Below are 72,089 nucleotides of genomic sequence, written 5' to 3'. Positions count from 1 at the left end.
TATTATCTGTCCACACAAAAAAAAAATATCGATAGAGGCTTTGCCCGCGCTTTTTATAAGACCTTCGGACTTTTTTTCTTTTTTTTTTTTTTTTTTTTTTTTTTGCATCGACAAAGACAAAAACTCTTGTGATTGAAGTGAACATTTCAAATTGGTGGGTCAAACATTGAGTTGATAATTTTTGCCCACTCAAGTTGGTGAGCTAGACACCTACTTACCATCCATTTGGATCGCATATATTATTTCATGGATATAAACATTAAATATCTAGGATTTACATGTATGAGTTTTTAATGTCAAAGATAATTATTATATATGAAGTATATACGAAAAAATTATAAAATAAATGTGTAAGGTATATTTGCAGAATAGTACCCTTAAATGTAAGGTATATTTTTGCAAAATAGTACCCTTTGCGAAATAACTTGTTAACACTATGATTGGAAATATATATATATATGTGGGGTATTATATATGATGAATACTATGATATTAAAAATATAGTAATATTCTTCCCTCAAGAGCGAGACTGTATACATAAAGAGGGAAACTTCAGCTACCTGATTCTATGAATAAGATGATTTTTTTAGTACAATAATTATAAGATAGAATATTGAATCTCCAACCTCTTAGATCGAAGTATATATCGATATCACTGAATTAAGTTTACGTGATTTTGAAGATATTAATTTAAATTTTATAATGTTATAGAGTTGGTTTATGTAAAATTTCTAACTTAATTTTTAAGAAATGTTAAACTGCAATACTTCAATTTTATAACAAAAATTGACATGTTTAGCATAAGAACATAAAATTACCGAGGATTTCATGTTTAGAGCAATAATTTCATATATTATTTTGATTTAAGAACAATGATTAGGTGCAACTTACATTGTATCCGTTTGTTATCTTGCTTAATTATATTAGTAAAAAAAATGTTTGCCACATGGAAAAATCTTAATTGACCATTAAGGGTCCGTTTGATAACGTTCTTGTTTCCTATTTTTTATTTTTCATTTTTAAGAAACTAACATGTTTGATAACCATTTTTGTTTTTTATTCTTAAAATTTGAGAAACGTTTCTAAAAATGTGGTCAAAATTTTTGTTTCTTATTTTATTTAAAGTTGTTTCTAAAATATATTAAAATGAAAATTTGGTTAAGGTGGTGAGAAAGCTTGCTTGAAACACTCTTTAACTTTGTAGTCTTGGGATCATATCTCATTCTTTCTTTTTATTTCATTTTTCTCTATATATATATTTTGTATTTTTTTATAATTATTTCTTTCTTTTATTTGTATTTATTTTCTTTATTATTTCTTTTATATTTATATGTTAATTTAATTTCAAATTTTAAAATATTTATATTTATATATTATTTTGACTTTCAAATTTCAAATTTCAAATTTTCAATAAAGTTATTTTCAAATATAGGAAAATGAACCAAAATATTTATAAATATAGCAAATTTAATTTTAAATTTTAAAATATTTAGATTTATATATTATTTTGATTTTCAAATTTCAAATTTTCAACAAGGTTGTTTTCAGATATAAGAAAATAAACCAAAATATTTATAAATATAGCAAAATTTCACTGTCTATCTGCGATGACTCCGATAGACTAGTATTTGTGTCTATCTGCGTCATGTAAACACAAAATGTAGTCTATTGTAAATAACTGTGATATTTATTATTATTTATAAATATTTTCAGTAGTTTTGTCATTTAAAATAATTTCCCTTTTTAATGTGTATATATAAATATTTTTTAATTTTAAATTTTAACTTTTGCAATATAAATTTTTATATATTTTTTAAAATTTTTTGTTTTATTTTTGTTTTATTTTTGTTTTATTTTTCTTACCTATGAAACCGATTATAATTTTACAATATATAAATTTTGTTTACTAAGATATTCATTTAGGTTCATTTTAATATTTTTACAACCACGACATTTACATAATAATATAATAGTTAGATTTGAGTTTACATCATTTAAATTTTAAAAAAAATGATTTAAGTGAAAAATAATATTGTAAATCAAATTTTAGCAACATATAAACGATAGAAATAATTGTATTATTGTTATTAATTTTACATTGGGACTTATATATATTTGATAAATATTTTTTATACTTTAATGGCTATATATTTTTTATTTTATATAATGAAATTATATTTAAACTATAAAATATGAAAAAATGTAAGGAAAAAATATAAGAAACAAGAAACAAGAATAATTATCAAACAAGTTTCTATTCTTTTTTTTTTTTTTAAAAGAAATAGGAAATAGGAATAGTTATCAAACATATTTTTGTTTCTTATTCTCAAAAAAGAGGAAATAAGAAACAAGAAACAGAGTACGAGAAACAGGAAATGAAAAACAAGAACGTTATCGATGGGTCCTAAAAGAATTGAGCTTAAAAGGACTGGAAGCTAACAAATAAGCCCAAGCTAGTTAGGACTTAGGAGTAGCCAAAATTAAACATAACTAATTAAGAAATTAAAATCGTAACAAAAGGATATGTTCAATACAATTCTCACATCTACATTTGTTTTTTATTACCAAATGATTGAACCTCTGATCTTAAAGAATGAAATACATGCAAATATAGTTACTCACTTTGATCTCATCTCCCCATTTAATTAAAGTAAAAAATAAATAAATAAATAAAACATTTTTATTATTATATTTAATATGCTTTTCCTTTTTTTTTTCTTTTTCCTTTCTTCTTTTTTCCCTACTTTTTGAAAGATAATTGACAAATCAAGAACTTTTATTTAAAACCAAGCACAAGACTTGAAAAAGAATGGTCTTTAATGTGTTAACAATTTTCAATTTAGTGTTGGGATACTCTGTTTCTTAATTTTTGTTCAAAAAGTTTTAATTTAGTCTCTATTGGATTAACACTTTTCAATTTAACAGTAGGTGAATTTTAAGGTGTGTTTGAAATACATTTTCGAATATTTAATTTAAAAAATAAGTCATTTTAGAAAAAAAAAAATAAAATATTTGACAATCATTAAAAATAGATTTTAAAGTATATTTTTAAAAACTTTTATCAAAAAAATTTAAATAAAAATGAATTTTTTAAAAAATACTTTTTTATTAAGTCAATCCGAATCCTTAAAATCGATTAATGATAAAGTTGCATAGTATAAGACCAAGTAAATTGACTAAAAAAAAATTGGATATCTCTGCTTTTAAACAAAATGGATGAATCAAATTTTTCCTCTTCCATTTTCTGTAAATTCAGCAATTATTAACTATTAACTGTATCATAAGCCAAATTCAATATTCACTAATAGTGAAAAACTAAATTAAAAATTGTTAATACATATACAATTAAACCGAAATCTTTTGAACAATGAGGACTAAATCAGAGAAAGCATCCAAGCATAAGTAAACGTATAAGAAAAATATCTATTTATATCCTAAACTTAAAATTATGTAAATTAAAATTCTTTTCAATTTATAACTTCATCCAAATTTCATCTAAAAAAATACCATAATTGTATTAATTAATACAATTCCTAAATTGTCATAAATTTAGATACTTTTATTAAGATTACCTTAGAAAAGTATAGCCGATGCCTCAAATTCTTCAACGTGGACAAATTTCTTTAAATGTCATATTAACAAAATGAATTATTAGAATTGATATACGAGCTATTTTTAAAAGAAATCCTAACTAAAAATTGAAATTGATTTATTTATGAATGTTGAAGAGTTTAATTGATAAAATTATCTCACAATGTTCATCCATACGAAATGCACTTAAATTGATACTTATAAAAGTTCAAAGACTAAATCGACGCAAATAGAAAGTTATTTAGTAAATTTAAAGGTATAAATTAATATTATTTTTAAAAGAACATTTAGTCTTAAAATTAATAAATAAATATTTTGCAATAATGGGAAAAAAATACAAAGAAGGAAAAGAAGAAAGCCTTTATTTCACATGATGAATTTTAGAAATTGTGTTCCCTTTGCAAGGTAGATCAAGTGCAACTCATCAATTAGTTTGGTTTAGATTTTTAAGTTTAACATGCGAGATTATAAAGGATTCGAACCTCTAACCTCACATTAAGTTAGTTTAGGCTTTTGAATCCAATGGTTTATTCACTTCTTGAAGAAGTTAAATTGACCGGTTCAAAATCTAGACCGAAATCCCTGCTTTCTTCCACGAGATGGAAACTAGAATCTAGAATTGCCACATCTCGAAAAAAAAAATGATTAAAGAAAAAACCTATTATGTAAGATTATTGAGTGAATTGAGTAATTACAAAATAAATTAGTTCCAACAAAAGATATTTTCTTTAACCTAATTTTCTGATCCACAATCCATACAAGTGAAGTGAACACAAGAGCAAGAGTTGTAAGATGACAAAAAGGCTCACATAAAAATACTTTCACCTCTCACTGTGGCAGAAAAGCCTAAAGTAAAATATACTTACAGTGAGTGCTTTTGTATGATGAAATTGGTAAAAGGTCCGATTTCAAGGAGCCAAACAAATTCAAACAGCACCACAAATTCTTCAAATTTTTCATTGTGCTGCTTGCAGTTGCTGCTCGTCATCCACAAATTCTTCTCCAATATCTCTTTGTACAAGTCTGTAGTACAAAATACCCATTGTTGCCAGACATGCCCTGCACACATGGTTATGAAAATCCTAATGTTAGGAAAACCATAAAGTATATGAAACAGAATGAGAGAACAGATCTACGGGAATTACATGATGGCTATGATAAGAAGAATTTTTCTCGGATCCATTCTCGAGGGTCTTTGGTGCCGAACGCGACCTTCACTGACATCATTGCCATTCGATGAATCTTTACGAGGAGGTGCAGTCACGGGTAGAGTTGGTAATGCAGTTGACCAGAAAGGAAGTAGTGCTCTAAGAAACTTGTGCTTAAAAGGACCTGCAGGTGACAGAAAAATGGAGTGATGACAATAATTCCACAATAAAATGCAGCAAAAAAATGTGTGGAGAAGAAAAAAGACTAAAGAACAAAAGCAATTATCCATATTATTATTGACAAGGCAGGAAATTAAGAAGTCAAACCATGACTGAAGTAAAGAGTTCAGTGCTTTATTTTGTGAAAAAACAAAACAAAAGGTGCTGAAATTGAAAACTCTATAGAGAAAGTGCTGTGTTAGGAACTGGTGAGCTTACTATCCCATCGGGTAAGATGATCGGATTGATGGATTTGTAATTTATCAAGAACTCCTAAGATGAACTATAAATGCATCACAACTTGAAGGGGAATAAACTATATGTGATTCAGATGAAAAATAATAGTACTTTTGGCAGTCCAAAACATTGAAAGCTTCACTCATACATGAAATATCAGGGAATGCTAGAAGATTGGATCTGTTTATGGTTTAAGGATTCGGACATGCTGTTGTGAAAAAGGATCAACACGTAACTACCATTCCCAACACACACACACCCCCCCCCCGACCGGCAATAATTTGATGACTCTTTGAACAAACGAACATGTTATGAAATCCAGAGGGAAACAAATGGTCACTTAACACGTTATATCAAAAAACATGTAACTTACCTCTTCGAACATACTTCTTACGGTTACCGTCTTCATCATCAGCATAATATGAAATTTCAGAATTTTGCCTGTCATAATTGAGTGCACCTTTTCTTGTGGTGGCAACAGGCTGGATTGCAATTGAAAATAGAAAACAAAATGGTATGTGAACAAACTGAAAGAAATGAATCATATGTCGACTTCAATGGAACATTAAAAGACAAGATGTTCTTACGCCTGAAGGACTTGAGCCTTTCACAAAATTTCCTTCTGAACCAGGCACTTCAATCTCTACAATATCTGCAATGTTATTTTTGGAAGACCCAGTTCCATTTGTGGCGGAGAACCCTTCACCCAGATTTGACTCAATGTTTGCTATTGAATTTAATGAACCCTTATTGTTACGTGTGTCTCCTGAAGAGGAAACCAAGGGATCTGAGGCAAAGGCAGGGGGAGGACCACGGGATTCTGTTGGTGATAATCCAACTGGATGATTTCCAAACAAATTCTTTTCCAGACCAGTCTGAAGAACAAAAAGAAACAAAATCAATAAGATCATAACATGCTACAATCAGCAACATAGCTCTAGAACCAAGAATTTGATGACACTCAAAGAGTCTCACACTATTCTCACAATAAAGTTATTCAACTGAATATTCCGTATGATAATCAAAACAACGTCCCAGCATAGATTTTGTAAATAGATAAATAAATAACGTTCAAATTGCTAAATAGCTCAACCTTTTTTGTTTAGTTTACATTTAATACCATTGAAGCTTTCCTCTCCCATTGCAACATTTATAACGCACATGTTTGACATCATTATTTAAAGTAATATTTGAGCCTAAAGACAAGAAAGCATGCTAAAAATTATTTGAGCCCAAGAAAATAAGTTTTTAAGCAAACACTAAAAGTTCTAGCATCCGGTATAGGTTCGACATAAAGGTAGCTACGAAGGGGTAATTGGCATTCTTGCTGTTATTCTTAGAAGCCGCACCAAATTGATGAGAGACGTGTAGCGCTTTTTGATGTTTTGACAGAGAATGCCACAGCTTGATGATGAGGGGTTCTGCAAATATTCCTGAATTTCTTTACACTCATCCCCTAAAGCATGTGGTCTTCAGTAGAAAACGCTACAGTTTTTAGGACGTGTTTAGCCTTTCAAATAGGACAAAGATGATCGTTAAGATTTCTTTTATAATAAGAAACTGAGAAATACCCTTTTGGCTTTGTTAGATGATTATTAAGATCCTAGTGATGTTTGGTCCTCTTTAGATTTTATGTTTCCCTCTAGGCATTGAAAACCTTTTGTAATTTGGAATGCCTTGAATCTATTATCTGGAGCTTTGAATGACCAAGCACTAGGTCTCGCTTAAGTTGTATATGCATTTATGTTATTTACTAGTTTGACTCTCGGGTTTAGAGGGGTTCGCTATATATAACCCTTCCAACCCTAAGGTGCCTCTGCATTTTGTATTATCAGATATTTCTTTCTAATAAAAATTGATCTCTCTCTACCTATGGACATAGCTAACACACTAATGGTGAGTCACATAAATCTTTGTGTCAATCTTTACTGTTTACATTTTCTCGCTTTCTTTACTTGTCAATTTCATAACATATCCTATGGCACAATTTTGTATAGATGGAGTGTCTTCCTCTAGTTGGGCTAATGAACTACCTTCTTTTGTGGGCTTGGTTTTTTTGTATGCCCTGGTATTGTTTTTATTTTGTTCTCAATGAAAGTTGAAAGTCCTTTTGTGGGTTGAAAATACCGTTTAATTAATGCTACCTTGGTTGAAAATACCGTTTAATTAATGCTACCTCTCCCAAGGTTGGTGAGTTAATAGGCATTCATGTCTCCTAGTTGGAAGTGGTTTAGAGGAACATGTGTAAAGCCCATTGCCTTCCCAAGTATTAATGAGTCCTTTTTGGAAGGGTGCCATTTGTATCCTCCTTGTGAACCGACGACCTCTTTTATTGAGCCATTTAATGATGCTTTGCATGCTCCTTCAATTTCTAATGATCCCATGCATGTCTAAGAAGTGCCTTTCGAGGATACAAAGTACAACCGAGATTCCTTTCAGTGAATCCATTCAGATTCTTGAATCACCAAAGCCATTAGAGTATGTTTGGTCCAAGGAGTTGAGAAGTAGGAGTATGGAAGTAGGAGTTTGTGAACTCCACTCCTTGTTTAGTCCAAGGATTTGGTAGGTCCCACTACTAAAAAAACATCAATATTATATTTTATCAACTCTTTACACCGTGGGCCCCATGAGTTCACAACTCCCCAGATTTTATAACTCCTTACTTCTCACTATTCCACTCCTTACCCCAAACACCCCCTTAGGTATAAATGAAGTGAAGAAATGTTTTATTGCAGCCTATCCTCTGTTCTACAAAAGAAGAAAAGTGCCACCTCCTCCTTTTTTTCCTCTCCTCGAGTCTGATTCCTTGAAGTTGCTGATTTAAAAATGAGAGATCAACATGTTGCTCGAATTCCCTCCAATTAAGCTGTCTTCTAAACTACAAATTCCAACATCATTCTTTCAAAGTCTCTGGTTAACTTTAGGTTGATTGTCAAGAGATAGGATAGTAGATAGCAGTCTCTAGCAACTCCTTTTTACCTTCTCTTCGAGGTGGTTCAATGGGGTTCTTACGCGTAAGCTTTATAATCCCAATTAAGAGTCCAAAATTCCAAGAGAGAAAAAGGAGAGGAAAAATAAAGGGAAAAAAGAAAAAAGAAGAGCAGTTTCTAATTTCATCTGCTCTAGTTTCAAAAGAAGAAGAATGAGGTCGGTAAAAAAAATTCTAACAACGCCGGAGTCATACATCTTAGGCCCCACGCTTTTGCAGTGTGAGGAAGTGGAGGAAAAGTTTGACAATGATTCTGATCATTGTTTTGAGATGGCTGATCCTTCAAGGAGATTATGAGAGGTTTTTAACTTCTTGAGTGTTTCTTGCTACCCTAAATCTAAAATCGTACTCAGGTCAAGCTCAAGAAGAAAGCATATTATAGATTATGCAATCTTACAGATGATTTGGAATTCAAGAAAATAATTTTTCACTTTTCAGGAGAATGATTAGAGTTAGAGGCATATGATATAGTTCATCATATTATCATTTTGTGATATCTATTAATAAGTATCAAGCAATCTTCCCATTCACTTGTTCTCTAGTTTCTTAACTAGAGCATTGTACATCCCCAGGAATTGTATAGGCACTATAGAAGCAAGAAAAAAGGAAGAGAACATAGAAATATAGTCACATGAGAATTGAGATGATCATCACCTCAAAAACTGTACCATCAAGCATATGAACCTAACCTGCAAGATAGCTTCCTTTAGCTTTGTATGTAGACGCGATCCTGAATCTTTAAAGTTCTTCGGAGGCCATATCTGCACACCAAGAATGTACAAGTACCTTAAAGGAATCAGACATCTGAGACAATAGCATAGTTTCCATTATTGAGACTATATTTGCATCAATCACAGGGAACTCTATAAAATTGATCATGCAGAAGAAACAACATAACAATAGCATAGGGTCTTCGAAGGCATATGTGCCAGGGTTATTTATGAATTTGACTTTGAATATTAAATAGCATGCATATATATACCATACCGAAACAGAACAGGCAGGACAGTCATATCCAGCAGGGGCAGTGGATGGAGGAAAGCTCTTGATATGTGAGACCAAGCAATCCGTATGTATGACATCTAACATGAGGACAATGAATTACTTCAACATTTCAATTAAAATCCAATCTATTCTTGAAGTTTGCATGGAAAGAAGGTAACTAAATACGCAAAGTCACATACGCAAACACCCCAATCGAGTAGTTTGAGGACCAACTCCTTCCTCGAGTGTAGCATGACACAGGCAGCAATTTGGAGGCCAATCATAATCTCCATTCAACACCCACTCTGAATAGGTACGAACCTTAAAAGAAAGAAGAATTGCAACATTAGCATAGCAAAAATCTAAAAGGAAAGCATAACAAGGATAATTGCTAATGTTCTAAGTCGTTCTATTGCAGTAGCTGAACGAAGAATTTCTATGCTTGAGACATTAATATGATGTCACCAAGTCCATCACTCTCTATACACACACATATCAGGTGAACCCTCTTGTGCACTGTATACCAAAGGTGGAAAGTATAATGGTTCTACCATGGTAGCTAACTATCCAAACAGTTATCAGCTCTCCACATTGTAAACCACAAGAAATTACCACTATAACATATGAGAGACTAGCGAGAGAGAATAAACTGGGGAATGGTAATACAGCTTGAAATAAACTACAGAAAAACCATGCGATAAGAGACTGGAATACAAACAGAATTCCTCCCACATACAGGAAAACAAATACATAAGCTTACCACGCATATTTGGTGTTCTGGGAAACAAATGCATTCTCCGCATACGGGAACCTTATGAACAAAACAATACAACTTCGTGGCCTGAAGCACCAAAAACACAAAACAAAAGTATTAGATAATGAATTACAAGAAGAAGAAGAAGAAAGCGCAATTGAATTAAACGGCAAATCAATCAGCAGCATAGCGAAGTAAACTCAGACATTTCCTCGATCCGAATAACGGAACTTCCAAAATTCGTGAAAATCCAAAGAAAAAAAAATCCCGTAGCAATGAGCTTATAATTCCGCAATTCTTCATACAACCAATGAATCAAGCATTCAGTTCGCTTCTAATTCCAAACTCTCAAACGCGGATCCGATCCCAAATATCAACCAAACCTCCACATCACAATCCGAATCAGAAATTACCGAAATCCCTATCCAATAGGAAAAAGAAGAGGTAAGAGGAGGGAGAGTTGAAAGTACCTTGCGGCATTTGCAGACCACCATTGCAGTAACCGGCGAGGAGACGCTCCGATGAAATGAAGTTGGAGTGGTATGGATAGAATGAGGAAACTAACAATTAAACGACATGGATGTAGATCTTCAAAGCTTTCAAATCTCTGGTAGAAATTACAATGATGATTCAATCGCTTGGAAGTATCTCTCTGTGCGGAGGAGACAACAAACCCCCCCACCGTACTCGGTAAAATGGCAAGTGTTTGCTTCGCCGATCCGATCCCTTCCTTACAGTTTTCTTTTTTCCTTTTTCTTTTTTCTTTTTTTTCTCTCTCTCTCCCCTCTTTCTTTTCATTTTCATTTTTATTTCGGTTAATTACAATTTTTTTATCAAATTTTATTTTAAGCTTCTTTTCAAATATAACAAAATGAACCAAAATATTTATCAAAATTTATAAATCACAATAAACTACTCTATTCATGATAGATACGCATAGTAGTCTCTTGATATTTTTACTATATGGATAAATATTTCAACAGTTTTGTCACTCAAAATTATTCCAATTATTTTTAGTCTATGCATTTGGTTACAAAATATATTTATTTTTTTCCCGAGTTTCTTCAAATAAATTAAAAATATTTCTAAGTTGTTTTTTTATATTATTTTAAATATTTATAGGTATGGTATTAAGTTTCTTGTCGATATTTCTATTTTACATTTCTATGAGTTTGATATTGATATGAATGGTGAATCAACCTTTTAATTATATCGTAAAAATCTATCCAAATATAAAAATAAACAACAAAATGTCACTAACATAAATATAATATAAATAATCATTTTAACTTGTTCAAAATATAAAAATAAATATAAAATAATAAAGAACAAAATATCACTAATATAAATAAAAATCATTTTAACTTATTCAAAAATCGTTTTTTATTTAGCTACAATGCTAGACTTATTAAAAGCTAAAAAAAAAATCAACTATAACCCCTTAATTCCAGCAAGATATTTGTTTTTTTTTTTTTTTCCTTTTTTGAGGTACAACTACAATAAGGATAGGAGATCAGACCTTCAACCTCTCGAGAAAAAAAAAAGTCATATCAATTATGATTGAGATAAACTCATTTTAGCAACAAAAAGTTTGAATTGAAAATGCATGATTTGGAAAAACGATTAGCACAAATATAATAAAGAGTGGCCTAATATATTCTAGAGGAAGAGGAGGAGATAGGATTGGCAATGGGTTAGGGCAAGATGGGGGACTCCCCATCTCCGCCCCCTTCCGAAGGCATGGATGGGGACGAAGATTCTCCATTGGGGAAACGGATCCTTGTAGGGACCTATCCCCTTTTTTATATATATAATTATATATCAATATATAAATATTCGTAGTTAATATATATTTGTAATTTATATATATATATATTAAAAAAATAAAAAATTTAATCAGGGAGGGGGGTAGCGGGGACCCGGTTAGAATCTTCGATTTGACCCCATCCCCGGTCAAATTGAGGATTCCCCGTCGAGTCCTTCGAGAGATTTTTGCCAACCCTAAGAGGAAATGGGAGAGAAAATGAGCATATATAGAGTAGATAGTTTTTTTAATTTAAAATGTCTTATTATTATTTAAAATAATAAAAAAAAATGCTTCAATAAAACCTTTAAACCTATTTTAAAAAACAACTAAAAAGATACCTTTTGAAAATTCAATGATCAAATGCATCTGTTCATCAAAATTGGGAGAGTAAAAATGTTTGTTTTTTTCTAGTGTCTAAATTTTGACGAATTAAAACTAACATTTTACAATGTTAAGTTTGAATTTAATTCGTATTTGGTTCTTAAAATCAAAATGGTGTGTTTATTATTTGAATTTCATATCTACTTTACTCTCAAGTTTGTAATGGATCCATAATTGTTAGAAATTTTTTGGAAAAAATTATGAAAAATGTTTGACTACATTTAAAAATGAATATGAATGATGTTTAATATCATATGTTAATTCCAATCTCAAAGACCAAACATGTTAATTCTAAATACTTTAAGATTTGAAATTCAATTCTTAAATATTAAAGTCTAGATATTTCAAATATTAAATTTTAGAAAAAAAAAATACTTTTTTTGGTCCTTGACTTTTGAGTATAGTTTTTATTTAGTCCATATATTTCAAAAAGTTACACATTTAATCCTCGAGTTTTGAGTTTGGTTTCAATTTAGTCTCTTGGTTTCAAAATGCTATAATTTTATCCTTGACATGTGAGTTTTGTTTCAATTTGATCCCTATGTTTCAAGATTTACACTTACAACTTTGATTTTTCATTAAATGCTCGTTTCCATCTTTGGAGTTAATTTATGTTAATAAATTAAAAAGCATTGAAATAACTATAATTAATTAAGTTTCACTATTTTTATCAGTTTTAAAATTAAATTTAAAAATTCACTTCATAAGTATTTTTTAATTAATTAATAGAAATTAACGCCAATGATTGAAATTGGGTATTTAACAAAAAAATTGAGGTTAAAAATGTAAAATCTTAAAATTCGAGGACCAAATTGAAACAAAACTCAAATTTCAAGTGTAAAATTGCAACATTTTAAAATTTAGGAACTAAATTGAAATAAAACTCAAAACTAAGGCTAAATGTGTAACATTTTAAAATCTAGAGACGAAATAGGAACTAGAACAAAAATTTAGAGACAAAAGGTATTATTCCCTAAATTTTAAATGTTTTTCAATTATTTATTTAGTAACATTTTTAAAAATATAGCTATTTTAAATCCAGACCATCCCTTTTAATTCAACTGCATTAAATTTAAATCTTAAATAAATAGTGAAATAAATTTATTTGTTGGTTCATGATTCAGTTATTTAAGAAGGAATTACATTTTTTGAGACTGAATTTCATAACTTGGGAGATGTTTCTAATACTAAATTTTAGATGTATCATGCATTCCAAATTTTCATATAGTAACATTTTTAAAAACATAATTATTCTAAATCTCATGCCACCGTTTTTAACTTTAAACTATAAAGTTCATTAAATCTAGGTTTAAATACGATTTTGGTCAGTTCTAATTCATTTTGATTTCTATACTTAGAAAATGTTCATTTTAGTCTATATGCTTTTAAATTTAGTTCATTCTTATCCATGCACTTTAAAAATGCTCATTTGGTCATTGTATTTTAAACTTTGGTTCATTTTGATCCTTATACTTTTAAAAAGTGATCATTTTGGTCCTATCTTTTTTATTTTCAGAAGATCGGGGTGGACACTCTTTAAAAGTTTAAGAATCAAAATGAACCAAAATTAAAAGTATAAGGACAACAATGAACATTCTGAAAGTAGAAGGACCAAAATGAACAAAAATTGAAAGTATAGAGACCAAAATAAATCTTTTAAACGTATAGAGACCAAAACAACCCAAAGCAATAATTACAAGGACCAAAGTAGTATTTAAACCTTAAATCCATTTTTTTAAGTATGGGGTGCGAAGGAACGACTCTTTCTTTAAAAGTGAATACAGGTGTAGCGAAATTTGATCCATGGAACTCATGATTTCTAACACACTCATGTCAATTGATAGCTCAATTTGCATAAATTTCATTAAATCTTAATATTAAATAAATAGTGCAATAAATTTATCTGTTAGTTCACGATTTACTTTTATGAAGATAGTAATTGCAAACGTTTATTGAGTTTAGAATTTAATTTGACTTAACTTCAAATTTTGGCTATGTGTTTTTACAAAAATTTGACTCAACCAAGTAAATCAATTTACATCTTCCAAATTCCATTCGGCCGATACTGTACAAAGCTTATGATTTAGATTAATTAAACTCCTAAATCTTTATAAGTCATTCAATTTAGATATGTCATTACGATTACCCTTGAAATTCATCCATGCATTGATTCTTAAACGAGTTTAGTTTCTTCACATATCAATTTTGCAAAATGGACGATTAATGTAAATGCATGATCGGTTCTAAAAATAAGATTAGGTTAAGAGTCTAAACTGACTCATTTATGAAAGTTTAAGAGTATAACTGATACAAATACAAGTTTCACATAATAGTTTTCCAAATCGAACATAATAAACAGTGTTAATAAATACATTTACAAATGTTCAAAATTTAAATTGATACACCGCCTAAATTGATTGTTTTGTCAATTTATTGTGTGTTAAATAAGAATAACTGTAGATTTTATTTCAGTTGCATTTAATATTTAAAACTTTGTTGGATCTATGATTAATTATATGTAGTTGTTTTTAGTTCAACAATAACCTCTCATCTGCTGGGTCATCTAATCAGCTGTGCTCATATTAACTAATTATATGTAAACTTAAATGTATAAAAAAAAAAAGTCAAAATGAGTCACACTTATGTCTTATTTCAACAAATAAAAACATAAAAAGTATAATTGAAAAATTGTTCAAAATGTAAGCAAATCGAAACTTCTCAAACGACAACTCAAGTAAAAGAAAGAAAACTCAAACCTTAGTGACTAAAAGATAAGCAGGTAGGTTGTAAAAAAATTGTACAAAATGACCGAAAAAGAAAAAACTTTTCTTTGACGAACTCTTTTTTAAAACTTGTTTCTTATCGACCCTTTCGACATATGAAATACCACTTTTACCCTCAATATTAAATGTTTTCTTCCCTTATATTAACTACGTCTCTTTTGCTCTTCCCTTCCAACAACAACAAAACGAAAATTCAAAGTCATTTAAAACTAAAGATGCTTTAATATTTTGCTTATTTCATAAGCATGGTTGAAAAGAACACAAAACATCGTATGAAAACGAGTGATCATTTAATTAAAACATAGTTTTATCGACAAAGATATGATGAAAACAAAATTATTGTTTGCATAGAAAAATGTATGATCACTTACATCAACATATGCGATCGCTGACATCAACGTAAGTGATCGCTAACATCAACGTAAGCAATTGCCTACATCAATGTGGGTGATCGCTTACATCAACATGGGTGATCGCTGACATCAGCATCCGCAATCGCTCTGTTTTCGTTTTCAATTTTGTTTTGGTTTATCTTTGTCGATACAACTCCGTTTTTTACTAAATGACCACTCTATATATTGTTTCATGTTCTTTACAATCATGCATGTAAACTAAATAAAAACTTAAATAATCTTTGACTTTATTATTCCAAAAGTAAATTTTATCCAAATTTAATTGTTATAATACCATTTATATTCATTCTTTTTTAGCATTTTGCTCAATATACAAACATAATCGAACAAAACACGAAAAATTGTATAAAAACAAGTTGTTAAACTAAAATGAAGTTATATCAACGAAAATATGACAAAAACAAAATTATTATGCTTATAAAAAATGTGGACAATCGATGATGTCATGGTGGGCGATCGTTGATGGTTGATGTCATGGCGGACAACCACTTACATCATGGTGGATGATTGGTGACATCATGTAACGCGATTGCTTTGCAATTTTTTTTGTTATATCTTCGTCAATACAACTCCGTCTTAGCTAAATAACCACTTATTTTCATAGATTTTTTCGAGTTTTTTCCGATTATGCTTCTAAATTGAGCAAATGCTAAAAAATAATGAATATAATTGACATTATGACATTTAAACTTGGATAAAATTTACTTTTGGACTAATAAAGTAAAAGATTATTTAAGTTTTTATTTAGTTTACATGCACGGTTAGAAAGAAAACGAAAAAACGTATGAAAATGAGTCATCATTTAACAAAAACAAAGTTATATTGACAAAGATATGACCAAAATAAAATTACAAAACGAGAACTGAGCGATCACCTATGCTGATGTCAGCCTATGCTGATGTCAGCGATCACACACTTTTTCTACGAAAACGATAATTTTGTTTTTGTTATATCTTTGTCAATATAACTCCGCTTTAACTAAACAAACACTCGTTTTCATACGATTTTTCGCATTCTTTCCAACCATGCTTATAAAGCAAGCAAAATGTTAAAGCATCTCTAGTAATAAATGACTTTGAATTTTCGTTTTGTTGTTGGAAGAGAAGAGCAAAAGATACATAAGTAATACAAGGAAGGAGAGCATTTAATATTGAGGGTAAAACTGGTATTTCACATGCCAAAAGGATCAATAACAAACAAATTTTTAGAAAGATGTCGGTCATAGAAAATTTTTTGCTTTTTGGATCATTTTAGATAATTTTCCTAGGTTTTAGGAATGAACTTCCTCTGTGATATGCTATATAGCAAGGATTGGTTCACATAAGATTGCAAAAGCAGAATCGAGAGCAAGAGCAGTGCTTAAAAAACATCACAGAAATTCATAATGCGTTGAGATAGTCTTTTATACAATGGCCTATAGAGATGTCACATATTGGTGGTGCTCAGTTATCAAGTGCTTTTAGAAGTAAACCAGAACCCCCATACCCCAAAAAACAAAAGACAAAAATAATTATAAAGCTTATCTGAGGTTGTAGCTAACTAAGAGTGGGGATGGGACCTTCTATTTGTACACTTCTACCCGATCTATCTCTGTTTACCTGAACCCAGACGGTGCCGCTTGTGGATTGCCTCCTGGTCCTCTCCTCGCAGCTCTCGACTGTGCAAGCATCTCATCGTAATTCTGATGGTAGAAGCAAATTGTTAGAACTATGTTATGGAATTCAAAAAACCTTAAAAGAAAATGAGAGAGAGAGATGTATGCGTTAATGACCCTTTTTTCAAAGGCGGAATCTCGAGAGTCGATTATCTTGTCTGCAATGCCGTAGTCAATAGCTTCTTGTGCTTGGAAGTATTTGGGTCGTTGGACATCTTTAGTAATCTCTTCCTTGGGTTTACCAATTCCTTTAGCTAGTAGCTCGAGATAGTACTCGGTGTTGGCATCGAGTTCTTTGGCCTAAGACAAGGTTGTTTTTCAGAAAAAATGAAAGGGAGAATGGCTAAAGCTCAACAGAAAGTGGGAAGTGTGTACCTTAATCCACATATCTATTACCGCACCACTTGATCTATTAACTTTAGGCAGATATAGTTTAGCTGCAGTTAAGAAAGATAATGGTCAAAACGGAAGGGATTGATCCTTGTGAGCCAGGAAGCAAGAGAGTATAAATTATAATGCTGTAAACCGTGCATGTTGGTCTAACTCAACTAGCATCCCAATGGGCTTCCAACATCAATCCCACGCAAAATATAAAATAATTCAACTAAAGAGCACGGTTTCCTGGAGAACTGATGAACATGTAGAATTATGCAAAATGACTAAAGAATAATCTTTCAGTTTTAATACATCAGGAACATACTGGAAGAGTTAGGTTGGACAGCACGGTAGCCCTTGGTTCCAAGTGACAATAGCATTGCCGCTTGACCGAATGCCATTCCGCAGTTAACAGTATAGACATCCGATTTGCAGTACTACACAGATACAAAAGGAATTAAACTGAAAACATGTTGATGGCCAAATTGAGAACAACAATGTAACTAAATTGAACCATTGGTAATATTTTATTTTCTGAAATGTTTACTTTTATCATAAAATAATTTAGCAGCCAACTGTTACAGATTAATAAGCTATCATTGGGTAGGAGAAAATATCGTTGGGGTCATCAACTTTTAACTTGAATTTATGAGAGCTTATGGCTCATTGAGGTTGCTGGGCTTCAGCTAGGCATTTCCCTTCGCTTGTTAAGACAACCTATAGTATAGATCCAATTCATTTTCCTTTGCTTCATTATTACCTGCAAACAGAGGTCTCTTATAATTTTGTTCTGTTTGGGTCGCCCCTATGATGGTCATTGCCTTTTGTTTATATTTTTATTTTTTACAGCTTCCCATTTTTCTTGATGATCAGTTTCTTCTTTTTTATTTAAAAAATAAACAGATTTTACCAAATACCAAAGATCAGCTACGTAGTTGTTCGATGTAAATTCTTAGACAAAAGGTACCAACAGAGTTCGGGAAGGAACTACTTACAGCCATCATATCTGCTATAGCATATGCTTCAGTTTCAGATCCAACAGTCTCCATCTTCTCATTCTAAATTATCAACAAGCAACAAATTAACAAAATCTAGGTCTTGAATATTAAAGTAACAAGATGGTCAAAACAACCACAATACAACAACCATTGTTAACACGAGGAAACTTGATACATCAAGGATTAAGAAAATGTCAACTAATATAACCTGAGTTCCAGGAGAGTTTATGTAGAGATATATAGGCTTCGACGGGTTGTCATAATCTAGCCACATAAACTGAGCAACAAGAAGCTCAGTCACTGCTGGTACAATCTGCATTTATTTTAAAGGAAATAAAGAGATGTCAGATATATAAATGAAAAAATTTCCTGACATAAAATATCTTGCATTGCAGAAATAAGTTAAACAAAAATGAAAATAATGGCTCACGGGCATGCCCAAATAGCATATACGAGCATCTAAGAGCAAAGAGGGCAAATCAGGAGGAGCTGTTCGAGGTCGTCCAGCTCCTCTTCCTCCCCCACGATACATGCTAACACTCATACTATATTTTGATGGACCCTTCCCATCCATGCCAGATAGACTCCACATTCCTCCATGATTCAAGTAGTTGTGGGAAGATGATATGTTTTGCTGTCAGAGAAACAAGCAATTGTTATGGTTACAAAAACACAACAGTAAAGTTTGGTTTGAACAAAAATGATCTGCAAGGAAAGAGTAAACGGCAGTTCTCTTTTTCTCTTCAATCTATTATGGATTTGGAAATGTACAGAAATAACTGAACATCCTGGATTAAGAGCTATGTGTATGAAAGCTCAAGTAAGCAAAGACAACCTCATTAACTAATTCTGATTGTCGCCGCACGGGATTATCTTCTGTCATGAACATGTCCATTTGCGAAGGTGTAAGGCCATAAAGATACTTAGGAGCATTCTTGTAGTTCTCCATCACTATAAAAAAGAAGATATGGAGATTTAGCCAACAACATTTTTTATTTTCGTTAGGATTGAACTCATTAAAAGCTACGAGTATTATTAGTGAACAACCAATTAAGTCATAGAAGCATAAAGCCCATGCTTATCTTGTTTAAAAAAAATGTGACTGTGAAATGTTCGAGAAGCACTTTCAATTCCAATACATGTCAACTGAACCATAGATGAACCAGAATTATAAACCTAAAAATAACAAAAGAAAACGAAACAAAAAGGTGGTGGTTTCGAAGACAACAGATCCCTATGAGGAACCAGTACAGTGCAAACTTGGAAGCAGCACAATCAGAGAGCAACTTATCATGTTTAAAAACTTTAATGCCTAGCCTGCAGCAGGTCAAAGTACCCAGCATAGTGTTACAATGAAAAATACAAACTCAAATAACTTGGCTTATGGAACAAACATGCAGGTTAGTTGCAGTTTCATTTTAAAGTCGGTAAAATGAGCTTAGCTCAACAGTAATTGGCATGGAGGAAGGGAGGTTGATCCTTCACCCCCACAGTAGTTGTACTCAAAGTTTCATTTTACAGTCAATCCACTGCTCTGAGCAATCAGTTTCTTGTATTCGTGAGAAGATAGCCACAGCTTAACATTTCATATCACAAGATTCACGACCACTCAGAATTCACCCCTCAATGTGTGACTTGCACATTTGATGCATAAACCTCAACATAAGAATGTTAGTCTTATACTTTTATATCGTTCTTTATTATGAGTAATATTGGTTCAACAATTTCTCCCAATCCCCCAAATCATGAGCTAAATGAGAGAACAAAAAACTAACCCAGCAACCGTCATTACACGCATACAAGTTAAACTTCATCCTCTCTAACATCTCAAACAGCCAAAATTCGCAATTAAAAAGCCATCTTCATATCCGGCAATTCCTTCTCTCAGAAACCCACCAAAAATCATCAATAACCCATGGAACGAAAAGGCCAAACGCAAAGAAATTTTCCAAGTTACCAATCAATCAATTAACTACCAAAAAAAAACGAAGGGAATCAAATAAACCCCTTCAGCTATTATTGAAAACTTACATCCATCTTTGAGATTTTCTCCTCTAAACTGCTTAGGAACGTGGTCCATCGATTGTTTGGCGGAGGGAGATAAGACGTATCTGCGACATGAAGTTCTTGAGCGAGAGGAATGGAAAGGCAGCTGGGTCCCGCAGAGAAAGGAAGACTTTGAGCTGTCGATGGCTAACGACGGCGGAGCAGCTAGATTGGAGAGTGAAGAAGTCGCCATGGGGAAAGCTAAGGAGTAAAGCTTGGCCGGATTTTCCTGGTAGATTTTAGAGGTCGAGTTCTTCTCCGGTCGAAATCACTCGCCGTTCTGCTAAAGACAAAATAAAGAGAGAGAGGAAATAAAATCAAAATTAGACGCAACTATGCAATTGGGCCCAAGCCCAAGGGCCAAAGCCCACACTATATTTAGGGCTCTTATCCAAGAGGAAATTGTACCAACTGCCCATCGCAAGGCCCAAAGAATCCTAACACACCTTAATATCATAATAACCATCTCTTGCTACGGTAAATACTATTTCAAAACCTCAATTAGCTACGGTTAATATTATTTCAAAACTCTCATTTACTACAATTTTTACTATTATTACATTCATCATTTTTTATTCTTTATTGTAGTGTTTACTATTTCCTTTTCAAACTAAAATAGTTTACACCTCAAACACATACTATTATAACTCAAACTAAAATAATCTATATCACAAACACAAACTATTATAGTTTTATAATGACCTAGGACTATAATAACTAACTTCTTGTCCCAAACGCCCCCAAACTTTTTAACTTTTTTCTTGGATTATCGTGACACTAAATTACGAAATTGATCTATTATGTACATGTGATGATACTCGACTCTCGCTCTCATTATTCATTGAATTTTATTTTTCTCTTCTTTTTTTTTTATCTATTTTTAGTTGTCATTCCTTTAAACGTATGGAGTAGCAAGAACAAGTAACAAGAAACTTTAAAAAAAATGAAAAAGAAATTACATTAATGAATCACGAAATGAGGAAAAAAATATTTGAAAAAGCAAGCAAGTAATGAGAGTTGAAAGCAATAGTAGAGTATCAACTCTTGTATACAACAGAGTAAATTTTGTAATTTCACTTTGTGATGAGCAAGTAAAAAGTTATAGAACATTTTTTTTTTAAACATAAGTTAAATATTGAATCTTAGTCAAAATTTCGATTTGCCAATTTTTTGATTAACATTTGTTACAATATCGGGGTTTATTTTGGGGCTTTCTAAATAAAAAAAAAAAAAAAAAAAAAAAAAAAAAAAGTTTTAAATGATTTTTTCTATTTATAAAGTTTTTCTTTTATTTTTATTTTATATAATAAAATATTCTTATTATCTCAATTTCTTTGTTGCTATTGGAAATGAGGTTCGCTACTTCAATTAGATTATCGCATATTGGAAATTTTTTTAATTTATGGTCAAATTTTGAAAAACTTGAAAAGTTGAGAATTCACGAGATTACTCTAATGAAAAAGATAAGGAAAATAGGAAGAAGAAGAATTCGAAAATTTTAAAAACAAGAAATATGAACAATTATCAAACAAGTTAATTTCCTAATAAAAAAGAAAGAAACAAAAAACGAAAACGTTATTAAACAAGTCCTAAATAACTCTCTAAGCTAAACAACTCTTTGGATAAAACAAATTTTGTAGATAAAATAACTCCATATTAAATAACTTTAGACTAAACTCTACCCCAAACAATCTCCTAGGCATTGTAGCCTATGCACTATGTGTACTTGACAAGGTTGTAGAGATTTCACGAATGTTCAGCTCAACAAATCGAACTTAGGTAGTCATGTGGTGTTCAGCAAGGATGTCAATTGACAATATAGAAAATTTCTTAATACTACGAAAGGGTATACCATAAACTCCTTCGAAAGAGATCATTCTATTAAATATTTAACACGTCATTTAATGATTTATTATTTTATTTACAAGTCTCTCATAATGCTAGAATCAATACAAAATATTGTCCATATTATTTTATTACTAGAATTTTTGTTGAGTCCACGTAGATGCGTTACTCTTCATATAATAAAAGTCATATTCCAGCTATTAATTACTACAAACCTTTTGGCAAGAATGCCAAAGTAGCGGCTAGTGTAGAGAATTTGATAATATTCTTCACTTTTATTAGATAGGGAAAAATAATAATAATAATAATAATAAAAAAACATGTTGAATAAAGAAAGAGGAGTGAGGGAGTGGAAAATTTGACTTGGGGTGATTACGTGGCATTAGTGGATGACAAAGAGGGCTACGTGGAGGAATTAAGTTGGAACGGCCAATGAAAGAAGAACACGTGGTGAATATGACGGTTTTTGTTGTCGGTTATGGGAAGCATCATGTGTGAAAGCCAAAAAATAGAGGAACACGCGTCAGCGTGGCAGAAGAGAAGCGCGTAGTGATGACGTAGGCTTGACGGTTGATGCCACGTATACGTATTTTTGGCTAAAACCACCCCTAAAATATCATTATAGATACAGTTGTATATTTAAACTTTCAATTATAAAAAGTGGATGCCAAAAGTTTTAGAAGTATTAAAATTGGATTAACAAAAATGGTAAGATTGAGCTCTCAAACTTATACAATTAGATAAGTTTGAGGGTCTAATTTAACATTTGTATAAATTTGAGGATTCAATTTTCAAAATTGAGAGTTTAAGGGTATAGTTATAATTACCATCATATTTTATGATGATTTTTATAATTTACTCAACATTTTTTTTATAAATGTGTAAAAACTACTTAAGGATTGGAATTTACTAAAGATTTTGGATAAAAATTAAGATTTGGAATTGATTTGTAATGTTTTTTGGATCCTAATATTCATTGCATGGGACACCGTCAAATTGTTCTAAAGTCCTAACATTTTAATTGAATAAACATAATGAAAATTTGGAATACAACTTTATATGCTGAAACACAAATCCAAATTAATATTCAGAACTCTCTCAAATCTAACCCTTCTTCTTTTTAGTTTCATGTTATTAAAAAAAATAAAATTTATAAATCGATGGGTAAGAATTAAAAATAGCCTACGTGAAATTATTTACATCTATATAAAAGATTAGGATAATGGTTTACTGTTATTCCATCTCAAAAGATATAATAAAATTATTTCAACTTTAAATTTTTAAAATTATATCAATTTAAACCCCAAACTAATAATTGTACCAATTAAAATTTTTAATTTTTATAAATATATCAATTTAAATCCTAAACTTTTATAAATATATCAATTAAATTATTAACTTTAATAAATGTATCAAGTTAAACCCTCAAATATGTTTTATTTGGATATGTTTATAAAAGTTTAGGATTTAAATTGATATACTTATAAAAATTAAATATTTTAATTGATATAATTATTAATTTGAGGTTTAAATTGATACAACTAAAAATTCAAAATTTAGAATTTAAATCGATATAATTATTAATTTAGGATTTAAATTTATATAACTCAAGGTTTATATTGATAGGATAGGATTTTTATTGTTTTTATTATTTTGGTAAAATTGAATGTAAAAGGAAAGTATAAGTACATGGGAGTTAGAAGTTGGGGGATGGAAAAATGTGGACATTAAGGGGGAGGGTGGGATGATGGGTGCTAGCCAATAGAAAGTGGACAGCTGTCGTTAAGGTAGGTCATGTGTTGTGAGGTGGAATTATGTAAAACGGGATAAGAACACAGGTGGGCGACAACGGAAGTTTCTCCGTAAGTTTTGCTCTCTTTCCACGGCGCCACCTAGATTATCATTTTTGGTTTAATTTAACTACAACATCTTAATCAATATATATATAACCTAAAATCGAGATAAGGAAAATATATGACAAAACTAATAATTGGAATAAACTCTAATTAATTTTAATAACCTCCCTCAAATTCGAGGTGGTAGAATAACAACCAATTTGAGTTTGTGAAGCAACATGACAAAAACTAAATAAAACTTATGAATCAAATTACGACAAATCTAGGTTGGAAATAAAGACCCACGAATAATTAAACATACAAATAACTTTTGGACTGGAAACAAAACTCGCAAAGGATTAAAACACTGAGATCTTTTGGATTGGAAACAGATATCTAAAACAAAACTCACGAACTGCTGAATTGAAAACGGAATAGAGACACTAAAAAATCTGAATATAGAAATAGAGACCCACAAATGCAGATATGAAAACGAAACAGAATCAGTGACAGAGACAAAGGTAGTTTAAAATCTAAATACATTAGACGACTCTTTTGGTAATGGGCAACGATCTGCCTCCATCAACAATTGATCGACGGAGATAGAGATTGGATAAGATTGTGGTGGCTAGAGTTCAATAAGACAAAACCCTAAAGATTTGATATCATGTTAACTTTATATATATTATTGTTGAATAATTAGCATGATCAGAATACAGAGAAATAAAAAGTAAATAGACACCAACATACCCAACAAATGAAAGAAACATAAATGGAAAAACTAGATAAGGGAAAATATACGAGAAAAATAATAATATGAATAAACGCATATGTTGGAGTTAATAAGTTTGTGTTTGGAATATAGAGTTGTAAGATTGAGTTTACCAAGTACTGTGAAAAATAAAATAAAAAAAATTAAAGCTACTTGATAAATGTGAAAAGTAGATATAGAAGAAAAGATTGAGTTCCTTGGTAAATGTGAAAAATATAAAAAAATGACAGATAGAGTTACTCGATATTTGTGCGAGTTCAATAGTGTTCACTATTGAACCTATTTGGTCCGTTATTTACTCCAACGTAATAAGTTGGTGGACTAAACAACCCCTTAGTTCTTAAATTTTGATTGAAATTTCAATTGAGTTCTTATATTTCAAATTATACAAATTTATCCTTAGGTTCGAGTTTTGTTTCAATTTGGTCTATAGGTTTCAAGATTTATACTTTTAACCTTCATTAAATATTCACTTCCAGTAATTGACGTTAATGTTTATTAATTAATTTAAAATAATTATGAATTAAAATTTTTAATTAATTCTAACAGTGAAGAAAAATATTAAAACTTAATTATTTATAATTTTTTAATCATTTTAAATTTATTAATACACATTAACACATAAGATGAAAAAATAGTATTTAGTGAAAAATTGATGTTAAATGTATACCTCTTGAAACTTATGAACCAAATTAAAACAAAATCAATTCTAAGAGTAAAATTGTAACATTATGAAACCCACATACTAAATTGAATCCAAATTCAAAATTTAAAAACCAAATGTATATCATTTTGAATATTAAAGACTAAATAGAAAACTAAACCTAGGACCGAGGACCAAAATGTCCTTTTCTCCTTATTTTTCAATATTTTATCAAATTCAAATTTTTTTCAATATGTCTATTTTTTTTTCTCTATTAAAATAATTGTACTCGTCTTCTAAGCATTAATACTATCGATTTGAATATAGTTGTAGATATGACACCAATTGTCATTTTAAAAATCAATAGCTCCAATCTCTCTTCGTGTGGTTGAACTAAAAAATGTTATCATTACTTTTATTTAATTAAAATAATGAAAAAATAATTCATTTGAAAGTCCAATTAAATTATAAAATTGACCTTCTAATTCCCTCATATTAATATGAGCAATGAAGCCAAAAATACAATCTACCACTTTTTTTTTTTTTTTTTTTTTTTTTTTTTTTTTTTAATTCTCAAAGATTTAGGAATAGCTATGGACAGCCACAAGGCTATTTATACAAGATATTAGCTCTTCTAAATTATGCTAACCAATTTTTATAATATAGGTTCTGACATTTTGTTGTCAAGGTTAAATACATTTTAAAGTCAACCTAAATATATACCTCAATAAAAATGGTAAAAGAGAGAGGGAAAAAAAATTCTGGTTCCATTTATTCGATTTTTTTAAAATTATATTTAGCTTACAAAACTAAAATTCATGAATGAAAAATTTGTAATCCAAATGTTCTAATTTATGTGTTGGACAAACAATGCTAAAATTAGTATAACTCAATGGATATAAAATTTATACTTTTAACCAAATTTATATAATTTTTTTTAATTGTTAAACTTAATTATATATTTAATCTACAATAAAAACATCTTGCACTCATATTAAAAAAAAAAAATACCATGATATTAAATAATATTGACAATTAGTTCTTTTGAGATTTGCAATTTGAAAATGATACAATGTGGGATTTAAAAACGACCCCTGGCCCTTATTTCTCATGAGGTTGTCTTCTGTCCCTCTAAATTAGGTTCACCCCATTGTCGCGCTCGTCTATGACGAATACGTCTTCGATCGGTGTCAGCAACATTGAGTCGTCTTGTTTGTTGAATAATACTTTTTACGTTCATCAATGTTTACTGACACATTGAACCCAATTCTGGAAGGTTGTTCTGCACTGAATATTGTTGAACTTTGCCGATAAAATTATTCGGTAGAATAAAATAAAATATTAAACAATATTCATATTATATATATGAAAAATTTCTAATTCGAAATATCTTACCATCAGTAATAGTAAGCGTCGTCTGGTGAGATAAATCGCCTCGTGATCGAATTGTACCAGGGAAAGTAGTCGTCTGATATAGCTGGCTCATCTGTTAATTCTCCCTGTGCACAACGATCACGTCGTCCATGCTAGTAGGATAAATACTCCGCATGGATTCGACGCCAATCTTGGTCGTGTTTACCCCTTAAATCGATTTGGTGTAGTTCTGGGAGTGTATAGGACAATGAAGGTATCGTTTGTCGCATCCCTCTTATATGCTTCCATATAGTAGAGTGACATCATCCAGATCGTGTGCTGAGACAGTTCGGGATGCGACAAATGATACATTCGTTGTCCTATTTTGAGACTTGTTTATTGAAAGTAGAGTGGCGTAAAGTAGAGTGGCATATCCTCAAACTTCCATATAGTAGAGTGACATCATCCAGATCGTGTCCATATCAAACATTATTTTTTTTAAAAAAATTCCATTCATTCATATGATTTTATATAGGTAGATATTGTTTAAAATAATATATATAAATTTAAGAATAAAGCATTGATGATTAAGGATAATTATACATGTTTTCTCCAAACGTGTAAATTTGTATCTATTCGATCTTTAAAATTTTAATTTTATGTTAAAATATTATTTTAGTCCCTCTATTTTGAGACTTGTTCAATTTTAGTCATTGTAAAATTCTTGATTTTAGCCCTCCGAAGTCACTGTTTATCAAAATTGGTTAAATAATTATAATAATTTTAATACAAGAATAATACAATATATGAATACGTTTTTCAAAATTTATAGTGAAAAAACTATCATCATAGAAATGTCTTGTAAGTGTTAACAATAAACTAGTACAAATTTAAGATTTATTGAAAGTACAAGATTAAAATTGAATAAGTCCCAAAATACAAAGACCAAAAATGTTATTTTAACAATAATTTTATACTTATTAATGTTTTAACAACTAAGAGAACTACCACTTGTACTAAATCTATAACCAAATTTTTATACTTAACGAGGCTCTAAACTTTCAATTTTTATGTCTAATAGGTTATATTCTATTGATCTAACTAAAGTGACTTTTATTGTGGAATCAGTCAAAGTCCTTATCATTCAATCGTGTGGAGTTCTCCTTTATTCACTCCCATCAGGATCGAAATGTCCTAGTTCATTCTTTTGTTCATAAAGCTATGAAGGAGAATTTGTATGATATTCTCCTTATCCCTCGCTTCGGAGGTGTTTGGGCCCCCAACTTCAAGTAGATGGATGTTTGAGGATCCAATTATAATAGTTGATGTTTCCAACTATTATAACCTACAATAAACTACCATATCATTATTATCTCTCTTCATTACAATATTTACTATTTCTCACACATCCCATCTTTTGTTTTTTGTTATAGTATTTACTAGGAGTGTTCATGGGTTGAGTTAGGTTAAAAGACTTCTTAGACCCAACTCAATTATTCAGGTGGTAAATTTTTTCAACTCAAATAACTCTTATTAAAAAATAAACCAAATCCAACCCAACTATGAAATATTTGGGCTGGGTTGGTTCAAATTAATTAGGTCATTTATTTAAAATTTTGTTCTAAAAAGAAGCAAAACGTAAATATGTAAAAATATAATTTAATTATTTTCATATATTGAATTAATATTAACTACTCAACTTCAATTTGTATAGTGAAAATGCAAAAAACTACTTTTAAAAGTTGCTGAAGAATAAATTATTAAAAAAATATTAAAATTAAATAAAATTAAAACCAATATATGTATAAATAATTGTGTTATAAATAACAAATATATATTTTAAAATTAATAATAAATTTGGATTGATTCAGATTTTTTTGGGTTATATTAGATGAATCCATGAACTAATCCATAAAATTTTCATTTATTTGGATCAACCCAAATCGCATGGATTGGGTTGGACTGGATTTATCGAATTTTTTTAATATTTCTAATATTTACTATTTATTATCGAGACTAAAATAATTTACACTCTAAACCTAGAGAAAAAAAAAAAGGTAATTTAATAGATGATTAATGAGAGTATTAATGAGGTGGAAGTTGGGTCACCAAATTGAAGCGTGAGGAACACTCCACATTCCACAAGACCCCATATGCCGAAACTTCTCCTCTTCACTAGTACACTCTAGTTCTTCCCTTTTTCCTTTTCTTATTTTTAATTAATTAATTATTAAAATAAAATTTAAAAAATAAAACAAAAAAGAGATGAGTGCATTTGGTTTTTACTTGGAAAGAGTCCCATAAAACTCCCCTTTTGGCCACACCGTCGATAAACTCCCTCAGTTGACCGACTTCACTTCCTCACCCCACCAAACAAACACCAAACTGAAACAATTTCCCTCTTTATAAACCCATTTCCCTTCTCCTTTTCCTCTTCACTCCTAATAAAAAAAAATCTGATTAAGCTATGGCCTTAGAAGCCCTCAATTCCCCCTCTTCTACCTTCCACCTCAATGACAAATCTCTTGATCATGACCCTTGGATCAAACGATCCAAGCGTTCCAAACGATCCGGAGTCGACTCCGACGACGAATACCTCGCCTTTTGCCTCCTTATGCTTGCCCGCGGTAGAATCCCAGATTCAGATTCTACCGCAGACGTTAAGTCATATTCTCCGTCTCCGTCTCCGTCTCCACCACTACCGCCAGTATTGAAATTGGCTTATACTTGTACTGTTTGTAGTAAAGCCTTTTCTTCCTACCAAGCCCTTGGTGGTCATAAGGCCAGTCATCGGAAATCCGACGGCAGCAGCGGTGGCGGCGGAGGAGAGAACGTCTCGGCGGTGATTTCTACCACCGTGTCTAGTTCTTCTGTTGGCGGCGGTAGGACCCACCAATGTTCTATTTGTCTGAAGTGTTTTCCTACGGGTCAGGCTCTTGGTGGTCACAAGCGACGGCACTACGATGGCGGTAGTGGTAATAACAGCAATAGCGCCACCGCTGCCGGTTCCGACGGTAACGGTTCCAGTCTTACGCAGACCCATCTCCGAAACTTTGACCTGAACGTCCCTGCCTCGCCGGAGTTGTGGCTTTCTGCCGGCGACCGACAGCAAAAAAGTCAAAGTCAAAACCAAAGCCAATACTCCGCTGAGCAAGAAGTGGAGAGCCCTCATCCGTTGAAGAAACCGAGGCTTTTGCTTCCGATGGAATGATTCCGATTCCGGCGACCCCAAATTCCTTTTTCTTCTCGATTATTTTTGGTTTGATTTATAATTGAAGATTAATTTGATACTGTGGCTGTACAGAGATCAGAATAGTCTTTTTTTTTTTTTTTTTGTTAAATGTATTTTGAAATTTTTAATTACTGAAGAGATAAGATTATTTTATTTATTTTCAACTTAGAGTAAATTCAATTATCTTCTGAAAAGGATGGAAAATGAGTTTAACTCTTAATTGACATGATGTTCTTCGAAGTTCAATCTTTTATCTTTGTAATTACTGTATTTGTATTAAAAAATATGATTTAACTAAACATAATATAATTGATATATATCGTTTTCTGAGATAGGAGGTTCAAATTCTTAACTCTATTGTTTTTTTGGTGGTTGATGGAGTAGAGGTGTTAGAAGTTGACTTTTCTCTAGCTAATTGTTGCAATAATAATAGACCTATTCTTTAATGTGAAAAAGGTTTTGGCCATTTTAAATTTGTTATATGTAATTATTGGTTTATTTACATTAATCTTTTGTAAATTTAATGTTTTTGTTTGTTTGTTATTTTTATTTGTTTTTATAGAAGATGTCTTAGCAGTAGGAGAGGCTTAACTAAAAGTATGAACATTAAATTAGTTACGTTATATAAACAAAAACGTAACTAAAACAATTAAGAATGAGGTCGAAGATTCGATTATTCATTTATGTAATTGTTATACTTCAGACAAAAAATATCATATTGATGAAAAAATGGTCGAAAGATTAGAAATTACTGGTATCCTATCTAAAAATATAGTTTTCGTCTGATACTGTCTAATTCACATATTTCTTATGGTTTTTCTTGACCTTAATTTTGTTTCTACACATTTTATTTTATTTTTTAAAAGTAAGGTAGTGGGATGGAAGAATGGTGAACTAATTTTTTTTATTTTTTTTATTTTTTAATTTAAGTTCTTGACTTGTTACTTAACTTAAAAATTTGTAATAATTTAATCATTATCATTTAAAAAAATTATTAATATAAGTGTTGGTTTTTATTGGTCAACATATATGAGAATTATATTATATGTTAAAATTATTTGTCATAATAAAGATTATATTATTACAAATTGAAAGGGTAGGAACTAAATTGGTATAAATTAAAGGCTAAATTGTTAATTAGTTTTAAACTTAAAAATGTTTTCTAACCAAAATTAATATACTTTTATTTTTATCTCTGGAATTTTTAAAAATATTACATTAGAAATAAGAAAATAGAGAATCAAGCAACTATGGGAGTACAAGTAGTATACATGTCTAGTTGACATTTCTTATCCAACATATGACACAAAATTTCAATTTGATATCCATTAGGGGTCCAAACTAATGAATATCTATCTTTAATTATTTAATATATAATTAATTAATTAATTAATTAGTTCATAAATTCAACTTATTCCCATTCCAATGAGCATCTATAGTTAATTATGATGAAGTTAATTTGTTCATAAATGTTGTAAGAGAGTTTTTCATTTAATCAATATTTTATTCGACAGAAAATTACACTTTTTACCTGGAATATTAGGAAATTATTTCAAATGGTAGAATTATTGAAAAATATTTACAATATATAACAAAAATTTAAAACTATCAATGATAGATGTTGATAAACAGTAAACACTAATAGACTTCTATCAGTGTCCATCAATATCACTAATAGACACTAATAGATCAACATCTATCATTGATAGTTATAAAATTTTGTTATATTTTATAAATATCTTGATTCATTTTTCTATATTTAAAAATAGCCATACGATATATTTATTTTTTTGTGATTATACTTAAAAGCTTAGTACTTATATTCTTATGTTTGTTTTAAATAAATTTATGAACTTCAAACTTTTTAATAACTCGTGAAATTAATTTTTTTAAAAAAGAAATTTTTAAATTTTTAAATTTATATTTAATAGATCTTTGAAATTTAAAAAATGTCCAATAAATCTCTAAATTTTGGATTGAGTATCTAATAAGATTTTTTTAACTTAAATTTTATTCAATAAGTCATTACTTTTTTTTTTTTGACTAAATAATAGGTGATTACATTTCAACATTTTAAAAAATTATAAACTTCTAAAATAAATATATAAAAAAACACAAATAATAAAGATTCTGAAATTAAAATTATATATAAATATATATATGAAGTGGAATGTTTAATTATGAGGTCTAGAAAAAACGCGGTGAAGTTACTTACAATGGGTGTGATTCTTTAACAACTCATAGACAGCAAAAAAGCAACGTGCATATAGTTTAATTATGTTCAGTTTCATTCTATTCATTTAAATATATATATTTTTCTTAGGGGAAAATTTTCAATTTTTTTTATTCATTTATATAGGATATGTTTTGTGTTTGACGACCACTCAAAATAACTTTTGAAATACTTTAGTATATTTTAAATATTTTTAATAAAAAATATTTTTTAAAAAAATACTTTTTTATTTAGACGATCTAAACAAACATCAAATCTACATCACCACATTTGTGGTACTAAAAAAAATGAATTACTACCTCACCAAAACTTAAGAAAATGATGGATAAAGTTTACATTGTATTGATTGGGTCAGATTAATAGTAGGGGTTCAAAAAGTAAACATATTTCAAAAGGTAAAGGTAAAGATGCGTTAAACCTTTTAAATAGTTAATGTATAAAATGTGTAATTTAATATTTGATATGAGCGCTCAGCTGTATGAAGTATATACTTTCAACTTCAATATTAGAATTTCAATTCTTTCTCCGAATATTGTCAATAATATGATATGATTTTGTCAAAATAATCAACAACTTACATAAAACATATATTACCAACTTTGAAACTAAGGTTTAGTTCCCTTCTTAAAAATGTTGGGTTTTATGCCATAAAACTTGTAGATAGTAAATGTAAATAATTGACCGTCATCAATAAAAAGTTATCGATGTTATTTCAATAAATGTTATTGATTGTGTTTTATTCTATTTTGTTCAAGATGAGATGGATGTTGAGGTCGTTATCCTGATTGTCACACTTTGTATTTGATACAAACGCAATGATCCACGCATTCGTGTAGGTGACATGCAAGTGAAGGTATCCTATGCAATGAGTTTACATAAGACTGGACCACGAAATAGTAACCACTAGATGTAACACCGTTGGCTAGTTAGGTTTCTATTTCAATAGGATGGATGACCTAGCAATTTAGTCTTAATCCTAAGTGTATTATGATTGTTCACGAAGGATTGTCCTTTGATTATATGAGTGAGAGTGACTAGTTTGCCGACTTAATAAGCATACCATTTTGAGGATAAGATTGAATGGAGAGCCGGAAACATAATAATACAAGATGGAATTCTCTCATTCCTGACTTTAGGGTACGTAGATGAGTGTTCCCTTAAGTGGTGTCTCCGGGGCTTGAACAAAGGGCCCTACCCTCTTACAAGTTTGAAAGAGGTTTCTGTTTAATGGTTGGACCATAAACATGTTGTTTATTAAAGGAGTATTGGTACTTAAGGATACAGAGGTAACCCAAGGGTAAGATGGTAGTTTGACCCAATTGGTGTTATGGACACTCGTGGAGGACTAACTTGTTATTGGTCTATATCCTAGACACAAAAATATATCTACAGTGAGAAGAGTGCAGTTGTGCGTCTTTAGTGGAATGTACCCACAGTTAACAAATATAGATTAATTTGGTTAATGAGTTTAACCAATTAATCTCATATCATAAAAGCTTCTGATTTGTAAGTCCACCAGGTCCCCTATTAGCTCACTGAAGGATATTAATGAGGAATGATTTGAATTGATCAAATCAATTGAGGAAATTGTATATTAATGTGATTAATATATTAATTATAGATGTGATCTATAATTTAAATTATTTAAATGAGATATATTTGAATGAGATTCAATTGTTAAATTTATATGAACAAGATTCCTAAAGAAATGTACACATATAAATATATGGTATTTATATATTTATTAACTCTATATTAAATATGATTTAATATAGTTTACTTAGTTGATTAATTAATTGTTAATTAATTGATTAAGAAATGATAGAGTGGTGGAAAGATATAAACATGTAATGTTTATATATATATTAATTAGTTAAATATATATTAAATTAGATTTAATATATGATTATTTAATTAATGTGACAATTAATTATAAGAGATTATTTAATTAATTGACATCAAGGGTAAAAAAGGAATTACTTACCCTTCTCCATGTAAATTTAGCTTATCAGCCCATTTAGGGCAAGAATTGTTTTTGTGAAAAAAATACCCTGGCCATCAAATTATATCCTCTCTACACTTTTTCTACAATCTCTCTACCTTTTCCTCTTCTAAGGGTTGGAGACCACTTATCCAATTCTTGGAATCCTAGAGAATAACAAGGTTATTCTTGTGGTAGTGTTGGTGATCGTTGAAAAGAAGTTCATGTGAAGAACAAGAGGAATTTCGAGAAGTTTGAGAGTCTACAAAGGTAAAAACTGTTCATCCCTTTGTTTCTTCCTTTATAAAGCGTGCTAAGTATGTTGTTTATTCTTTTATTCTTTGTTTTAACTTGTTTTTTTTTGTTTCATTTAAAATAGAAAACCGAATGCAAGCTGTCCTCATGCTTCTGCTCAGGATTCGATCCCTACAAAAAAAAAAAAAACATTTGAAATGATTTTATTAGTAATTTTTTTTATAGGTGTTAGCACCCAAAAGGTTACTTTGCTCAGCTTAATTTGCGATCATTGTGTTATTTAATGTATTTAATTTACTATTTTATGAGTCTCGGGCATCCAAGAGGTAGAACTGAGTATTAGGGAGAGCAACCGGTCAAATGAAAGAGGAAAATACAAAAACTACCCCAATGATTCTGGCACAACGATGCAATTTCCAAAAGGCATGCTTAGGCGATGAAGCGAGGAAGCGTCACAATGCTCCAGACAATGACAAAGGGCATGAGGTATGTCTGCATCACATCGCCACCCCGGACTGCGACACAATGCTATAAGCAGTGGGCTATCAGGGCGACAATGCCACGACGCTAGCCATTGAAATTTTATAAATACTCTCTTCCGATTTAAGTCAAATGATAGATTCTAATCGGGGATGGAAAATTTTCTTTCTCATTTCCCCATTTTCTCTACTTTTCTTTGTTCTTGGGCATTATTGATGATTATAAAGCTCATCTTGGACTGATTTTGTGGCTAAGGTGAATTTTTAGGTTAGGTTTAGGGGAAACCCATGGATTGATTGTAAGGATTTTATCCTTAATCTATATTTCTCTTTGATTTTTTTGTGATTCATAATGGATAATAATTTCTATGCTTAGAATGTATGTTTGATGTGGCCAATCTTCATATGTCTTTTTGTTAGGCTAGATACAACTACATCTATGTGTATGAATCTCAATAGGATAAAGGTTAAAGCATGCTTGGGTGTGGATTTTAGGTTGTCTAGACAATCCTTTCACAACATTGCATAATTAATCCATTCAAGAACATAATCAATTAGTAACTTAGGGCTACTTGAGTTAATAATTGTCTTAATTGAACCCAATAAACTTAATGCGGTTGTTCATCTGTTATGGATGCTATCGAACCTAAACAATTGAGAAGTTAGCCTAATTTTACTTAGGGTAAGATTTCTCTGGAAGTTATCGAACCTAGTTAATTGAGCATCTGGTTTAATTAAGTATTAATTAGTAATTTGGGCGCTTGACTCGGCTCTCCGAGCAAGTAAACTAAGCGCATTAATTCAAGAGAAACAATCCTTAGTAGTCCTATAATTAATTGAGCATGAGGTGGATCCTAAGTCATAAGCTAGACGTTTTTACTTTTCTTATATTTAATTTTCTTGAATTTATATTCCTGCGTTTATTTTTCTCACTTTAATTCTCAACCACTCCAAAATCCCTTGTTACCGCTTTAGTTAGAGAATCTAACTAGTTCAAAACTACATTTGCACTTCCCTGCTGATCGTCTCGATCTTGCTACTTGTACTAGGCATCCTCCAACCTGTCAATAGGGATTAGAGATTGGGAGTGCATTTTAAAAACTTGATGTTGTTGTCATTTTCTTAATAAAAATATAACAATTTTGTTAAATTATTATAAGAAATAACCAAACCTTTATTCAGTACAGACGCCATTAGTTCATGATTATGGTTTTATAATTTATTATATTAAAATTAATACATAATTTAGTGCATACTTGATATATGGTGAGATCTTGAATTGAAATAATATTATAAACTTGACTTTGTTTGGAGGAAAATATACTAAAGTTTTGAACATGAACACAACATTATCTATTTATATGCTGAAGATTCATAATACAAATAAAGAAATCATTTTGGGGTTTAGGGTTTTTAGAGTATTTGATGGGTGTGTGTTGGAGACAAATCCAAGTGGTTCATGTTCATCCATTCACATGTTTGGAAAAATAATTGCTTTCCATTTGCTCTTATTGGAAAATTATAATTTCTTTTAGGGCCAAATTATAATTTTAATATTGGTAAAAAATTGAGAAGTTCAATTTTTCTAATCTAAAATTTTGAGAGTGTAATTACAATTACAACTATAGTTGAAAGATAGTTTTATAATTTTCTATTAACATTTTTTTCTATAAAAAAAAAATCGTGTTTGTGTACGAATTTCTAAATATTAGTTTTTTCTTTCCATATCTATATATATAAAAAAAAACCTAAGTTAAATTCTAAAATAAGTTATAGAAAATTACAAGCTTCAAAAAAGCACAACTTGATCGCTAGATCATATGTTTAATTAGTTTCTTTATAAATAAGTTGTAAGATGTAAATTGTTTAATTAAGATGTGACTCCAACATGTCGAGTTGAATAAGCCTGCACACATCGATCGAGAGTAAGGTCAGCCAAACAGACAACTTGCATGTGTGTGTAAACACCACCACCCTGTGATTTGTTAACTACTATGCATTAGTTTAAACTTTAAAATATATGGATCAAATACTCCCATTGATACGAGATTCTATTTATAGGTTGTCACTGTAGTTGAAAATAAGTCACCTCTATTTATGCATCAACTGTCTCATACTCTCACCTTGTTCATATTTACCTATTAATATTTATTTAATAACTATTTAAAGCACGATTAAAACCTTAGTTTTTTAATATAAATTAATTTGATATTTTCAAAGAGTGAAAATGACAAAAGAAATAATCAACAAAAGAAAACAATATTTTCTCATTGTTTAAATTATCTTTTGGTATCTACATCCTTTGCGTGTAGGTGGAAGAAATATGCCATTTTTCTTTGATATAATGTTAATTAATAAACTCATGATTTCAATTATCTTTAAATAAACGTGTAATCAACTGTTAATTTGGTGGAATTTACACGTTTTTTTATAAAAAAATTAATTTGGAGCCTAATTTAATTTATATGTACCTTTTTATTACAATGATCTCGTTGGAATACCTTTTTTCCCCTATTTCTTTTTAAAATGTTGTATATACATTTTGATATAGAAGATTAATAGTACTAGAAAATTTTGCTATCGATATTCACATTTTAAATGGTACATCTTACCTTTCACAGTACACATTCAAAGTTATTTTTATCTTAAAATATCTAAAAGACACGCTATGATTCAAAGTATGTTAATGAATTTCATTAAGTTAGAATAATTTTTTTAGATCCAACTTAATTATTTAAATTAAAAATTTGTCAATAAAAAAATAGTTCACCTAAACGATGAATTTAACTCAATTCAACTATCAATCACTATTTAATTTGGTTAAGTTGCTTTGGATTATCTGTCGTAATTTTTAAAACTTTAATGAAAAATAGTGAAAATGTTTATTTACTTGTTTTCAATCATACGTATAATGTGATTAATCTTTTTAACATATAACAAATTATACTCATCAAAGTAAGTATGACTCAATTGACAAATTACTTTTTAGCAACTAAGAATATATGTGAATCGAATTCCCCTTCTTTCATTAAACTAAATAAAATAAAATATGTGTATGGTAATGGATTTAAAGTTATTTATGGTTACCTACTAAATACTATTTGAATATAAATTATTATTAATTAATTTTTAAACAGGTTTTATGTTAAAAGATTTGTATGATCACTATTTTATAATACCATATAATTTATAAATACATATTTTAATTTGACAAAAAAATACCATCAAATCCTATATTTATTAACTTTTCTTAATATTTTTATTATGTAGTTATGCATTTTAAAATATTAAGTTCAAAATCTTGATTAAAAAACATAAAAATAAAAATAAAAATAAAAATATCATTATTTAAATTTGCATTATTTAGATGTAAAGCCCGAGTTGATCCAATGGATTGTATGAATAAATCGACAACACAATTGAATGAGAAGGATCGTTCTCATAATAACGAACTTGTAAAATGAATCTATTTATCATAAAGAGACCTCTTCAAGGGTTATTATAACTTTCTTTATAGCTCACCACATGTACGCTCGAAGTATGACTAGAATCATTTTTTCCCACTAATTATTATAACAAAAACCCATTTTTAACTACAAAAAATTTCACCTTTTCCCATGCAAAAAAAAAAAAAAAAAAAAATCGGGCAAAATATTAAAAACATCGGGATAGGTTATGCCAACACATTTTTTTGCATTGGCATAATTGTTGTCGTATCTATATCGGGAGAAGTTCCTCTTGACAAAAACTATTTTCGTCGGCATAAATACCATTTTTGGCAACGCAATTGTTTGCGTCGGCATATGTGTTTTTCCAACAAAATACAATTTGTGTTAGGAAAAACATAGTCTTAAACAACAAAATTTCAATTCAATAGATAGATTTCTACCGTTTATTTGCATCGGTATAAGTTGTTTATAGTTTTATATATTTTTTGTAACAATTAAATAACCAATTTTTTATTTTCTTAATATCTAATTATGCACAAACAAAAATAAATCTTCAAACAAATCAATTGAGGATAAATATAACAAAAGTAAGCTTATATATTTAAAAATAAGACTAATATTCAATACACAAGCTATAAAATTCTACGAAAAAAAACTACAGTTAAATTTGAACTTTTTTTACTTCTTGCAAATCCCCTATACAAAAAAAGTTTAATCTTCTCTAAGCCAAAAATATCCTAAGCCAAAATAAGTGAGATACTAAATCAAACTAAGTAATCATCTCACAAAATCTTCTCGCAATCTCAAAAAAAAAAATGATCTTTAAGAATTTACACGAACAACCTAAAATAGGAAAAACAAATATTATTAAAGATTTTTTTTAAAATCAACAAAGAAAAATGTACAAAAAGATCTTAACAATCACACAAAGACTTAAACAAAATGTTTAAGATGATTACGAGGAATGATCCATCTCTCAAGCTACAAACATATCGTCAATATTCATAATTAAAATATGAACATCACAAACAACCATTTTACTATCTAAAAAGTGATTAAAATGGTTATAATTAAGACGTGAACCCGTCCTCCACGTTACGCATGTCGTAAATCCACTTAAACAAATAGACAAACGCCCTTTAAACCTCCACAACTATTGGATCCCTATAAATAAACCAAGAACTTATTCCTTTAAAGTCCACAATTAGACTTCAAGATAATCTAAAACATAATTACAACATATACATCTCTCTCCCCTCCCAAGCTACGAACGTGTTCATATAACTCAACTCTCAAATCCCTACAAATAAATCCAAGAACAAAGTTCCTTTAAAGTGCACAATTAAGCTTCAAGAGAATCTAAAAAACAATTACAACATATACATCCTCCTTTCCCCTAAGCTACGAATGTTTCCTTGTTCCACCTAAACGTCATTTAAACTACAAAGTGGCAACAAGTACATTAAAACATACATATTTAAAGTGGCTACCATAACTGCAGGATAGCCACAAAACAAACAAATGAAGTTCCTAAATCTACTAAAACGCTAATATTTGAAGTGTCTACTATAACTGCATCATAGCCACACAACAACCAAATTAAGTTTCTAAATCCACTAACCAAAAACTGAAAGTTGTCATAACGTACTTAGTTGTTCAAAGGTCCATCCCTTGCTTTTGTTGTGCAGCTAACTGTCTTATGATTTCAATCAATTGATCTTGAAAACCCGAAACTATTGACTTCAACATGGCATTTTCCTCCTTTAAGCTTGTCATCTCTACCTCAAGCTTTTCATACTTATTCCCAATATTTTTCTCAATTTGTGAGGAAGATGTAGCTAAATTGGATTTTGGGTTCCATCCAAGAGTGTGGTCTGGTCGTTTTTCCAGAACCCGTTCACAAATAATTTCCTCCGTTGTTGGTTCAATCTCATCTTGTGATGATTTTCTAATATGCTCTTGCATTACCAAATGAATAAAGCATATCTAACTTTTGGCTATATGAAGGAGATATTCCATTATCTCTAAGTTTTGGCCTTTATGATAAGAACAAGAGAGAAATAAATACATTTCTAGTGTTCCTTCTTACTTTACAGAAGGGTTAGATTGCGTTCAGCATCTGACAAGAACATTAGTAAGGAAAAATGGTCAAATATTTATGATTGTGAACCTTTATTGATAAAAGCTAAATAAATGAAGCTAAAGGGTCAAATGTTTTCCATTTACTAATTTTTTTTCAAAGTTTTCATTTTTCCTCACAATCTTTTTAATCAATCAAACAAAATGACTCTTTACTAGAGTTTTTTTTAGATGATATGATATTAAATTTACCTTTACCTAGCAAGTAAAAAGTGTGAAATTTAGTTAATTTGCTTTAAACCCTTAGCAATTCCATTTTAAAACTTAAAACATATTATATCCATAAAAAGGAAAGATTAAACTTCAATATTAATAAATGAATCTCATATACAAAATTAAAACCAAAATACACAAATAATTCATCCTTCATTATCCATATCCATATACAAACCAAAGATGGAAGAACAATTTCATTCATAAACAAATGAATATCATAATTCCAATCTGAAACAAAACCCCGTATCAGAATAATAACACAAACACAACCTATGAATAACATTTATTAGAAAAAGTAAAGAGAAGAAGAACCAACTAGTATGTGCGATAGTAGTGTGCAGTGGTCGTGTGTGACGGCGTGCGAAGGTAATGTACGTTGACGTTCGGTGTTGGAACGATGGCCGTTTGTGTAAAAATATGGAGGGGAAAGGGAAAATAACAGGGAAAGGAAGAATAGGGGTGGAGGGGGGAGACGGAATAGGAGGCGCGGGGGGAGAGGGTGGAGAGGGGACGAAATAGTAGGCATCGGGGACGGAAGAGTAGGCATTGGGGGTGGAGGGGATAAAAGAGGAGGTGCGTGGGGGTGGAAGGGGGATGGAAGAGGATGTTGGGTTTTATGTCCTAAAACTCGTGGTATGTAAACAATGGAGCTTATTCTGAAAATTCAATAAAGGTGTTAGTGAATAGATCTATTGTTTGAATAGAAATCCAATAAACCTAAAAGTTCATTGACTATTGGATGAGTACTTGAACTTTATGTGGAGACATAAAGGTGGATCAGGTTCGAGTAAATAGTCAAAATGATCTATAGTACATGGATAAGATTGGGTACCTTATTTTGGTAACACTATTGGATACGACCTGCTCTGTAGTTGTTACAAGAAGTTGTAAAGTGCTACAAACGATGATCCTAATTCATTCATGTTGGACATGAGGAGTGAGAGGAGCATCAGGAGTGGAGGGGACGGAAGAGGAGGTGCGTGGGGTGGAAGGGGGATGGAAGAGGATGTTGGGTTTATGTCCTAAAACTCGTGGTATGTAAACAATGAAACTTATTCTGAAAATTCAATAAAGGTGTTAATGAATAGATCTATTGCTTGAATAGAAATCCAATAAACCTAAAAGTTCATTGAACTATGGATGAGTACTTGAACTTTATGTGGAGACATAAAGGTGGATCAGGTTCGAGTAAATAGTCAAAATGATCTATAGTACATGGATAAGGTTGGATACCTTACTCTGGTAACACTATTGGATACGACCTGCTCTGTAGTTGTTACAAGAAGTTGTAAAGTGTTACAAACGAAGTGATTCTAATTCGTTCATATTGGACATGAGGAGTGGGGGTGTCCTTGTGCAAAAGAGTTTGTATAAGATCGAACCATGAAATGAGTCACTCTTACTTTATAACGTTGTTTACTATTTAAGGTTAAGTTACAAGTTTAGTCCTTACACTTTCAAATTTGTGTTTATTTCATCTCTTAAACTTTCAAAATTGTTTAATAGGTCATGAATTTTCAAATTTGTATTTAACAAGTCTCTAAACTATAAAACTTTCAATATCTAATAGATCCTATATATAATCATTATTTTAAAAGTAAATGTGTGTTGATTAGATATAGATTTTAATTGTTAAAATATATATATAATTTTAAATTTTATGTATAATAAAAAGCTAAAATTTCAATCTTATATTTAATAGATAGGTAAATTTTAAATAGTATTGAAAATTTAAGAATCTATTAAACACGTTTAAAAATTTAGGACTAAATAAGTCGACATCTAAATACTAAATTTAATTTAACCTATTGTTAATTTTCTATTTCAAGTTTGGGTAGAGAGATGTCAAACGCACATAAGCACCAGCTTCAATGCGTTTGGGATTACTTTTTCTCAAGTCTAATGATGAGTGCACATCTAAAGAAAAAGTTGTAGATTTTTTTTATTAAATAATTAAAAGTTATATTATTTAATTCATTTCAAATATTATACCAAATAATATATTCTTATCATTGAAGGCCATCACTTCATTTAGGTAGATATTTAATTATTGGCTAAATTATAGAAAATACCTGAAGTTTGAATTTTATAAATAAAATATTTTTGAATTTCTGAAAGTTTCAACAAAAATTTTATGCTTTCAATATATATTTTTAAAAAAATGAAAAATGTTAGCTTAAATAATTTAGATCTATATTAAAAAGATTGACTCTAGGATCATTCATGCTAAATTTCCAAGAATAAATAACATACCAGATTCCATTAAGATTGATGATAGCTTCAAGATGACAATAACTTTGAGATGATTATTGTTTTCCTTAACTAAAACTCTGAATGCCCTTGGTGGGATCTCTCTTTAAATAAGATTTAAGAAAGAATGAGTGGTTATTGTTTTGGTATATTGGGGACTATAGCCCTAAGATCTCTTTATATACTAGTTCAATTAAGGTTCCCATTTAACCCTAATTAACTAGAAATGAGCTTCTACCCATTAAGTTCATACTCAATTAAGAATCCAATGCCTTAATTAATTAGATCACATAATATGACTCAATCTACATAAAATAACCCAATGTGATAAAATATTAATCCATATACGTAGCCCATACTTTAATTATATGTATTATTATTTAAATATGTCTAACAATCTCTCATTTGGGTTATGTCTGTGTACCTGATATAATTAAATCACCTAAACCTTAAGTGCGCATAATTAGGTTATTTTAATAATAGAATTCCCCTTTAGTTCAATCTGGTCCATCTCCTGTATTAGCAAGAAATCAAGACGACTTTCGTCACTAAATAAACCTTCTTTGATCACCAATTCCAATACATTCAATGACATAGATCAAGTATGGATGGATAACATGGAAACTACATGTTAAGTGATCTAGATCATGCCTGTTTCCAACTGGTCCAAATTCCTTAGTGAGATCGTTCTTAAAAACTTTATGCTAAACCGCATGCATGATAAACAAGTTCAGATAATAAGACAAAAACCATCAACTGTATTCTATATAGAAAATAAATAAAATAAGGTCAAAGAACATCCTCCATAACAAACTCCCACTAAACAATGGAATTAGAAAAGTGACTAACACCCATGTGAGCAACATGCTCATAAAAAACTTTAGGTGGTAAACCTTTAATCAATGGATCTGCCACCATAGAGTTTGTTTCTATGTATTCTATCGAAATTTGACCATTTTTTAGCTCTTTCTTTAACAACCAGAAACTTCACGTCTACATGTTTTGACTTTGTATTACTTTTGTTGTTGTTAGAATACATCACTGCCAGCTTATTGTCACAAAATAATTTAAGTGGTCTTTCTATGCCAACCACTATACGAAGTTCAGTAACAAAATTTCGTAATCATATTCATGATTGGATGCCTCATAACATGCTATAAACTCCACAACCATGGTAGAAGAAGTCATAAGTGTTTGTTTAACACTTTTCCAAGATACAACTCCTCCAGCCAACATAAAGATATAGCTTGAAGTGGATCGCAAAGTGTCTTGGCATCTAGCATAATCGGAATTAGAATACCCAATGATCTCCAAAACTTCTGATCTCCGATAAGTGAGCATATAATCTTTTATTTTCTGTAAATACCTTATAACCCGTTTGACTGCTTTCTAATGATCCATCCCCAGGTTGCTCAAATATCTACCTAACACTCCAACTATGAACGCAATATTTGGACGCATACATACTTGGATGTACATTAGACTTTCGACAATCGGTGCATAGGAAACCTTCTGCATCTCCTTAGTCTAGAGTACAGTCTTGAGGCATTGACCTAAATGAAATTTATCACCTTTAGGGACCGGTGTATCTCCTGGTGCACAATTTTTCATGCTAAATCTACTCAAAATCTTTTCAATATAGTTCTTTTGTGACAATCTCAAAATACCTTGAGAATGATCTTGCAGTATTTCAATTTCTAATATAAAAGAAGCATCACCAAGATCTTTCATCTCAAAATTCCTTTTGAGAAACCTCTTAGTCTCATGCAATAAACCTACATTATTACTTGCTATGAGTATGTCAACGACATATAATACTAGAAAGATAGATTTACTCCCACTGAACTTGTGATATACACAATCTTCCATTATATTCACCTCAAAACCAAAGGAGGTAATTTGTGATACCATTGACGAGAGGCTTTCTTGAGATCATAGATGGATTTCTTCAATTTGAACCATAAAATTTGAATTACTAGATACAAAGTTTTCTGGTAATTGTCTCATCAATGTTCCCATTGAGAAACACAACTTTTACATCTATTTGGTGTAGCTCTAAATCAAAGTGAGCTACAAATACCACGATTACCCTAAAAGAGTATTTCGATGAAATCAGAGAGAAAGTCGCCTTCCTTTTGAGTAAAACTCTTTACAACAAAACGAGCTTTATATCTTTCGATATTATCGTGCATATCTCTTTTGGTTTTAAATATCCATTTACAACTTATGGTTTTCACTCCTGATGGTAATTCAACAAGTTCCCAAACGTCATTATCTTTCATAGATTTTATTTCCTCTTCCATGGCATTGAAAAGATACGCAAGTATCCATTGCAGAAAAGATTGCATCTGAATTTTAATTTTACATAACGCACAAAGAATATATGCGATGGAAACAGAATACATATGATCAATTTGAAGGAACTCTTAAACAAGAGAACCATTGAGCGGAAGCAGATCGTTCCAAATCCCATTATGAATATCATCAATCAAATTTAAATTTAAATTCACCAATATATCAATCAAATTTAAATTTAAATTTACCACATTATCAATCAAATGTAAATTTAAATTCACCAAAATATCAATCAAATTTAAATTTACTACATTATCAATCAAATTTAAATTTAAATTCACCAAAATATCAATCAAATTTAAATTTACTAAATTTGTCGAATAAAATCCATTTAACCCCAATTAGGGCTTTAAAAAAGTCCCAATTTTTGGTCAACTTTCGCAACAATTGCGCCTAGGGAATTTGACGCACAAAATATGACAAAAGTAGCACCCTACACAGAAACCTCTCCATTTTGCACTTCGAATCTCGATTTTCACTTCTGTTTGGAGTCTTTTTCATAAAAAAAAAAAAAATGCCACAATGAAAATGACTTACAAGACTTGATTAACAAACAATTTGCCCAAAAAGCAGGTCCGAACAATGATCGAATCATCATTAAACTATAAATCTATGATGCCAGAAACTGAAAATATCTATTATGCAAACTTCAAACTTTTCTTTACCGAATAATTGAATCATAAACAATGATAAAAGATTAAAAAAAATCTGACAATCTAACATAAAATTCATGCTCTAATACTTGTTAGCATAAATACTTCATATCTATATTAAATAAATTAACCTTATGATCATTCATGCTAAATTGCCAAGAATAAATAAAATACCGGATTCCATTGAGATTGATGATAGCTTCAAGAGGACAATAACTTTAAGATGACTATTATCTTCCTCAACCAAAACTCTGAATGCCCTCAGTGGAATCTCTCTCTAGATGAGATTCAAGAAAGACTTAGTGCTTATTATTATGGTATATTGGGGACCATAACTCTAAGGTCTCTTTATATACTAGTTTAATTAGGGTTCCTATTAAACCTTAATTAACTAGGAATGAGCTTCTACCCATGAAATTCAAACTCAATTAGAAATCTAAGGTCTTAATTAAGTAGATCGCATAATATGACTCAATCTAATAAAATAACCCAATGTGATAAAATATTAATCCACATACATAGCCCATACTTTAATTATACGTATTATTATTTAAATGTGTCTAACAAAAAAGCGTTAGATTATAGATTGAAGTAGAAGAAAAAAGAAAATATGGAAGAGACATGTGATCTATGAAGTGTACATGAACAATTTCTGTTTTTATACTAATAGTAAAAGATTTTTTATTCTTTTAAAAGAGTAAAGGAGATTAATACAACTTTTGAAAATTTTCGAATACTTTTAAAATGTGGTACTATGGCAAACATATTTCTTAACATTAATTTTTAAGTTTAGGGTATTAATTACACATTTAATGTTAAGATGTATTTTTTAAATAAAAAGTTAACAATTTTCATTTAAAAACTAATGGTAATTATTATTTTTTAAAACTTTTTCTAATTCGAGAGTATTATTGAAACTTTTAAAAATTCTGTAAAAAATAGGTTTGACTTTGGTAAACGTAGACTTAAAGAGGGAATAAAATATAGCCCGTGAAATATCGAGATTATTTTTTACAGAACTTTTAACATATTAGTAATGTCAACATTATTAACAGTAGAGTCTAACAACATTAAATAATTATTTATGAAGCAAACTTATTCAAAATGACTTGTATGCATTAACAAATGGAGTAATGACTAGATAAATTAAATTGGCAAACACATAAGGAATTTTCTTTCCTTGAACAACATAAATTGTTATGTGAGAGTTTGAATTTTCAACGATAAGAAGAAATATATACTAGTTTCCAATTACCATTAAATTAGGTTTTGTTTGACACACGAGGTCTATTTCAATGATAAGAATATTAACAAATGATGGTTTAAACCTAGCCAAATGTATCCATAAATCTCATACTATAACTATAAGATAATGAAAGTAGATGGAATATTGACTAGTAGAAGTACATTATTATCCACTTCTAATAAAAGGATTGACCTTAACTTGTATACTTTAAAGTTGTGTTACTCTCTTTTAAATAATAGACTTTTCTATGGTTTTTGGTGCTTGATAGTGCCCATTCTTTAATCATAATAAGCATACTAACAAACAAATGTTGGGAGGATAATACATAGAATTAATTTATACAATTGGTCTCCTCCAAAATAAAATTTCTTTAAAATGTTGGTTAGTTTTGTTAGGGTACTTTGGTTGACTAAGTTCAGTAATAAGAGAGACATTCCAATTTGGCAGGCTAATTATAATTGACCAAGAATACTTGGAAAAATGAGGGGTATGGAAGTTTCCTTTTGTATTTTGATTGGTACATTTAATTGATTAATTCAAGTGGTAGAAGGCCAAACCCATCATTATAATACCATTCTTTTTTCTTCTCTTTTGGACATTCACATTAACATTTGATTGGTTCCCACCATTTTGCTTAAACACCCCAATAATCAATTACAATGTAATTTATATGAGTTTGATATTCCTACTCTAACAATCGTGGAAGGTGGAAATTTGAAATTTTTACTATTTTTTAATCAAAAGATACTGAATTACAATAAAGAGAAGGAGATCTCATAATATGAGGTTAAGACATAAACAAAATACGATCACAAAAATTTCAAGACAAGACAAAGAAAACAATCATGCACACCAAAAACAAAAATCACACAAGTCAAGAAAACATATCCTCTTAATAGAAGCTTCAAACAAAACAACAGATGGAGTGAGTTGACAAACCGCCTCAGATGAGTGCAAGGTAGCCTCGTAGATTGAAAGTTACACTCTCTAAATTTGATAGATAAAAGCACATCAAGCTACTCTTTAAACATTTAACCTCAAAAATTAAACCTTTTCACTTTTTGGCTAGAATAAATGCATTAATCATCTGTGTTACATAACATGTTCAGTTTTTGTTATTAAACATAACCTCCATAAACGTTAACCAATATATCAACTCCTTCCTTTACTAAGTCAATCTTTTCTTAAACATAAATAAGATCCATATTTTTATTATTTTTTTTATTTTTTATTTAAAAAAACAGGTTCATAGTTGAATACAGAAAGAAGTAAACTCATAAATTGTATTACCTTTTGCAAGAAATACATTTTACATCAATTAAGAGTAAATTGGGCCAAAAGGTCCAAAGGAAGAAGGTATGGGCTTGAAACCTCTCGTGGATCCAGTCTGGCCCAATCAGAATTGGGCCGAGTTCAAGGCCCATAACAGCTGTAGTACACGATAGCATCTTCCAATAGGGAGTGGCTAACTTAAGCGGATCCTCATCGGCGACATTCTGCCACCATCACCGAAAAGCGCGTGTATACAACGCGCTTCCATCTGCCTGCTTAGAGTAGGCCGTACGGCTGGCCAGGTAGCATTTTTCGGAGGCGGTAAATAATATTATATTATATTAATATAATAAAAAACGAGAATATTAATTTACACTATTGACCTTTACTGTTATATCAATTAGGGGTGTTCGTGGAATAGATTGAGTTGGATTGGGTTGGGTTGGAGTACATTTTAGGCCCAACCTAATTGCTCGGGTTATAAATTTCTTCAACTCCAATAATCCTTAATAGAAAATGAACTTAAACCAACCCAAACATAAGCAAAATTTTGATTTAATTATTTTCATATTGATGAAAATTTTCTTTCCAAAGTATTAAAAACTATTTTTAAGAGTTATTGGAGAATAAATAATTCAAAAAAATAATAAAATTAAAATAAATATATGTATATATACTTGTATCAGAAGTTAAAAAAATAAAATTTTAAGTTAATAATAAGTTCGGGTTGGTTTGAGTTATTTGAGGTGAATCTATGAATTAACTTAATCCATAAAATTTTTCATTTATTTGAATTCAATCCAACTCAAATGAGTTGATAACCCAACCCAAACTACACGGATTGGGTTGGGTTGATTGGTTTTTTCAGGTCATTGAATTTTTTTTAATCAATTTAAACTATAAACTAATAATTATATTAATTTAAATCATAAACATATAATTGTACAATATATCAATCTACACCTTCACTATATTCTATTTGGATAAACATCTTAGTGAAATTTATAATTTTATCAATTTAACCCATAAATTATTATAAATTAATCAATTTAGACTCAATACTCATTAAATTACTGATTTAGTTTATGAAGTTTCAAAATTTTATTAAATAGATTTAAACTTAAAAAATTTCTAATATGTCTCTAAAATGTAAAAACTATACTTTTTATTTTTGTTCTTCACAATGGGTAAGTTGAAATATTTTCTTTTCCTTTGAAGTCATTTACAACATCCAATTTTGTATACAATACATTTATGATATATATTTTAAAATTTTAAAAATTAAATGACGTTGAATATAATTTTTGTTTAATATAAGATTGAATTTTCTCTAACGAGATTTAAACTTTTGATTTTATACCTAATAAATCTGTGAATTTAATAATATTAAATATGTATTTTTAATTCAATAAATTTTAGGTGAGAGATCAAACTTTCTACCTTTGAAACGATAAATAAGTATTTTATCTATTCGGCTAATTCTAATATTGGCGAAATCGTCTGATTCTGACACAAAAATGGTTGGAAAAGATGGTATCATAATATAATTAAATTAGAAAAGAATAAGTGTGTGAGTACCAAATTCACTTGAAATAATAAATTACTTTTTGTCTAAGTTTTCACTCATAATTTATAGATGTTCAAGTGGATTAATTTAATTTTAATTAGGGTAAAATTAATTCAATTTAAAGGTAAAAGAATTTAATTCTCCAAAAAAAAGAAATTCATTGCTGCCCCTCTCTTTAAACATTTCTCTTTTTTTCTTTCTTTTATTATTATCTTATTATTTATTGTAGTATTTTTAACAATAGAAAAATTAGGGAAACTATTTACACAAAATAGTAAAATTGCAATTCTCTTTTAGTAAAAGTTGATTTCAGAAGGTATCTATCAATGATTGACTAAGGTAGTAGTTAACTACCCACATTTTAATATATGAATATATATGTATGTATATATTGAATTTAGTGAATTAAGTTTACATTCCACTCTATTATACATACTTATGGAAGCTTTATTTTCCCTCTAATGTTGATGTATTGAATTTCAGCGGGGGTTTTTGGAAGTCGATGAAGTACTTGGTTTGTCCACGTAAAATCCAACAACAAAGAGGACTTGGGAAAAATCGTATCTATAATGGAGAGTATTGTTTAGAGGTACTATAATGCAATTCATTTTAACAATGTCCCTCCTCATCCTCAAGCTATTAATCTTGCTATGGAAAAAGTTTCAGAGATTTTTCTTTGAAGAAGGAAGTCGCCCATTTAACATCAATTTGAACATTATTGCGCCTGTTAGTTGTTGGAATCTGCCAATAATAAAGGGTTGCTGGAAGATGAACGTCAGTGTCGTTTGATCAGAGAATGTTCAATGTGGTGTGATCGGTTGGATTATTCGTGATTAGAATGAACATCCTATTGGGGGTGAGTGCATCTCAATAACTACTAGTTGGTCGATCAAAGTCTTTAAAAGTTAAAGCCAATGTCGCTGGTTTAAAACACATCCTATTTTCTTAAGATGGGTAGATCCCCTCCTCCCCCATTCAGTAGAGGCGGAATTGGATTCAATCAAAGTCATTATGCTTTTGAATCTTGAGAATTCTAACTTATCTTAGGGTTTTTTTCTTATGAGGAAACTCTCTTTCTTACTCCTTCCGTAAATGTTTCTAATTTTTGCAAAATTCTTACAGAGAAGAACAAAACTGCTCATTATCTAACAACTTTGGCATCTTCTTCTGGATTTCCTCTTTTTGGAGAGAGTCCTTTCCTCCCTCTTTGTTATTCCTCATCCTCGAGAGGAATTAATATTTGATTATTGGGTTGCTCTTTCAGTTTTAATGAATTTCAATTTCAATATATATATAATTCGGCTTTTGGCACATCATTTTAAATTAGTCAACAAACTGACCCACAAACCTAATGTTAGGCCAACATAGTGAGCAACATACTTCAAGGAAATTTATATTGTTTCTTGAAGTTAAAAAAAAAAAAAAAAAATTAAACCCTTAAAAGTAAACATATTATAACAATAATTAGTTATGCAATTTCCCAAATTTATTGACCTTTAAACTCATTTTGTATCTATATCATTACAGAAGTTAATGAGACATTCTAAAAAATATTTCTAATATTTTTTTTGGAATTATAGGAAAGTCAACTCTAGACTACAAACCTTTGATCTCTTAGTCAAGTAAATATTTTGACTAATTAAATTATGTTCAAGTTTGACAGATTCTCTTTAAGCTTTTCAAACCATAATTTAATTGGAAGGTGATAACACATTTAGCCAAAAATATATATTTTTCTAGAGCAGCAAGAAATAGAATTGATGAGATAATAAAAACTGTAGTGGTAATAAAGACTTCACACAAGTGAAGTGTTGAGATATTGCATTTTAGTGTGGTTAAAGTTTTTGGGTACTAATTCTGAGGCAATATTGGAAAGGAAAAAGGAGACTATTTTACCAATGAGTCACAAGAATTCACAAACTACAAGAATCATCAATGATGAGAACACTACATATATACACATTCAACATTGGCATTTACTTGTGGGCTAAAGGGATAGAGAATTGCAGCACTTTTACACAACTAATCCAAGGGATGGAAAGCCATTCCCTACAATCATCTTTCTTTCTTTTTTCCTCTTTTTCTTTTTCTTTTTTCCAGATACAAAGAGATACATTTAACAACATAGAGAAGAAATATAAGAGCCACCAAGAAGGTTTCAAAACCCAGATCCTAAAAATCACCAATCTGTTTCTTGTTACTTCAATCTCTGCCTCCATCGGGTTGAAAAACGAAAAGGGGTCCGTGTAATGTTAGTAGAATAACGGGTGAGGAGTGAGTCATCATATCATCAGGATCATATCAGTTCTACATGTATTTGTTAGGCTGTTGTCTCGTTGGAAATCGATTCAGTTGCAATATGTGCGTTCGCAAGCTACAATCTTTAACCTATTTATAACATCCAAATGGTAAGGTAAAATAAGAGGAAAAGCAATATGCAGACAGTTCACATTTCTATTATCAAAACTAGATAACTATAACTATAACTAACCTGCATGGCCGCTAAAGTGGACAAAAAATCTTCACATTGTTGAAGTAAAATCCGTTCCTTTGCCGTCACCTTAACCAGTTCAGCCACCACGGAGTTTGTTTCTTCTACCTGTGAACGAGACATAACCATTTCTAAGATACAAGGAATGTCAAAGGAATACAAGTCAAAGATGCTATTATCTTTTAACCCTCAAGGGGAAAGCTACAGAAAAGGGAGCAAAGTTCATCAATCTATCTATCTTCCTTGGCTATGCTTCCAAATAATAATTTATATTCCCTAAACTACTATCACAAGGAAGGACCGCCTCTCACAGCAATTTCTCCGAGTCCTTTGCCAAAAAAAGCTTCACAAGGATATGACATGGCAGTTTCTTTTTTTCCTCAATTTTAAGGTTTTGAATGGAGGAAATCTGAATGGACACAAACTAAAAGAGCTAAAAAATAAACATTAATTCCAGGAAGGAACACCCCGCGATAATGAAAACCAGCAACCAAAAATTTCTCGAACAGGAAAACTGGAAAAACCTAAATTGAAACTATAGTACATAGCTTTGTACCCAAAATTGAATCTATCGAAGTACAAATCTATAGGGCAAACTTTTTTATTTTCATTTTGTTTAACATAGTATCTACCTTGCTATAGTTCTTTTGATCTTACATCTCTTTTGACCAATTGATGAAGTCTTCTATAACTCCTTTGGCTTGGGCATGATACCCCTCTTTTGTAAATTTCAATTTTCATACATAAATGAAATTTTGTAGTACATAGCTTTATTGCTGTCTATTCATAACCTTCGGCATGCAGAAAAATGAAAAACTTTTTCATACAGGTAAAAGTTCTAGGTAAAGCAGCACCTTAGATGAGAGAGAGCATATTGAAGATGCCATTGCCTGCATAACATCAACAGCTGAACCCACAGCATCTTTCAGGTTCTGAATATCAGCCTGATAAAATAAAAATTATTTATTTTCTTCACATTTGAGCCTTAATTAGTAACTGCTTTCGATGGAAATAGAAATCAGTGCAGGGTACATACTATTGCTTTCCCAACAACTGGGAGCCGTAGAGTACTGGCCTTCAAAGCCTCAGTTGCTCCAAGCATGGAGCTCGAGTGATCTCTGTCTAAAAGAGCCCATTCTTCCAAATAACTTATCTACAATCACATCAATCAAATAAGAAAAGTAATGTTAAATTTGGAGGATAAAATAAATGTAAAATCTATCATTCACAAGGGCACAAAGTTACCACCAAGATAGAGGAAATTAAGGCCTTTTTTCAGTATGACATTATTCAATTAACTTTAATGAATAAGGCCACTTCCAAACAATATTTATTCTATAAAACTCAATCCATTACGGTAAAAGATGGGGTGTTGAAGAACAGTTTAAAGGAAAAAAAAAAAGCTATAGAGAGACTACTATGTTGATAGACCCCCAGAAATTAAAGTACATTGTAGTATGAAGCATGAATGTGGTGAGTCAAGCATTTGAGTTAGTCTATTAAGAGTTGTGGGGGCCAGGTGGTTAGTTAGCCGTAATGTATAAGCATGGTAATCTATGAGTACGAGTATATAGACTTTTAGTATCATCAAGAAAGGTATTCTATTGTTAATAATTTAATTAGGCAAGTGTCTGGTATATATATATAAATTCTTAAAATTAGAGTAGAGAAATAAATCTAGAAATGAGTTCGGACAGTGCAGGGAATGTATTCTCCATCACTCCCCACAAAAAAAGGGGGGAGATTTCCAACCCCCCATTTTTAACCAAGATTATCCACCCGTTCAGGGCAGGGCCTTGTGAGAATTCAAACCCATGGACATTTCTACCATCCCTAAACTTAATTTGGAAGGTAAAGGTACATGTAAAAAAATGAATACTAGTGATCAATTTGCGATTGGTAACCTAAGGAATATGACCGGGCCTTAATGACCATATGGTTCTGGAATTTCCAGAAGCCACAAATCGGTTGCAGCATAAAGTGTTCAGTACTCATGGAAAGAATGATGGAGCATGGTTAGAAAATACAAGAACATAGGATGTGCAAAGAGTCTTTGGTGGAAGTTGAAACATTATGAAATTCAAGTGCATACTTTTTTTTTTATAGGAAACAAAGATATGTATCAGTAGCCAAAGTGAGCTTAGCTCAATGGTAATTGGCATGGCCTTCCTCCCTAGAAGTGAAAGGTTCAATCCCTCATCCCATAGTTGTACTCAAAAAGAAAAAAATCACGAGTGCCATCCTCTACTCATACCAGAAAACCTTTCTACAAGTAGGGTTTAAAATGGTAGGAAGATGAGAAAAAAGCAATAGGTGAAATTAGAAATACTATTAGGATACTATGGGTATGTTTGTACTAGTCGAAGAGTATGTCAGGCGGATTTGTTATATAATTTATAAATAGGTTGAGGGAAAAGGATGGAGGAGACAATTGTTTAATAGGACTGTGCAAGTAACTCAAAATACTTGGGAATTATTGTAGTTCTATCCTTCATTTTTCAATATATTCTAGACTTACAGTTATTAGGTTTCTATAAGAAGACCTTTTTTAGAATGACATTTGGTTGGAAATCAGCTTCTTTCCCGACAATTCCCAAGGTTTCAAGCGATACCAACTACTGTAAAACCACAAAGCATAAAGGTAGATGGTTGATAGAGAGACAAAATCTTGGAGATTCCAACGCCTATAGAAGGGTCCTTCCATACACAGGTCGCAAAATCCCAATCAGCTTTGTTCATGGAAAGACAAAATTTTGACTTTTATCCCAGTGATTGGAATGGTGAAAAATGAAGCACAAAGGAGTGATCATCGAATTCCAGTCGGGAAGGTTTTTGGTAAGGTTGATTGGATTTATGTCCTTGTTGGAAGTTGGATCAAACTTGAAACCATAACTTGGTTCCACCCCTAACAAAATTGGAAGTGAGTTAGATTAAGGAAGGTTTAGGAGTTTGGTTCAAATTCTTCAAGTTTACAGTTTTTGGTTTTGGAGTTCAGTGTAGTTTTCTGCTCTTTGCTTTTATTTTAGTTTGGTTTTGTACCCTTTGGCATTTTTCGGTTCAGTTTGGATTTCTGCGCATTGCTTTATAATTCGCAAGATTACTGTTTAATTTCCAACAAGCTGTTTTTTTTAATAAGAAACATCAGAAAACTTTATTCCTCCAAAAGAACCAGAGAACAACCTAAAATCAGAGAAATCAGCCATGTTAGTGGAATGCTCAAGGTGTTCGGTGATGAACAAAGAAGTTGAACCTCAGGGACATAGTCATGGTCATCTATGATTGACCTACAGGAGTCTTCCTTTTGAGAAAGAACTGGTGGGCGGGTGTATGTATGATCAGCCCATTCAGAGGCCTCATCGTCCTTCAAATTTCTGCCAAGATTTAGGTCCCAAAAACTTGCTGAGTTCCACTCTTTCACGGTGGCATTGGTAAAAACTCAGAAGTTCTTTACCTAGCCTACCTAAAGCAACCCAACAAGAAAAGGGCCATCAAACTACAAGAAGGGACTCCAATCCCATGGAATGTATGCCCCTGTTTTCTTACATGTTTTTGTCAGTGAAAGATGGCCTACTGTAATTAAAAATAAATAAAAACCCCTCTTAAATTGCCTTATGGTTATGGTCTGTTGACGGCATGGAAACACACAATGATTCCAGAATCCACTATTGGGCGAAGATAACATTCAGTTGAAAATCATTCACTCTTGGTCAAATGGCTTTGGCCTTTTTCAGTGGGGAAAAATGCACTAGGGAAGAAAATAGGGGCAGCCCAAATAGGGTGTTCCGAAGGAGAATTGGTGGATAGCTTTTGCTTCCCCCGACCCACTGGAATGCACTTGGGAGGACATTTTTTCAATATGAAAGCTCTCAATCGCAGATAAAGTTAATTTGGTAGTGGGCAATGACGAAAATATCGAGTTCTGTGATGATCAAGGCAGGTGTAGTTCCCTTATCTACCAACTTTCATAGAATTTAGTAAATCATTCCATTAGTCAGGTGAAACTTGAATGGTAGAGGTTACCAACTTTCTTCACTATTCTTCACTTTTGATGGGTTAGGTTAAAGACTATTTAGAGAATTTTCAGTAGCAAGTCTTTTTGTGAGATAATGCTGCAGATTTTGAATTCTCGATTTCCCTGTGTGCAAATAGATTTGTGAACAATGCTTCTATATATCCTTCTTAGATTTCTGTTGTCTTGATTATGATCCCTCTATGGTTAATGTACTTTGTTCATCTTTCTTATGTTTTTCGTTATTCTTTTAGGGAGATTCTAACATTTGAGTATTGACCTCTTTTCATTTTTATTTTTATAATATCACTAATAAGTTTTGTTTGTTGTTCTTGGATGTCCTCGAAGGGACATATAAGTTTTTGCACTGGGAGGACATTTTCAATAAGTTTTTGGAGTCAACTAAAAGCTTTAATTACACATCACCAACTATTTTTAAAAATTAAAATAAAACAAATTTTGGAAGGACTCTCTCATCCAAAGGTCAAAATCTTCATTTGAAGCTTCTCTTGAATAAAATCAACACTCATCATAAAACCCAGAGAACAAATTTTGGAAGGCTGTGCTCTCTTTTTTGTTGGAATATAGTTGTTTGTTTCCTAAAAAAAAAATGATAAAACCCAGAGAACAGATCCCAAGAGGTCCCCCCCCCCCCAAATAAAAATAAAAAATAATAACAATAACAATAATTGTTGTTGTGCCTTGTGCACAAACAACATAAGAAAGCAAGACCATCTTTTCGAACTTTGCAGCTTAACGTTTTTGGACTACCCTCCAACTAATTTGGGTCGCAAATTATTCATCCGAACAGCATTATCCTTACTCTTCTCCATGGGTGCTTTGATTATCACCCTAACAAAGACGATCAAAAGCTCCTTTGGATGCACTTTATTAGAGCTTTTCTCTATACTTTTTGATTGGAAAGAAACCATTGATATTTTAAGAGAGAAGGTTTTCTATTTTGTAGGAGAAAATTGCTTTGTGGGGGGCTTTGTCTTGGTGCAGATTGCTCGACATTTTTGGTACCTATGGGTTTTCTTCTCTTTTCCCTAATTGGAAGTTTTTGTTTCTCTGTAACTTCCTTAACCTGGGACCATGCTTTCTTCGCCTTCACTTTGTAATTCATGTGAGTTAGTTTCTTAATATATATTATAAGAGACAATTTCATTGATAGTATGAAATTCTTAACCTGATGTCCAGCCAAATGGCTTTGGCGGATTCCCCTCGAGTTTAACTCCCTTTGGCATAGGATTAATGGTAGCAAGTCTGGTCCTCATCCTTTTGATTGGTTGTTACAAGGAGTTATAGGCACTCAACGGAATCTTTGAAATGATATTTCTAAGAAAGATCCCTTCTTTTTCTCCTTCGGTTCATTGTGTGGCGGGGGTGGGAAGGATGGGGCATAGACCTCTCTGCTCAATGTTTCTGCATCTTTTTCACCTCTAGTCCTATAAAAATCGCATTGTGTCGAACTTTTTAGTTTGGTCAGGAAGTTCCTTCTCTTTTTCATTTGGGCTCCGTCACCCTTTGTCCTGATGGATTGGGCCTTGCTCTTGTCCTTGCTTGAGGTGACTGTTTTTAGATGAGGGAGCAAGGATTTTAGGGCGTGGAGTCCTGATCCTTTGGAGGGATTCTCATGTAACTCTTTTTTTCATGGGCTTATCCTTCTCCCACAAATGAGTTGGTCTTCTCTGCACTTTGGAGGATTAAGATTCCTTGGAAAGTCAAGTTCTTTACTTGGCAGGTCTTATATGGAAGAGTTAATACTTTGGATCGCATTGTGAAGAAGATGCCCTCTTTAGTTGGCCCGTTTTGCTATATTCTCTATCGAAAAGCGAAGAAAAACCTAGATCACATTCTCTGGAGATGCAAGTTCGCGAGAGCCATGTGGTGCGAGTTCTTTTAGACTTTTGGTTTTTCGCTAGCGTGGAACCGGGAGTTCGGTTATATGATCGGGGAGTTCCTCCTCCATCTGCTCTTTGGGTTTGGTTTTTATGGCTCCCTCAGGTTTCCACTATTTTGTGGGATCTTTGGGGGAGTGAGATAATCGTGTGTTTAGGGGTTGGAAAGGGATTCTAGTGAGTTGTGGTCCCTTGTCAAATTTCATGTTTTCCTCTTGGCTTTGATTTCAAAGACCTTTTGTAGTTTCTATTTTGTATAATTGGAGTCCCGGTATGTAGTTGGACTCCTTTTTTGTCCTTTTTTGTGGGCTAATTTTTTTTGTCTGTATATTCTTTCATTTTTATCTCAATAAACATTGTTGCTTAAAAAAAAATAGACATATGACCTTGTTATCAATTTAAAAGATGACTCCAAGTCGTCTTTAATATAGGTAAAATTTTCAGAGCCTACTTTTTCACATTTCATAGTCTTTCATATGGACACAAGAAAAAAGAAAAAGTTGCATGCACGTCAAACGGAGGCAGTGAAACAATCGAAAGGTGCAACTCCCTTCATATCAAGCACTATGTACACAATGGCTACTGGGCAAAGATTCCCCTAGTTGATTAAGTATCAAAAACAGCAAAAATAATTGAAAAAAAAAAAGAAAATCATCCAGTAACAAAATTATGATTAAAGTATCTTAGCTATTGAGATTACTGATCCAATTGTCCGTACTAAAGCTTTTTTTCTTTATGAGAATGTCCGTAATAAAGCTTGGAACCAAAAGTGAGACCTTGATAATATACACACACACATATATACACATCTATACTATAAGGAAAAAATTCACTGATGAGAAAAATTACAAGGGAGGGGGTATAATGTCCAAGGGAGTTACAAAAAAGCTCTTCAACTGGATAAGAGAGTAGAAAATCTATAGCACTGAAAAGGCCAAAGGGCTAGTATTTACAGTTTACACCAAGTAACAACCAAAGAACTAGTTCTCGTAAAAAAAACAACCAATTAATGATAGCACAAAAAAATCTATTGTAGGAGAGTTCCTTATTGCATTAAAAGACCTGACTACATCAAATAAACATTAGTGGGTCCTAAATGTAATAATGTTGGACACACAAAATGTGTGAAAACTAGTTCTTGTTTTTGCCTTATTCAGCACAGGAATATTTCCATCAGTTCTCTTATCCTTCCAAGGTTCCATAGTCAATTAAATTTTCCTTGTCCCTATAAAAATTTTATCTATTGGGTTAGATACAGGTCAATAACGCCATTGTTTATGAAACTTGAAAGTTTATGGACCTTTTAAATTATGTGATTTTTGAAAGATCATGCCACTCTTCAAAAGAGAACAGTAATAAACTTTTCCAAGAAAATACTGGAAACAAACTCCCACAGAAAACCTATGGCTAGTGAGAGTGCTTGGAAAGCAAGGGAAAAAGAGAAACCTTTATACATCAAAATAGATTTTCAAAAAATCGTGTAATGAGAAACCAACCCTACGATGCAATTGCAGTTCAAGTGTCATTTAGAAGAACAATGCAATTATTTTTTCTACAAGCAAAGGAAGAAAATATATTTTTCAAGTTTATAGCATTTCTTTTCTATGTGTCATATACAAGTTTGATGGCATTTAAAGAGCCAAAAACATCAACCAAACGATATTCTTTGGGAGAAAAAGAAAAGGGTTCTGAATCTTACTTGTCCCTTGAGGACGGATGTCAGCTTCAGCTTTTGCCGTAGTAATAGTAACTTGATTCTTTTAAGTGTGACAGTATGCCGTAGTTCTGAGATAGTGACCCATGCATTCCAGACATTCCTCTGGCACAGAAAAAAATGGCCAATAAAACTAATGTACTTAATATTCCAATCACACTATAAAACAGCAAGTAATTCCATAAAAGTCTATGAACGAAATTTTTTGTGCGACATAAAACTGTTTCCCAAGATTTTTTTTTTATTCAACAGAAACCAAACTTTCATTAGCAATGGGTATTAAAAAGCAGAAAAAAGGTAAGCCATGTAGAAGGAACTCCAACCAACAAAAATAAGACCTAATGGGTAATTAGAAAGTTCTTAAAAATTAAAAAACGGTACCCATGTAGAAGAATTAAACCAAGCCAAAGCCAAACCTCCTCTCAAGATCACGAAATTTCCAAAAAGATATAACGTTCCTCTTGGCCAAAGATTGTTTATAGACCAATTACAAATCTAGTGGCCTAATCAACCAGCAAACAAGACATCTTTTCCTCCAAGCAATTGGTACCCACAACACTTCAGTGAAATTAATCTTTAAGACCAAAAACCATTTAGAGCACTTGAAGAATATATATATGTATGTATGTATATGGTCAAGATAGTTAAAATCACCATTGTCATGTACAAAAACACTTCAAAACGTGCCTTCAATAATTCCAAATCAATTTAATGTTTGATTTTGTACTTCTAAAATTGATTTTTATATAGTCAAAATTGATTTTGAATGATTGAAAGCATATTTTTAAAGTAATTTTGAAAGTGAGAAAAGTGAATTTAACAATTTCAAAATCATTACCCTGAACCTCCACCAACCAAAAAAATCTCCAAAACCTATAACTTAGGAACCCCTTGGAAAGCATCCTTAGACAATCTATAAAAATGACCAAAGGAACAAAAGAACATGTTCACTTCAAAGCAATGAATATTCCTCACTCTGCCGTTATGAATAACCTAGTAATTAGCACTTGAGTACGCCCATTGATTCACTACCTTCAATTACTACTAACCACCTAGCTTGTAGAACACGTTTAGGAAAGATCTATCAACTTTGTTGCAACTTGTAAGCCTTCTCAAAGTTACCATTTGAACTCAAAACCCTAAAAAATGCCCTTAATTGCAGTCATCTACCACCTGGAATCAATAGTTCGTCTCTTCCTGACAAAAGCAGACTAGAAGGGGAAAACAGTTAAAGGAAGTCGAGACTCCAGTCTTTCAGAAAGCACATTCACGAGGATCTAATAAATAAGGCAGTAATTAAACTAATAAGTCACCATATTAACTGAACGTAGCTTAGTGAGGGTCGTCATATATTAGGTTCATCCACATTAGACCTTTGTTGTCATCATCCAAGAAGTTATCTCTACCCCCACATAAGCATGCTAAAAGGTGAAACTAGTTTGAGGAAGTGCAGATTTTGGTCTTTCAGCAGGCACCTTTTTGAAGACTGTATAAAGACAGTAGTTAAGGTAATATGTCACACAAAATGTAGCTTATTACGAAATGGAAATATATAAGTCTCATCCACATTAGACTTTTGTTACCATTGCCATTCTAGATTGAAGTTTCCACCACTTCATCTCAAAAAAATTTATGGGGATTTGAAGACCATCTTTATGATTGAAGACGGTTGGAAGGGGTTTTCCATGGGGATTGATCGAGGCATAAGCAGGTAAATTTGGGTATAAACCATGATTCATGGTGTTGGTGGTTAAGCTTGGATCAGTTATAGAATAAGAAAGGCTTTATTTCCACGGTCATTTTGATTTATTACATCTTCTAAATAAGCTCTAGCACTTTACTCATCACTTTCTTGCATCTTTCCTCCAAATTCTTTTCTGCGACCATGAAACTTGTCGAGCGGGTGAAGCCATGAGAGAGAATTACAAAAATATATCACAGTAGCAAGTTGATTACAGACACTTTAGTACAGAATCTACAGACCAATAAAAGAAGAAACAACTTTGACATATACAAAACCACCAAATGTAGAATATTGAACCAGACTACTTTTTTCACTTCTCATGACATTTCCGTTTCAGGCTTCATCAAAATAGTACAACCATTTTAAAAAATAGTTAAATCTTTCCAGCCCTTAGCTTTCCAAATATATTTGAAACAAATTTTGGTTTTAAATTATAAAACAATTTTTTGTTTTATAAAAAAGAAAAACAAACTCCAGACAAGCCCTTAGCTTTCCAAATGTGTTTAAACAAAAAGGACAAAAATACAGATTAGTGGAAACTCTAACATCCTATATGTTAAAAAGTACAGGAACCTAAAGTAAGGGGTCCTAATTCTCTTTCCCGGAGAAGAGTGGACTAATAAAAACCTCATTGACAAAGGAAATAAGAGGAACTACATCATTGGAGTCTCTATCATAGGAATCTCTACTAAAATCAACATAAAAGAAGATGCTACGTCTCCTTTTTCTTCACCGATGAAATTGATTGCTTCTTATCAAGAAAAGATTAAACTAGATCCCAACGTTTAGGTAGAAGGTGACACAAAAGATAATACATGAGTAGTGTCAATGCAGTTAAGGAAACTAAGAAGTGGAATCCTCATAGAACGTACATCCCAAAACAATGATGGATCCAATTTCCCAAGGACAAAGAAAATTGTAACATTTGCTCCTTTGGAAATTATACCTCCAAGGACGAATTACGTTTCTTAAGACTCTTTGATCAAGAAAGAATCTCACCCAAAATACTCAAATCCCCAAGACAAAACTCTCCAAGTAAATCAGTAAAACATATACCTAAGAAAGGGAAAATATTCAAGTTGACCAAGTTAACAATACTCAAACCACCTAAAGACAATAGCATCACGAGAATACAGCCTAACCGAGCATCCCCTCGGTCCATCCATCCCTAGCCATATGAAGTTCCCCGTGAAAGATTCAGCAGCAGTTGAACAAGCAATTTAAGATAGAAATCTAGAAGAGAGGGTTGATTTAAGATAGTGGATATGGCTAGAAACGTCAGATATGAATATGATATAAAATCCAACTTTTAGATGTAACAATCTAAGAGAGACAGTGGGCATCAAGAACAAAATGCAAGCTAAAGTACAAGTAGTAGATATTGAAACCTCCACAATGATAAGGGAATTAGGATAAACCACAGAAATAATCAAAAGGGCAAGCTTATTATGCACACAAATAGTACCTCTGCGTTCAGTCTCTGCAACATAAATGTAGCATCTGCCCTTGCATTCACAAACCGCCATTGCAAGTAACGATTATGCTGAAGCCTTAATACATGTGCATCAACAATACGATCTTCCCCCATCTTCCCCCTCCGGATGTCAACGGAGAAACTAAGAATGGAGGGCGTACTAATAGAGTTACTAACCAATGAACCACCGACACCATTTCTAGTTCTGGAAGGACTGGAAATTCCCCTTGATGGTGATGATACTGAAGAAGTCCAAAGCTTACTTGGGGATGGAGGCCTTGTCCCACCTCGAATTGGGGAAGCCATAGTACGTGGAGATGAAAGTGGACCATCATTTGAGAACCGTTTTGACTGACTGAACTTTGATGGGGCTCCCACTCTTGCCCCAGGACTAGTCGATAATGGAGAACCAGGATCATGCAAGCGCCGCAGCCGGCTGTTTGTCTCTTGCCAAAACCTCGCTGATACAACAATCCCTCGAGGCCCATTTCGCCCTTTGGCGACCGAACCACAATCTTGAACTCCTGAAGTACTGCCGGAGGAAACACTATCCGTATCAGAAGTAGTGAGATCAGAAGGCACAGAAGATTCATTCACTGAATCGGCATCTGGGCTTTGTCGAACTGCCTTCAACAACTCGGAACTGTTTAAATCCAAGCTCAATCTACCGTCAAAAGAAGCTCTTCTACTGTCATCTGATATTGTTTGCTGTAATGCCCGGACCACCATTCCAGATCCAATTCCATTCACTTTCTTCTGCTCACCCCCACAATCAAAACTCCTTGACAACGGGTTCCCTTCCAAATTCGCATGGCGGTTCCTCGCCGGCCAACGATGTTGATCAAGAAGCTTCGAATTCTCCACCTGAACACCAGACCCATCACTCTTATCCCTAAGTGGTGTCGCTCGACGCCGTTCCGGCGTCGAACCCTTTCTTGCATTACTCAAACTGGGCGTCGCAGTAGCCTTAGTCTTACTAATCGGAAGGGAAAACGCCTCCCCTTGAAACGAAACAGACAAACTCCTGGTAGAAGTAACCAAAAGCTTCGCAGCCGCGGAACTCTCAGTCGCATTGCCGTGTCTCGAATCAAGAACCGGAGTAATCGAGCGGGGGGTTGCTGGTCTTCTCCGGTCCACCGATTGAGACCGTTTAGGGCCAGAGGAAGGCAATGGGGTCGAAGCAGGGGTTAAATTAGTGGACCTAGAGAGCAATGGAGAGGGAAATCGCCGAGAAGAAGCCGAGGACGAAGTAGTTGAAGAAGTAGAAGTAGAAGTGGAAGGCGAAGGAGACATGTACCTGGAAGGAACCTGTCTGCCTCTAGGTTTTCTTTGAAGAACCCCATTATCTCTCTCAGAGGGTAACAATGGAGGTCTGGCTTGGTTGTTTCTGAGGTGATCTTGCTGTTGCTGGTCATTGCGTTGTTGGGTTGTTGAAGTTTTGGGGATTGAAGCTGCTGCTCCAGAAATGGCAGCCACCATTGATGCAACAAAGCTTCTATTTATCCTCTGTTCTGTTTTCTTCAGAGTTGGATGCTCAAAACCCACGATCTCGATGACGAATGACCCATTTGCAGGGAAGAAGATTCAAGAAATTCCAGAGAGAATGAGAAGGAAAGTGGGTGGATTCAACATTTTCCGTTAAAGCTATGAAATCACTGCTCATGGGAATGGACCCTTCCCCGCTCTCAAAGCTCTCACTACCGTCTTCTCTGGGCTAGAGAAAGAGAGAGAGAGAGAGTAGGTGACAGGCAAGATTTGAGAGCTCAGCAAATACACTTCACAGAGAGAGAAGAAAGAGGGAAAAAAAAAAAAAAGAGAGAGAGGAAGTAGAGAGAGAAAGTGAAGTGTATTTGTATATATATACATACACTATACACTATATCTATCTACTCTTCTTTTTGGGTTTATGAGAGTCTTTGGAGAGACGTTATGTTTTTCTTTTTCTTTACCATATGTGGGATGATGAGGGTAGAGATGTCCATTTTTATTTGGGCGGAGATCGGAGTAGGAGAAGTTTACAGGAACGGTGAATGAAATAGGGAGTGAGGACATGGTCAAAAAATGATCTTCGGACCTCCTGTGACATTTCTAGGTGGGAGATTGAATTATCTCAAAACAAATAGATATTATAAATTCATGTCGTTTGAATTATATTCATGTTGGTGTTACGTAGTGTTTTTTTCTCTTTCTTTTTACATGTTTTATTGTTATTTGACTTTGAATAGGTTTTTAAGCTTTCAAAAAATATTGTATAGGTCTCAAATCTCAATGTTGTTGATTTTAACTATAATATTAGGTCATTTGAGAGTTTGTTTCATAATCTAAGATTTTTTATATAGTTTTTTGTTTTTGAAATTCATGCTTGTTTCCTCTAGATTTCTCTATTTTGATTTTCATATGTTAAAAAAAATTTGAATATCTAATTAAATTCTAAAAACAAACATAGATTTTTTAAAAAATTATTTTTGTAGTTTTAAAATTTTGACTTATTTTTAAAACATGAATAGAAAGTGGATAACGAAATATATAAATTTATGAGTAGAGGTAATGTTTTTAAGCTTAATTCACCAACTTGGTAATCAAACCGTGGTTAAAAGACTAGCTTTGCAATTTTCCATATTTTATTTTGAATTTTGAAAACATTTGTAAAATGTGGAGAACAAAACAAATAAACTCTTAGATGGGAGTAATGTTTATAACCTTTTTAAAAATAAAAATTCAAATAGTTATCAACCTAAAACATAAGACTTATGTCCAATAGATTTTGCAACATTTTTTAAAAAAATTTAATGAATTCATTAGATATAAAATTAAATTATATCATGCATAACTCTAAAATTCAGATTTATAGACTATAAATTTTAAAAAAATGTCAAATAGATCCACAATTTATTAGATACAAGTTTAAAGGTTAAAAATCTATTATATTTAAAATTGAAAGCAATATATAACACAAAATTTAGAAGTTATAAGCTTATTAAATTCAAAATAAAAAAAAAAAATAGAATCTTAACATATATATTTCATAATAGCAAGATACAAAATGTATTAGACGGAAAAAATTTTAATTGTGAGAGTTATTAAACATTTTAAAAAAATATATTCGCATATTCGATTTTTAAAAATAGATAAATAAGATAAATAAGTTATATAAAATAGTAAACTTTAATTCTTTAATAGAAATTGATAAATGTTGATAGAAGTTTATGAGTGTCTATCAGTCTATCATTGATATTATGTAATAGACATTGATAAAAAAAAAAATTCAGTATCTATTAATGTTTTTTATTGTTATTATTTTTATAAATAAATTGACATTTTTTTTTATCCGTGAAAATTTATACTAAAATACTGAAGTTTCAAGTATCTAATAATGAGTAGCTAACAAGTACATATTTTATTTTATCTTGGTTTTTAATTTATTTATCCTTTTTCTTTTTGAATGGCAACATGTGATCCTTTGTTTTTTTACTTGTGTAAGCTTTTTATATTATAAGGTTTTATTTTATATGGTAAAGTTTTGTATTTTGATATCTTTAAAAAAGAATGTGATGGTTATCGTTGTAAAGACCAATTTTTTTAATATTTTTTTAACAAAGGTCTCTACAAAAATAGGTCATTATAGAAAAATTATTAAATCCAAATATTTTAATCTTGGAAATAGAAATTTAACACATTGTCCTGGATTTGGTACTTTGGTATTTGGGATTTCAAATTTTAGCTTATAGTTTAGAAGTGTATATATATTCATCATTTAATAGGTTAAGGGTAAAAAGTATGTCACTATTTTTTTTTTTTAATAATACATCGGATAGGAAAATCGAATCTCTAATTTCGAAGTTAATGCTATAAGTATCATGTCAATTAAGTTATGTTCAATCTAGCTAAATATGTCAACTTAAACTTAGTTCGGTGGTAATTAGCATGTGTGCTCCCTTTTTAAAGGTCGAAAGTTGGATCATCCATCTATGTAATTGTTGTACTAAAAAATAATCAAAGTATTATACATCTATTCTAAACTTTGCGAATAATATTATTCTTGTTAAAATATCATTTTGGTCTATGTATTTTGGATTTTTTTCATTTTTTGATTATAGACTTTTAAATATCCAATTTTAGTCCCTATATTTTCAAATTTCAATTCAATCCCTCAAACTTGATTTTATTCAAAATTGGTTAAATAAAAAACCATTTTTATATAAGAAAATTCAATATGTGAATAAGAGTTTCCAAAATTTATAGTGAAAATGTTATTAGATATTTGAAAAAAAATCAATAAATAACAATAGGGCCAGAATTTAAGATTTATTGAAAATATATAAACTAAATTTAAATATTTAAAAAGTATAAATACTTAAATTAAACAAGTCTTAAAATATCAAATCGATATTTTAACCTATTAGAAAACTACAAAATACGATTTTCGCATGCAACTGCAATAAGTTGTGCCCAAGATTAGCCTCAACGTCAAAGAGAAGGAATGACGTAAGAAAATTGAGATTTTACAATAGTCTAGTTCCTCCTCTAAGACTTAAATTTGGAAGATTATACATAAAATTTGGAGCGTAAATTTTTATCTCTGGAAAATAGATTTATTGACTTTTTTAGTATAATAGGAGCAGAATATTTGAACTACAAACTTTTTAAATCGCTAGTACATTTATATGCCTATTGAGTATACTTGTTTTGACTAGTTCTCTCGACTTATTTAAAATGTTACATATATATTTATGAACTGAGTTCATATATATATATATGAACATATGAATAAGTAAGTACTTATCATATCATTTATTGAATAATATATCTTTTTGGTTGTCACCTAATTCTTATAGAGGGGTTTGTCATGGTGATCATGCCCTAAGAAGGTGGGCAGATTGGGGTTCATATAGTAATTTCTCTTCTTTTTAATTTGATTCTTAAAAAGCTATTATTGTGTAATTTAAATTATGTTAACAATTATTAAAATCAATAAGGGATGCTCTCTCTCTTTTTTTAAAAAAAAAACATTGTACAAGATTATGAAAAACCATAAGAAGCAAATGATTTTTTTATATATATATTCGCCTTAACAGAAAATAGTTTTAATGTTAAATTATCCCATAGTTTTGTAATTAGTTAGTACTATTAAAAAAAATAAAATAAAAATAATAATAAAGGGTAACTAAATTGAAATTGAATCTTCATTATTGGTATTTTTTTTGTTAGCTAAATTAGTGACACCATAAGCCCTAGAAAGTTTTGACCAATTTAACATGATATAGGACAGGAGTCGTTAAAATGAAAATTAGGGTTTATTCTTCTTATTATTATTTTTTATATATATATTTTCTACTTATGTATTTTTTTTTATTGGTTTATTGATGTCTATTTATTCACCTTACAAAAGGTTGATTATATATTATGGATTGTTCAATAACATACAAAACTAACATAGTATCAGAGCATTAGATTTTTGTCTCATTAAACCCTAGCTGTCAAAGTTCTGCCTCGCCCGTTGGGGTTTTAGCATAGTTAATCCACCCACATATTCCAGTTTATTTGCCCACTCATCACACACCTAGCTTCCAACGCGCTCAAATCCGTGAGTCTCAAAATGGAAGCCTAGATCTTCAAAAATTGTTGTTGTTCGCTAGACCTCTATCCTCCCATCTATGCTCGTGAGTCTTTCGTCGTGCCTCGATTCGCCCAATGCACCCAGACCCACGTCTTCCATTGGAGTTCGCTCAGTCATCCAACACGCATAGACCCACGTTTCAGCCGTCCAACACGTTTGTGGAGTTCGCTCACTTAGAGTTGTTCAAATCTCAATCGACATCCTGAGATTCAGGCATCAACGATCTGTCTGAGTTTGTTCCCTGTGGGTCTTTATAATGTTCGTATTTTTTAAATCTATAGCCGCTCGCTAATCGTGGTTCTCACGACAAGTTATATCTCACGTTTGATTCAAACCGCTTCAAATTGATTCAATTTGGGTTTAGTTTTTTGGTTCACCCAGTCCAGTTTGGTTTATTCTGGGTTCGGTCAATAAGGTTGGTTTAACATCGGTCAAACCATTTTAGTTCAAGTCATTTGGTTCAGTTCTTCATCTCGGTTCAATCAGACTAGGTCATTGTAGTTTAGAAAAACTAATTTGAATTTCTAATTTGGTTTAATCTGCCAAATTTGGTTAAGTTAATTCAGTTTGGTTCGGTTCATTCTGGTTTGGTTCAATTTAGTTCCTTGGTTCATTTGATTCATTTGATTTGGTTTGTTTGGCTGCTTTGGTTCATCTATGCATCTGTGGATTTATGTTCCATTTTCGAATCAGTTATTCGAGGGTTTTGTTTTAGATCTCTCAATGAGATCGTTGTTCTAACCTAGAAGTTCTTATTCATTCTTCATAGGTTTTGCATTATAGATCTCTATATGAGTATCTATGTTTCTAGCCTAGAAGACTCTTGGTTTCACCCTTCCTAGATTTCTGTTTCAGCCTAGAAGTTCTGCGTGTTTTGGTTCTTTGTGAGTTTTTATTTCAATCCCAGATTTGTTGATTTGTTTCGGAAGTTATCTTTGCAAAACTCACGTTGTTCGCCAATCTACCACATTGGGTTTAAGGGAGGATGTTAAAAGGAAATTAGGGTTTATTCCTAATTATTTTATTTTTCATTATTATTTCATTTTTAGTATTTTCTATTTATGTATTTTTTTATTATTTTATTGATATCTATTTATCCACCTTACAGAAGGTTGATGATGTAATATGAATTATTCAATAACATACAAAATTAAAGAAGTATATAACAATATTTAAACATAAATGAATCGAGACGTTTGATAAGTCAATTGACAAGAATTTTTAAATTGGTTATTTGGAATGGATAAATTTCAATCCATAAACTAGATTTTAAAATATGAATGATTATTGAACTCTCAATCGCTCGAACTTCTAGATTATATTATTTTTTAAAAATATATACTTTATACACACTCGAGTTTGAAAATAATTAGAACAATATGTTGAACTAATTAGAAAGTATATACTAATTAATACTAGACCTAACAAGTGGATTGTCATTTTACTAGAGTGGAAAATGGCACAACATGCTTTGATACTTTATTATAAATCATTATTAAACCAAAAAATGTGGCTTAACAAACCAAAGAAATAGAACCCAATTTATTCAAATTAAATCTAATAATCTATCACAACCAACTTAAATTTATACCTCTAACTACGCCTACACAATTTAATTTGGTTTATAGGTTAATTTATTTATTAGGGTTTTGAAGTCATTGAAGTTTTCTTAACACCCTCCCCACAATTAACAAAACCCGCAAAATAAAAATAAAAAAAAAAGTTAAAATATTATTTTGATCCCTATATTTTAAAAATTAGTTAATTTTAGTCTATGTACTTTCAGTAAATCTTAAATATAGTCCATGATGTTGGTTTATTGTTGATTTAATTTTTGTTTTTAATTTAATAACATGTTTACTACAAGTTTTTGAAAATGTATACGTTGTATTTCTTTACATGAAACTTATTGTTATTATTTAATCGATTTTGATAAAAATTAATTTTGAGTGACTAAAGTTATTGAAAATATGAAAATTAAAATTGGACTATTAAAAATATAATAACTAAAATTAAATAAAACTTTGAATTATATATAATCAAAATGATATTTTAACTTAAAACATAACTACAACTTAAAGTCAAAAACCAATATTTAACCCAACAAACCCTAATTTCACTTTTCCAAAATAATTAAAGCTCAAACCATTTAATAAATTCCAAAGGTGTAATTAAAAGGGTATAAAATTTGGTAAGATAATGAAATGTGCACCACTCACATTATTATCTTCCCTCTTCCTCATGATTAATGATTTGAGTGGAAAATTAATGAGATGATGAGATACTTTAGCACTTAATAATCATTCATAAGATGATATACATAAAAATGTAACAAAATTATTACAACATTACTATAATTTTAGAGAGAAAAAAAAAAATAAAGAATGATGAGAAAAAGGCAAAGTTTGAAGGGAGAAAAGACAATAGATCTAAAGAAAGAAGAATAAAGGGAGCTTAAGCAAAGTTTTGAATTAAAAAGTAGAATAAGAAATGGTGTGGTTTTTGCAAGCTAAGCTAAGCTAAGCCTATTAAAACTCCTCTCTTTTTCTTTATATTTGCTTTTTTGCTAGCTAATGAGAGATGCCACATCCATTTCATCCCTCTCAATTTCTCCCCTTTTCTCTTCCTTTTGAAGATGATCTCTCCCCTCTCTACTTTCTCTCTCATCTCGTTTTTCTAAACCCTAATTTGTATTGGACTAAAACTCCCGGATTTTAAATAATCGTCGTAGTTCATGTGATCATGTCGAACAAATGTTACATTAGATAATTCGTTTATAACTTTAGTAATGTGTTACATCATATAATATAATATAATATATGATAAATTTCCTTAATTTTCTTTTCATTTCTCACCTCTCCGAATACTTATTTGTACTATTTTTTTGCATTTTAATGTACCTTTTATGTGTTTGTTAATTTAATTTGCTATTTTTAATTATAAATTTTCAAAAATAATAATAATAGCAACATGAATGTTGAAAAA

The 72,089-nt window shown here is 31.0% G+C and overlaps 4 protein-coding genes across 4 annotated transcripts; 1 reads left to right on the top strand and 3 right to left on the bottom strand.

Annotated features, from left to right (window-relative positions):
• Positions 1–4,272: 4,272 nt before the first annotated feature.
• On the bottom strand, positions 4,273–10,701 carry LOC120077172 (zinc finger protein-like 1 homolog). Its single transcript, XM_039031077.1, has 9 exons — positions 10,393–10,701; positions 9,929–10,009; positions 9,369–9,489; positions 9,172–9,266; positions 8,874–8,945; positions 5,783–6,070; positions 5,569–5,677; positions 4,737–4,923; positions 4,273–4,650 (listed from the first exon to the last, which is right to left on the bottom strand). The coding sequence occupies exons 1-9, from the start codon at positions 10,414–10,416 to the stop codon at positions 4,548–4,550; spliced, it is 1,080 nt and encodes a 359-aa protein (XP_038887005.1). The 5' UTR covers positions 10,417–10,701; the 3' UTR covers positions 4,273–4,547.
• A 5,961-nt stretch (positions 10,702–16,662) lies between these two features.
• LOC120077043 (ATP-dependent Clp protease proteolytic subunit-related protein 1, chloroplastic) lies at positions 16,663–20,676 on the bottom strand. The gene is made up of 9 exons (XM_039030881.1): positions 20,365–20,676; positions 19,169–19,284; positions 18,764–18,967; positions 18,542–18,646; positions 18,331–18,393; positions 17,661–17,772; positions 17,336–17,397; positions 17,078–17,260; positions 16,663–16,987 (listed from the first exon to the last, which is right to left on the bottom strand). The coding sequence occupies exons 1-9, from the start codon at positions 20,570–20,572 to the stop codon at positions 16,901–16,903; spliced, it is 1,140 nt and encodes a 379-aa protein (XP_038886809.1). The 5' UTR covers positions 20,573–20,676; the 3' UTR covers positions 16,663–16,900.
• Positions 20,677–29,148: 8,472 nt separating this feature from the next.
• Positions 29,149–30,299, top strand: LOC120077531 (zinc finger protein ZAT10). The gene has a single exon (XM_039031442.1). It carries the CDS (start codon positions 29,295–29,297, stop codon positions 30,036–30,038), a length of 744 nt encoding a protein of 247 aa, XP_038887370.1. The 5' UTR covers positions 29,149–29,294; the 3' UTR covers positions 30,039–30,299.
• Positions 30,300–52,022: 21,723 nt separating this feature from the next.
• Positions 52,023–65,308, bottom strand: LOC120078317 (QWRF motif-containing protein 2-like). Its single transcript, XM_039032552.1, has 6 exons — positions 63,479–65,308; positions 60,255–60,374; positions 53,682–53,798; positions 53,500–53,589; positions 52,646–52,753; positions 52,023–52,542 (listed from the first exon to the last, which is right to left on the bottom strand). Exons 1-6 carry the CDS (start codon positions 64,964–64,966, stop codon positions 52,462–52,464), a joined length of 2,004 nt encoding a protein of 667 aa, XP_038888480.1. The 5' UTR covers positions 64,967–65,308; the 3' UTR covers positions 52,023–52,461.
• Positions 65,309–72,089: the final 6,781 nt, after the last annotated feature.

Source organism: Benincasa hispida, chromosome 5, assembly GCF_009727055.1.
Source record: "Benincasa hispida cultivar B227 chromosome 5, ASM972705v1, whole genome shotgun sequence".
NCBI classification, from domain to species: Eukaryota; Viridiplantae; Streptophyta; class Magnoliopsida; order Cucurbitales; family Cucurbitaceae; genus Benincasa; species Benincasa hispida.
The sequence above is the reverse complement of the archived record's forward strand: the minus strand, read 5'-3'. Positions and strand labels throughout refer to the sequence as shown.

Excerpts from the sequence above, each read along its gene's own strand:
- LOC120077172 (XM_039031077.1), bottom strand. The coding sequence starts at position 10,416 with ATGGTGGTCTGCAAATGCCGCAAG. Across the intron at positions 9,490-9,928 it reads CAGAACACCAAATATGCGTG|GTTCGTACCTATTCAGAGTG; the intron begins GTAAGCTTATGT and ends CTTTCTTTTAAG. Across the intron at positions 9,267-9,368 it reads TACTCGATTGGGGTGTTTGC|ATGTCATACATACGGATTGC; the intron begins GTATGTGACTTT and ends TCCTCATGTTAG.
- LOC120077043 (XM_039030881.1), bottom strand. The coding sequence starts at position 20,572 with ATGGCGACTTCTTCACTCTCCAATCTAGCTGCTCCGCCGTCGTTAGCC. Across the intron at positions 18,394-18,541 it reads TAAACTCTCCTGGAACTCAG|AATGAGAAGATGGAGACTGT; the intron begins GTTATATTAGTT and ends TTGATAATTTAG. Across the intron at positions 17,261-17,335 it reads TAATAGATATGTGGATTAAG|GCCAAAGAACTCGATGCCAA; the intron begins GTACACACTTCC and ends ACCTTGTCTTAG.
- LOC120077531 (XM_039031442.1), top strand. The coding sequence starts at position 29,295 with ATGGCCTTAGAAGCCCTCAATTCCCCCTCTTCTACCTTCCACCTCAAT.
- LOC120078317 (XM_039032552.1), bottom strand. The coding sequence starts at position 64,966 with ATGGTGGCTGCCATTTCTGGAGCAGCAGCTTCAATCCCCAAAACTTCA. Across the intron at positions 53,799-60,254 it reads CATCCGTCCTCAAGGGACAA|ATAAGTTATTTGGAAGAATG; the intron begins GTAAGATTCAGA and ends ATGTGATTGTAG. Across the intron at positions 52,754-53,499 it reads TATGCTCTCTCTCATCTAAG|GTAGAAGAAACAAACTCCGT; the intron begins GTGCTGCTTTAC and ends TCTCGTTCACAG.